This window comes from Musa acuminata, chromosome BXJ2-6 (assembly GCF_036884655.1).
Source record: "Musa acuminata AAA Group cultivar baxijiao chromosome BXJ2-6, Cavendish_Baxijiao_AAA, whole genome shotgun sequence".
Lineage (NCBI taxonomy): Eukaryota > Viridiplantae > Streptophyta > Magnoliopsida > Zingiberales > Musaceae > Musa > Musa acuminata.
Window position 1 is genome coordinate 36,137,992 of NC_088343.1, and position 72,089 is coordinate 36,210,080.

At 38.3% G+C, this 72,089-nt stretch overlaps 4 protein-coding genes, 1 long non-coding RNA gene and 1 pseudogene across 5 annotated transcripts; 2 read left to right on the forward strand and 4 right to left on the reverse strand.

The window, feature by feature from the left end:
- Nucleotides 1–930: 930 nt before the first annotated feature.
- On the reverse strand, nucleotides 931–2,424 carry LOC135615375 (3-oxo-Delta(4,5)-steroid 5-beta-reductase-like). Its single transcript, XM_065113789.1, has one exon. The coding sequence runs from the start codon at nucleotides 2,349–2,351 to the stop codon at nucleotides 1,137–1,139; it is 1,215 nt and encodes a 404-aa protein (XP_064969861.1). The 5' UTR covers nucleotides 2,352–2,424; the 3' UTR covers nucleotides 931–1,136.
- An 8,427-nt stretch (nucleotides 2,425–10,851) lies between these two features.
- LOC103989764 (uncharacterized) lies at nucleotides 10,852–12,099 on the forward strand. Its single transcript, XM_009408713.3, has one exon. It carries the CDS (start codon nucleotides 10,859–10,861, stop codon nucleotides 11,855–11,857), a length of 999 nt encoding a protein of 332 aa, XP_009406988.3. The 5' UTR covers nucleotides 10,852–10,858; the 3' UTR covers nucleotides 11,858–12,099.
- A 2,657-nt stretch (nucleotides 12,100–14,756) lies between these two features.
- Nucleotides 14,757–17,027, reverse strand: LOC103989010 (probable E3 ubiquitin-protein ligase RHY1A). Its single transcript, XM_009407734.3, has 3 exons — nucleotides 16,690–17,027; nucleotides 15,617–15,810; nucleotides 14,757–15,442 (listed from the first exon to the last, which is right to left on the reverse strand). Exons 1-3 carry the CDS (start codon nucleotides 16,933–16,935, stop codon nucleotides 15,088–15,090), a joined length of 795 nt encoding a protein of 264 aa, XP_009406009.2. The 5' UTR covers nucleotides 16,936–17,027; the 3' UTR covers nucleotides 14,757–15,087.
- A 390-nt stretch (nucleotides 17,028–17,417) lies between these two features.
- LOC135613613 (uncharacterized) lies at nucleotides 17,418–20,278 on the reverse strand. The gene is made up of 2 exons (XR_010487347.1): nucleotides 19,375–20,278; nucleotides 17,418–17,791 (listed from the first exon to the last, which is right to left on the reverse strand). It is a non-coding gene; the product is annotated as an uncharacterized LOC135613613 (long non-coding RNA).
- Nucleotides 20,279–20,944: 666 nt separating this feature from the next.
- LOC103989012 (protein CONSERVED IN THE GREEN LINEAGE AND DIATOMS 27, chloroplastic) lies at nucleotides 20,945–25,964 on the reverse strand. Its single transcript, XM_009407736.3, has 7 exons — nucleotides 25,416–25,964; nucleotides 24,209–24,361; nucleotides 23,813–23,890; nucleotides 23,025–23,120; nucleotides 22,621–22,656; nucleotides 21,391–21,566; nucleotides 20,945–21,307 (listed from the first exon to the last, which is right to left on the reverse strand). Exons 1-7 carry the CDS (start codon nucleotides 25,656–25,658, stop codon nucleotides 21,145–21,147), a joined length of 945 nt encoding a protein of 314 aa, XP_009406011.2. The 5' UTR covers nucleotides 25,659–25,964; the 3' UTR covers nucleotides 20,945–21,144.
- A 263-nt stretch (nucleotides 25,965–26,227) lies between these two features.
- Nucleotides 26,228–41,850, forward strand: LOC135613944 (probable prolyl 4-hydroxylase 9; annotated as a pseudogene).
- Nucleotides 41,851–72,089: the final 30,239 nt, after the last annotated feature.

Sequence of the window (72,089 nt, forward strand, 5' to 3'; positions counted from 1 at the left end):
CTACTAAAACTCACACCACCATAACAATAAACTGCATGGAAAATGGTGGAGTCAGTACATAAGCTGAATAGCAAAAATAGTATTCCAATTACTTTTTTAAAAAAATTAATAGAGAATTACTCAAGTAAAAAACTTTTCTTCCCTTGTTTACTCTGCAGTCCATGATTGGCATGATAGCAGAACATACAATCAGAAGACTTTTTCCTTTCACTAGCAATTGCCCAACTCCTAGATTTCTTTTTCTTCCAAAATTTTCTGTTTTCTTTAAAGCTATATTTACCACACTTTTTACTTTTGGGGGTTAATGCATCTTGTATGCACATGCTAGTATTCGTACCAGTCAATGTGGCTTTAGAGTGAAGGACCCCAAACATTACCAATTATAAATAACCTATTCAAAAATAACTTACAAGTATTCAACTACCTGTCAGCAAAATTTAGAGCCCCTTAAGAACCAAGCATTCTCAATTACTGGTCATCAAAAGTTGGAACATTCAGGGACAAACCTATGATGCTTTTAAAAGTAATCTAACAAAAGATGAGACAATGATCCAAGGCAATATGTAGTCCCTACAAGCCATGCTAGTGTTCAGGAAGAAAGTTATTCAAGTTGCATTGGTTGTACTTAAAACATTGCAGAGCTAGATTCTAAAAAGGAAGATGACTGACACTGGATTTCTTTATATCAGGGAATGAACTGTATATACATATATACATATGTATATATACATATATACATACATACATGCATATATGTAGTGGTACAGTACTACTTGAGAGGAATTGATGAGCATTATAATAGGTAATTTGTTCTGATAAACAATGCAGTAAAATATTTTCTTGAAGGAAAAGTGTCTGATATAAATTACAAGCTATGACTTCCAACAGGAAACAATATTTTTAATAGATACAACATAACCTCCAAAACCAGAGATCAACACCAATAAGGCCTGCTTATTTCCGTAGTTTCTTATTGTTTGAAGTACAATTCCATAATCAAATCAGCAATATTTTGACGATAACAAGAACTGGCAAGAACCGAAACAACAATACCTGAGAACATGATGAGAGACTGATGCCGGGCCACAGCATGTGCAAACCAAACTAAACCACAAGGAATGCATGAAATAGAGGCATCAAGGAACGATTCTGAAAGCCTTCATCTTATCAATCCAAGAATTGAAAGAAGTTAGCGTGTTGCGGAACCCCAAGAAACCGTGCTCCTTGCTTTTGTTCATGCTATCGAGCTGCGGCGTCTCGACTCCAAGAATTGCATCCGCGAACCACCAAGTCCCCACCTCCTCCAGCTTCGTCGGCACCAGCTCATTCTCCGCCACAATCTCATTCCATACCAACTCCTTCTCCCGCATGGCGTCCTCCAGCTTGAACCGGCCCTCCTCCCCCTCATACCCGACAGATTCCAATCCAAACTGATCCGCCAGCAGCGCCCACAAATGCTTCCACTTGAACACGTCCCCATTGCTGCAATTGAATGCTTCGTTCTTGGCGTAGGGATCGACGGCTGCCCAAATCTGATGCTCCGCGATGAGGTCGGCGTCGGACGCGTCGCTGAAGCCGTCCCACGCGGTCCGGCTGCCGAACCACTTCAAAGGGGCTCCTTCCTTCCGGCAGATGGCCGCGTATACGCAGAGGGTACCGATTATATTCATGAGGCTGGTCGGGGAGAAGCCAAATATGGTTCCGGGGCGGTGGATCGACCAGGTTACGGCGCCGTCCCTCTTGGACAATTCGTCGAACAGAATGTCTTCTTGGTCGTAGTAGAAGTTGGGGACGTTGAGTCGGGGAAGGTCCTCGTGGAAGGGCGGGTCGTGGGCAGAAATTTTTCCGATTGACTCGAAGGGGCCGATGTAATGCTTGCGGCCGGTCTGGAGGCAGACGTGGCGGAGGTTGGGAGCGGAAGGGAGGACGGCGGCTAGGACGTTACGGAGCATGGCGGCGTTGGCGGTGCGGTTCTCGGCCTCGGTGAAGCGGCTGGCCCAGGCGACATAGAAGATGTGGGTGACGTCGGAGAGGGGGGAAAGCTTGGCGGCAGCGTCGGCGGCGTCGAGGACGTCGCATTGGATGTGCCGGATGGGGTTGATGTCGGCGCTGTCGGAGGAGGCGGAGGAGGAGACGACGTTGGGATTAGGGGATCGGCGGGAGACGCCGTAGACCTTCCAAGGACCACCGGGGGTGTCCGGGAGCGGGAGGATGCCGATGAGGGAGGAGCCGACGATGCCGGTGGCGCCGATGACGAGTGCGACGCTCTGGTGCCTGGGGGCAGCAGCGGAAAAATCGTCATCCAGCTTCTTCCTCGCCGCACCGATGGCGCCTGCCCACCACCAGCTCATGCCGACGAAGCGTTTGTCGCTTTTCCTGAACCCTTTCTTCTTACTTCCTTGCGAGGGCAGAGTGAATAGAATGAATCATGGGATGGCGAAATAAATAAAGACACTCTTTTGCATATCAATCCCTAACTCTTTGCGATTTGCATATCAATGCCACCTAATTCATAATAGCAGTATAATAATACCAAAACATCAGAGCATAATGCATAATATTCTTTCCATCTAAAGAAAGTATTTACTTAACTATTGTTTTTGAAATTATACAAGAATTATATGATTTTAATGAAAAAAATTTATATCGAAAAAAGGGATAAATCTGTTAAAAATATTGCCAACCACTTAATCTTACTAAGAAGCATTCTTTCTTTTTATAGTCAATATATAACATAAAAAAATAGAAAAATGATATTTAACATTAGAATGTTTAGGTAGAAGGTTTGGTTCAACCTTGTTGATCCCACCACAATTTGGGGCTTGGTTGGACTAGGTTTATTAAATGAATTAAGGTTATTTAAAAATCAACTAAAATTTGACCAGGCACACATACATATTATATATAACTAATTAATTTTTTTCTCATAAAATAAACTAAAATGTGCCACTATCATCAATAATTCTGAATATTTATAGAAAATGTGCTCCATATAAAAGATGTACTAGCAAGGAAGCTGGCCAACATAACTACTGGTAGAATACACATTACAATGATCAAATAGTAGAGGATGGGATGGATGGATGGCCTTCAAGGGTTCTGAAAAAATATTTGTTTTGATTTATAAGAATTAAATAGGTGTATCATCGTATTGTGTTTAAGCATTTTAAGTTAGTGATTTTGAATCGATAAATTCAAAATTATTTCGTAGAATCAGATTATTTTAAATAATATTAAATTTTTTTATAATTGGATATAGTGAGAAGTCCGAAATTACTACCATCACTAACTTATACCTCAAGTGCACCATGCATAAATTTGATTCTATACGATAATTAATTGGTACCAAGAAAAAATTGGTTCTAAAGCATAATTGATTTTGATTAGAAAATCAAACTTTAAATGAGAGATTATAAAATGTTAATTTACTCTGATCTTATATGTGTGGGAGAGTTTGTGTGGGAGAGATTAATCTTATTATGTCATGGACTTTTTTTTAAAGGAACGTCTTTTCACAACTATTTATCCATCAAATTATAAGTCAAAAATAGTTATAGATTTTATTAAAAATATATAATAATATTAAAACTAAATCTCACCGGCTCTATCTAGCGATAGAGAAAGGTTACTCGTTATTGAAATATGGACTAGTGCCATTAGGAGACTACACCAAAAAAAAAAAATATATAACAATACTAAAATAGTGTTGAATCTCATATTTTGACGATGAAACAAATTGATAAGTGTTTATGATTTGATCTGCATTTTTAGTGATGCAGGATGCTTCAATCAGATGAGATAATTAAAGCAGGAAGAATCATATTGGGTCGGTGGAACATATCAGAAGATTGGACGTCGAGCCGGAGGATCAGTTGACGTATCGACAGAAGGCTTCAGGCCATGGATTTAGGCATCAAGCCAAGAAGAGCGGATATTGCGCTAAGGATATCGGAGTTACGGAGTCAACTGACCGATTGGGCAATAGGCCACAAGAGAGGACGATGCGCCTTAGAATCAAACGAAGCATCAATGGACTAATGATATACCGGATAATATGATTCATGCTTAGTAATAATTGTCTAGATCAAAGTGTGTTTTACATATGCAGGATTAACTACAATAGTAAGGCATGAAGCAAAATAAAGTCCCGGAGTCAAGGACGTGATTTCGTTGGGAGTTCGAGAGTTCGAGAGTTCGTCAGAAGTCCAGACATTCGTTGGAAGTTTTGCAGGAACTAGCCAAGAAGTCCAGGAGCTTGTCAAAAGTCCGTTGGAACATTGCCGGGAGATCGTCGGAAGTTCGCCGGAAGAAACCAAGACCTAGGGACTTGTTTAGCTTAGTGTATGCCTTAAGTTTCATAATTAGCACATAATTGGGTTTGGATTTGGGCCAACCTAATTAGGGGCCAGTTGGGCCCATGTAACGATTGGGTTAGGCCTAATGAAAGGCCCAAACAATGACCCAAGAAGTGACATCATTGTGGCACAGTCTCTGAAACTATATCAAGCAGTGATACCGCTAGTCTGGACGGTGGTATCGCCCTTGGCAGGGTGCCAAACAGTGGTACTGTCAGTCTGGGTGGTGGTATTGCATAGTGGTAGGTTGCTAGGCGGTGGTACCACCTAGTGCAGTGTCAGTGTCAAACTGACATTGGCGGTGGTACTGCCTAGCACAAGCGGTGTTACCGCTCGGACCTAGGAAACCTGGGATGAGATATTTTTAGGCTCTAAGTTTGAATCAACTTGAAGCCTATAAATACCCCTATCATCCCTTGTTAACACAACATAAGCATAGAGAGTTTAAAAGTGAAGAAACACTGTTGCAATCACTTGAGAAATCCCCTCTTCTAGTCTAAGTCTAGAATTCTGTTTAGGAGGAGTGTGTGTGCTTGTAAAGGTTATATCCTAAACCTGTGAAAAGGAGAAAAAGAGTGTAAAAGGTGATTGGTCTTCGCCTATTGAAGAAAGACTGATAGTGGATGCTAGTGGCCTCGACGGAAGAGGAATCGACGAAGTGGATGTTGGTCATGATGATTGAACCACTCTAAAATCTAGTTTGCATTTCGTCTTAAGCAATTTACTTTACTGCAAACCATTTTACTTGCTTACTGCCTTCAATACATTTATGAACATGCTTTCAAGTTAAGCATTTCCGAGTTTGGCTTTTATCGTACGAAAAGTTTTCAGAACCGACGTATTTTACCGCTGCACTAATTCACCCCCCCCCCCCTAGTGCCGACTCTTTTCCTAACAATTGGTATCAGAGCCTCGTATTTCTTATTTAGTTTAATACCCAAGAGAAATGACTCTTTTTTGCTTTCAAAAGGGTCACTCTCTCATTCGTCCTCCTTTGTTCAATGGGATAGACTACACATATTAGAAAACTCGAATGAGAGTTTTCTTGCTTTTTTTGGATTTAAATCTACGGAGTATTGTTGAAAATGGCTTAAAAAAATCTTCTAAACCAATGAGCAAATGGAATGATTTTGAGAAGAAGATTTTTTCTTTAAATGCTAGAGCTATGAACGTGCTATTTTGTGCCTTAAACAAAAACGAGTTTAATCGGATTTCTACTTGCGAAATGGCTTTCGACATTTAGCATATTCTTGAAACCACTCACGAAGGCACTAGTAGATTAATAGTTTCGAAGGTCAATCTTTTAATGCACGATTTTGAACTATTTCGAATGAAGTCGAGCGAAACCATTATTGACATTTACACCTGTTTTATAGATGTCATCATTGGTTTAAAAGCTCTTGGCAAATACTTTTCTAATTTTGAATTTGTTAACAAGATTTTACGATCGCTTTCTAGAAATTGAGATTCGAAAATAATGATCATTCAAGAATAAAAAAATTTGAATACTTTTTTTTTATCGAAGAACTTATCAAGTTTCTAATGACCTATGAAATATCGTGCAATACATGTGAAGAACTTGAAAACCACCTTCCAAAGAACAGGAATGATTTCAAACTTAGAACAATTGAAGATCACTCGAGCATAAGCTCAAGTGATGGTGAACTTGAACTCCTCATAAAATTTAAAAAGTTCATGAAACAACAATAAAAAAATAAAAACAAACTTAAAAGGAACACAAATTGGGACGAATCAAGCTCATCCGAAGACGAGGTGACAAACTTAAGCCTTAACGATATTTGACGACGAGGTAAACAAAATTCTCTTAATTTATTTCGAAATTACATAATACTTTTAATGAGTTATTTTTAATTTAGTTTAATTATTTTTCTTAAAAATTATATGTTTAATAATATAATAAAAATATTAAAAAATTAGGATCATGCTTATCATTCTAGTAATTTTGAAAATGATCATAAAAATTATATGTTTTATGATAAATGAATAAAAATGTCAGACTTAAATCTAATGATCCTATGTATGTTTTTCAAGAATAAATAATATGTATCTTGATGATTTCCAATTTTGATTGAAACCATGATGTCTTAATGGAAATATTAAGAAGTTTGATATCATGCTTAATGATGATGCATAGCTTTTATATGGAAAACTAAGCATGAAAAGTTGGATTCACCTAAAAAGAAAAATGTATGACTACAACAAACAAAATAATCTTGGTGGAAAATGCTTTATGTTTGATGAAATCAATTTCAATGATGCATAATGATGTAATTATATAATAAAAATATTAAATATTTAGAAACCATGTTTTGAAGTGACGCATAATGATCATGCTTAATAAATTTCGAAATTATGCATGATGATTCTTGAGATTTATGGATTATCGATTTTTACGGTAATGAAAGTGGCTTTTTCGGTTATTTAAATATTGATGCATATTTTTATTTGGCATAAATAAAATAAATCGCATGAATTGTAATAACTAAAAAGAGGAAAGGTTTCTCTTTGAAAATTTTATTTTTCCCTACTTTATCGACTTTTCAAAAAGAAGAGACTAATGAACCTATTTTTATGAATCTCTTGGACCATGAAAATAATTTTGATGACTTAAATTTGAATGACTTTTTATCCAAATCTTTCACATATTCTTGAGATTTATGAATCAAAATCTTATATCTCATATACTTCTTTTTGTCATTTACAAAAGAGAAAAATTATCCAAATGAATCATGAATGTTCTATCGGTATTCATGAATTGATTATAACTTGAGAGATTTATTATGAATCATGAATTTTCTAAATGAATCTTGATTTTTCATATGAGTTCTTGGATTTATTACTTGAGATTTTTTTTTCAAGATCTCTTCTTTGTACACCTATGATTTTTATTCTTGGTATTTTATTTAAAGAATAGATTTACTATATAAATCATATCTTTTAGTATTCAAGTGGTCTTATCTTTCATGACATGATTTTTTTATATTTATAGCTTGTATGCCGTGAAATGATTTGGGATGATGCATGCAACACTATGATTTTTTCCTTAGATAAAAATGCATGCAACACTATGATTTTTCCCTTAGATAAAAATGCATGCAACACTATGATTTTTTTTTTAATGTCAAATCAATATTTATCATTTTCTAAAATGATACTCTAGAATGATGATTTTGAATCATGTATGTAATGATAATTTTATATTTTATATATATGATGATTTGGTATTATGTATATAATACTTCAATTTATGATGATGATGCATACAATGATGAAATATTCATGATGAAAAATTATTTTGATATTCATAACTTAATTTTTCATCATTGTTATTTACCTTTGTCATGATTTGAAAATTGTTGTAAAGGGAAAAGAATTACAACATTGTATTCTTCCCTTCTATTTGACAATGACAAAGGGGGAGCAAAACTTGCTAGAAAGCAAATTTGATAAGTTTGCACTTCTCAAAAGAGAAGAAAGAATGATGCTTTCTTGTGAATTCTGCTAAGTTACACATTTTAAGAAAAGGCAAAAATGGTGCTATCTTGTGGTTTTCAAAAACTTGCTAGTTTTGAGCATTGTAAAGGAAAGCAAACATACTAAACTTATACATCTAGCAAAATTTATAAACTTATAAAACTCAAAATTATTAGTAGCTTGCATGATGATAAAACTAGAGATTATATCGCAACAATTTGAAATTATATTTGAAAGTTATACTTCTCCTTTTTGTTGATGACAAAGGGGGAAAAGTATGATCATGTTATGCATGATGATGTGTTGCAAATATTCATGATGAATATTTACAAAGACTTGAATTCAGCTTGAATTCAAGGTTCTATCAATATGACATATTGATAGGAAGAGTTTGTTTATACTTCGAGAGTTAAGTTTAACTCCGTCATTAATTGGTTGTCATCATTAAAAAGGGGGAGATTGTTGAATCTCAGATTTTGATGATGAAACCAATTGATAAGTGTTTATGATTTAATCTGTGTTTTTAGTAACCCAGGATGCCTCGATCAGGATGAGACAATTAAAGCAGAAAGAATTATGTTGGGCCGGTGGAACATGTCGGAAGATTGGACGTCGAGCCGGAGGATCGATCAACGTATCGATAGAAGGCTTCGGGTCATAGATTCGGGCATCAGGTCAAGAAGAGCGGATATTGTGCCAAGGACATCGGAATTGTAGAGTCAACTGACCGATTGAGCAAGAGGCCACAAGAGAGGACGATGCGTCGAACAATCGTGCATATACAAATCTATGACCAGGGTCATTTGGATTGAGAGAAAGAATTTGATTAGAGCAAGATTTGAGGAGAAATTATATGGGTCTAACAGCACTATGTCTGATATATAGTTTTTGAGATATTAGATAGATGAGGGACTATAGATATATTGTAACTAAGAAGAGACAAGTCCAAAGGATTAGATTCCCCTGTATCATCTAGGGACTACGACGTAGTGGCCTAGTATGTCTGTAGTCGATGAGTCAAGTAAATTATTACGAAGATAATAATTTACTGAGCCAGAAGGAGTTCTGACAGATATGACTTAGCTAGCTCGATATTGGGCCTAGAGGGTCACACATATATGGTAGGTATTGCGATGAGTAGAGATTCAGATATGAGATATCCGTTGGAGCCATATCCAATGAGCCCCTGAATTATTGGATTCTATATATGAGATCTAATAAGAACTAATAATAGATTATTGGGTAGAGACCCCCACTAATCTAAGAGGCTTAGGTAGTTAGATAGAGATCCAATACCTAATATAGTAGGATCCATTAGGGTTAAGGTGACAAGATGTGTAGATCACCGCTAAAGAGTATGATAGTTGACCTCCTTCATTCTCTCCCACAAATATATAGGAATTCAAGGATATACGATCTTCCTAGGTAACACAATCTTTCTCATGTGCGTAGTTTTTCGGTTTCGGAAGTTTTTGCACACCAATCTTTGCACGATGATGAAACCTTCTTATCCGTGGAAAATTATGGGATTTTTGTTTTCGCTTCTTCCGTTGTACATGTGATGTCACCCTAAATTCTACTTTAACTACAAATGATTAGGAGGCCTTTAGTGTAAATAGTAGGTCATTTTCTCTCTCTCGACTTATTTTAAGCTCCTAAACAATCCATTTCATACCTATGCTGACTAAAGCATCTAAGAGAATCGAGAAAATCCGACATCAATATTACTTGTAGTCCTTTGAGAGCACTTTGGCGTTGCATCGAGAGTTTGGGAGTTCTACCTTGGCACTTCATCTCCATATCAATCGCCTTATTCTAGTTCGATTTCTCGACATGTCATTCGGGTCACATTGCTTTCACCTCAGGCTCGAACCTGATCAAATCATTTCTTGAACATCACACAACGACGAACCTTGGAGATAATAAATGTGATTCTAGAAGGAGGTCCCAACATATCGAACAACAATCTTTATAGATAGCTCATGTCGCCCTCAATCGATTCAACTCGAATCTAAGGAACAGTTAGTGGATTAGTCCAATGCCATGCGACATGCATAACTCAAAGTGATGGACCAAACACTTCAAATATAGGAGTTTTAGCTCGGCAAAGATAGGGACAAAACCGACCCATATGCCCAATCTTCCTTCATCCGAAGGATCCAAGTAGAGTCGATAACTTGGAGCTGTTTGATGGTGATACCAATCTTGAGGAGCATCGAGCAAATAAACGCATTACACCGAGGCTCTCGTCTTGGAGAGGAAGGACGATAGATGAAAACGTCCGGTAAGGTACTTTGAGCCTCAAAATTGTAGCTGGAGGTAGAAATTAAGTTAGTCATAAGTTAATTTGTATTGTGGTCAAATTTAAGAACCAACAAATATAAATAAAGCAAAGAAACAAAGCAGGGTCTGCAGTAAATTGCCATCCTTCCACTCCAACTTTTTTGTCTCAAGCATGATGGCACTTTAATCCACAAGGCCCGAAAGATACGTAACACTCAAACTTCGCCGTGACCTAACGAGGGGACAGTGGAAGACAGAATGAAAAGGGAAAAAGGAAATAACAGTAGAAAGAGAAAGGGCTTCCCAAGTTGACGTAAAACCACTGTAAACTTGTCACCTTCACAATACATCCCTTGAAACCTCTCATCTGCTCATACAAATTTCTCTCGACACTTGAACAGTAACAGCTTCCACTGTTCAAATGTAACTTAACTACATGAACAGGACAAACAGTCCATTTGAAGGTCTCAGCATGCATGCTACACCTGACACTGGAACAAAAAGCTTCAGAGGGGCTGCCTGAAAAGAGACGCATGCAAGGGCAGGCCAACATAATAGGAATGTCTGAGGAAAAATAGATTATGGTCAGCCTGCCTCGCTTTCCTGCTCCTCTTTTCTGGATCATCTCTCTCTCTCTCTCTCTCTCTCTCTCTCTAAATTGAAAGTAGCGCCTATAAATGGCCAACCTCCTCTCTTCAAAGGTAGGCATGGAGGCAGGCCAAGGCATGGCTCAAGAGGGGAAATGGGAGACCTTTGAGGAGGAAGAAGAGGCCTCGTTGCTCTCTGATTTACCCACTGCCACCGTTAAGTCTAACGACGTGGAGGGCAAGATGGACGGAGCGGCGGACGACTTCGAGTTCCGGGTCTCGGCAGGAGGAGGCCTTCTTGAAGGTGATGGGGCCGCGGTGGCGGCCATGTGCTCTGCTGACGAAGTGTTCTTCAAAGGCCACATCCTGCCGCTTCGGCCCTCCGTCGACAACGGCGGCTCCACCGGCAGTCGCGGGCCGAGCCGGTGCGGCTCACGGTCGGACTCGATGGACCGGTGCTCGACGGCCATCGCGAGCCTCGGCTTCGATACGAGCCGGAGCAACAGCAGCAACAGCAGCAGCAGGAGCAGCAACTGCGTGAGCAGGAGCCATTCGTCCAACAGTACTCACTCCAGTAACGCTTTTGATCTTCCCCGCTCATTGCTCTCCAACAAATTCTACACCCATCCCAGTCCGAAGCCGCAGCTCCGCCACGCGAGGAAGGCGAACGCCAGCCGGAGGAGCACGACCTCGGCCCCGCCAGGGTGGGGGATCTTCTGGCTGGGCCTCATCAGGCCGCCTCATATCGAATTGTACGACTTAAGGTCACGGAGATCCGGTAACGGCACTGCTGGACGGAAGAGCGACGCCCATGCCGTGCATGAAAAGAAGTCTGTGAGGTCTAATGAAGATGGCAGTGCCAGTGCCAGAAGCAGTTCTTCCTCGAAGAGACTTGACGTATGTGACGGTGAAGATAAGGTAGAGAAGAAGGCGACGCGGCTCGTCGGACGTGGTTTCAGTTGCAAGTGCACGCTGGATGCGGTGGAACCGAGATCGATGGCTGAGAAGAAGAAGCAGGATGGGGCGAGTTTGAAAAGGGCGGACAGCATGTGCAGGAGTAGGATATTTGAATGGTTGGAGGAGCTGTCCATTGCAAAGGCAACAGGGAGCCGAGACAGTGGTGGTGGTGTTCACTGAATTGTCCATCATTTGGTATTCTGTTTCTTTTCAATTTATGTTCATCTCTTCTTCTTCTTCTTCTTCTTCTTCTTCTTCTTTCTGTCTTTCTTTTATGTTATTGTCTTAGGGAGTTGCAATGTAATGAGTGAGTATGCTCAACTTTGAATAGCCTTTATTGTTCTCTTGTAACTCTGACATGTTCCTTGTGGGAAGATGGTGTGGTGGGGGGTTGGAGTTCATGATAAGAGCATGACACGTTTTAAGAGGGTCTGGTGGTGATGGAGATGGCAATATAGCCTTTTGCTGATTAGTATATTTGTATTTCACAAAAGAAAAGGTTCCTAAATCAGGTTTTTGAGGATTTCCCATATGAGAAATGCAGGAAGCACTTATTGCAATTGTAGGATTCCTTGTTTTGATGTTTTCAAGTTTCACAGTTCATGATGTACATCATTCCTTCTTTTCCTTAATAAATGGATTGGGTAATAAATGATACTATAAGATGCTGTATTGTATTCATAAGAAAAAGAGAGAAAAAAGAAGTTGCCACATGATCTTAATTGACTGAGAGAAAAGATTAAAAAGTAGATGCTCATTTCTATGATGTAGCAGATGATAACTTAGCCAAATAATATAATGTTCACTCAAAAATTTCACTGACAAATTGTTCCTTTGTTTCATTTATTAGATTCAAGACTCTTTTTTATTTGATTAAAAATATGATAACACTAATATAATAAAAATTTATTAGATGAACATTCAACACAAAATATTGCTGAGGCATGCAACAATGAGAACACAAGAGGAAGGAGGGGAAGAAAATACAAGTGTAGTTGTCCATGAAAGATAGCTTTCAACATTGACTGATACAGCAATTACATGTATAACTCTCAATTCATGCACAGTTAGGTCTCTAGAAAGCAGTTTTTTGCAGCTCTCTCAGCTTTCCATGCTTTCCGAAAGCTTTGTAAAAAGAGCACAGAGAAAACACAGGAAGAATCCATAAAGCTTACATTTCTCTTTTCTCTTTCTCGTCCATTGCTGTGAGTCATAATGTGCCAAAACTAGGCACGCTGAGAGCTCAAATGCCACGCCTTGCCTCCTCAAGTCATGCGCCAAAAGATGCAGCAAGCATGAGCCAAAGCTACGAGCTCTTATTACCTCGTTTGAAGATAAAAAGTAGCACAAGGAGGGGGAACACATCCAATGGGAGATGGCACAAACTCTGAGGACTAAACCAACTGTGCAAAAGCATCTGCAATGATCACATGAGAGAAAACCCCAAGAGAAGAGTCGAAGAGGTTGAGTCTTCCTCACCTGCCTTCAAGGAAGAAAGATGCAGCGTGTCCCTGGTTCGGCAGGAACAAGTTTGTAATGTAATTGGAGAAGGTATATGGAACGCTAAGTTTGGTTGAGTTAGCCTGTTAGGTGAGTTAATATTTATGGAGGATCATTCCTAGTCAATCTTATTTTACTAGGCTAAAATACATTTTTAATTCTAACTCCACAATGATTTTGTTTCCTTTTTCTTACCTTTCTTAGTTTGACCATTGCACAATCCTTAATTAAAACACTAATGACCTTTGAACTCAGAGATGACATGGTCTTAATGGCTTCTTTTTTTTTGTTGGTTTGCTATAGCTTCCTTTTTCAAATGAGAACACTGATCCACAAATTCCTGTATCTTGGCATTGAGAGATAAAGATGACTGATACAGCAGCATCCCATTGATTTGAACTGCATAATTATTGAAATATTTGACATCAGGACCTTAAAATTCTGGCTTTTGTGGTTTGTTGGATTATAGGCATCACTTGATTAAGCTAAGTAGCATTATTTGAATTCACCACCAATTGCTGGGGTTGAGAATGAGTTTGATGATTGTGGGATGTATCTACATTTTTGTGTGTATATATCAATCAAGATTTGCTATCAATTACATTTTTATGTCTTCCTATACAAGTCATGATGGTGGAGTGATGTCTTCCTACACAAGTCATGATGGTAAAGTAAGAGCAACTGTGCTTATGACTCCACATGTGGATAGTTAGTTGTCTTTATAGAAAAGCTCAGTCCTCAGTTACCAGCAGTGGGAAGAGTTGCAGAGCCCACTACAGGAGAAGACAAATATGCATTGCCATTTCTCTGCTCTGACTTTGGAAGCTTAGCTGCATGATTCTGATTTGCATGTTAAACTTCAATCCTTTGTATTTGCTTATTACTCTCTTTAAACCTTAACTTTAGTGCATATCTGTTACCTTTATATGTCAACCATGGTGTGGTTAAAGTCCAAATGTGGATTAGGTTGTTGATACATTCCCCATCTTACACTAAGGTAAAGCATGCACACTCCTTATTTTCATATTTTCTCTTTCATCTACTCCTGCTTACTGAAAAATATACAACAATAATAGTAAAATGGTAAGTCTTCATTTTTATGATCGACTAAATAATTTCTCTTTCTGAAAAATATGCTATTTTTTCTTGCATGATTCGTCTTGTTATAATTTTCAAAAGATCAATCTTCAAATTCATTAAATTTGTCTCTTCAAGTCTTTGGATCACATTTCAATAAATTCTAGTTTTAAAAGGGCGATGATAGAATAAAAAACAAAGAACAGAAGGTATTAAAATTTTCATCGTGTCAAGAAATTCTTAAGTGATGCAATGTTTTTTTTTTTTTCTTATGTGTGGGTTTTTGCTCTTTTTTCCACATCATTTCATTCATGTTGGATTTAAATGACAGGCTTAATGACATAAAAAAATAAAAATAAATAAATATGAGACAAGAAGGCAAAGACTGAATTTAATGTGCACATATAAACCAATAAAAAATGATAGATGAACATAAATCAGAAAATATAGTCTAACAAAAGAGGCTTCCATCAAAACTGCATCCAAGGATCCATGGATAGTCTTACCCCTTCAAACACAGAAATTATTTTCATGGCTTGATCGTCCTCTAAAAAAGAGCTGTGACAAAATAAACCTTCACAACAGACCTGCAGAATCCAAATCGTAAACGTTCCACGATTGGGTCAAGTTTATGTTCTACAATGCCAGAAGAAACAGTACACAGTGAACTGTTAGCAAGTTCTTAGGTGTCTGTAGATCCTCGACAACATTAACGGATATCACAGGATGATTCTTTTGCCTGTATAACTGTAGGCAAAGCATCCATTGCCTCGACTGAAGGAGAGAAACTGAGTAGGGCATGATCTCTGAATCTTCCTAAGACAACTAGTAACTCAAATTCTAGTTCTGCAGTAAGGGCAATCCCCACATGTCTTCACCCATGGCTCTAAGCAAGCAGGATGAAACCTGTGCCCGCAAGACAGCCGAATCATTTCATCCCCCTCCAAGAACTTTTCCAGGCATATGGAACACTCAAGAAATGCTCTTGCAACATCGTTGACATCTTCTCTATCTTGAAAAACTTCTAGCTGCAGACTACAGAAAGCTTCTGAACTGAGTCCAGGAGGCTTATTGAAATATCGCACATCTTCATCTGTTTCAGCTGTTAACCATTCTCTTCGGTTCTCTGTATCCAACTCCCCAATGTCTATCAGCCTCAGTTCATCACCTACGGCAATCTCATTCGTACTATCAAGGATCAAGAGAATTTATCAGCAAGAGGGAAGCAAACACAAAAAGTATTTTAAGTTTCCTGCACGTCTGGATATCTGAACTACATCACAACACTGGTGATCAGGCAAAGGCATTAGTAGAGCATCTTATTATATAATTTTCAGTGTGCTAAACATTATAGAGACTAACCTGCTTTCCAAAAGAGAAACACCTCTAAGCCTCTCTTGAAGCCTTGCCCTTGCCTGTAAAACTACGCCAGGGAGTTGGTCATTTCGAGTTAATCTCAACCTGTCCAATGTGCTGCTGGCAGATCCAGCGTTGCTACTGCCAGTCGAAGCAGATTCACCATCATTTACATTACCGACCCAAACTGGTTCATGTTCCTAGTCAAGAAACAAGATTAAGTACAATTTGCAGGGAACAGAATATATATGAACCTAGAAGGCAGACATTTACAAATTGCACGAACACCTAAAAATTTTTCTCATAAAAAACCAAATGTAAGTAAATTGGAAGACTTGATTCCTCGAAAAGTATATGAAAGGTATCTTCTTGCACCAGCACAACCGAGCAAACAAGAATAAGAGCCAGATAATTCAGGTTCAAGGTTGAGAATATCGATCACATGTACCCCAGATACTGATACATCAGTTTCTTCACTAGGGATTTTTGGTTCTCTGTAATGCTATAAATTTTTGTGGTCTAATCAACAGAAATTGTTGGCCGTTGCTAAAAGATTTGGCATGATGGTTGACACGACTCATTGCTATTTCTCTACCAAGAAACTGAACCCTACAGGACAGCTGATGATTTCACGGCCAAATGAACAACATATGCTGCCGCAAACAGGATCATTTAGGCCAGGGAAGCTGTCCGCTTGAGCATCCCAATGTAAGCCCCTTTTCTCTAGCAACAAATTGGATCATTTATGAGTAGGGCTACAACACGGGAGAGGTAAAACTCCTCAAAAAAGACGAGATTTGACACATCATAAATGGCCTTGGAGGAGAATTGTAAGATGTTGATGATGATGATGATGACATTGATCGAGCCACAAAACATGACTCTGAGTTGGCAGTAGCATAAGCCAATTCCGACACACAATCACCTGAAATCCAACCCCAATCCAATGAATCGCATCAAACTTCAAGGTTCATAGTTCCATCAAAGTTATCACATCGTCAAAACAACAAGAAACCTAGACTTCTACCGGATCATCTCCAACAACAAGAACGGGATCAGATCGGGACTGAGACCGTTACCGTCTGGTGGTGGATGTGGGAGGGACGCCTGGGTTCGAGCTGCGGCCCGAAGATCAGGCCGCCGGAGGGATCCCTTCCGATGAAGCGGCGGCGGCGGTTGCGGTAACGGCGGGGGTGGCGAGGATGGGCGTCCCCGGTGCTGGCTGAGGAAGAGGAGGACAGCGGATCGGTGCCCGGGTCCGGGTCGGACTGGCTCCGGCCGGCGCGAGATCTCCAGCTGTAGAGCAGCCCCGATGCGCTCAGCATCGGACTCGATCAACGAACGGGGAGTTACAACGCTAGTCTCCTCCCTCCCCACCTATAGAAGCGGAAGAGAGAGTGGTGAGAGACGTGAAGCGAGAGAGAGTCTCGTGGCTCTCATTTTAACTCAATTATTTTCGGCGATTTATGGGAATTTGTTATTTATGATAATAATTTTAAAAAAATAAATATTTTTTAAAATATTTAATTTACGATATGATATCTTTAAAAATAATATTTTAAAAAATATTTTAACTCACGACTAACTAACGTTGATCAAATTATATATATATATATATATATATATATATATACATTTATGAAATTAAAATTTTAGTTATTCGGAATCTCATCCGATAATTTTATTTCAAAATATCAAACATTTTAGTTGATAAAGATTTTTCGTTGATACTAACGGTCATGATAGAATCCTAACTTCACCACTATTCATCTATCAACATGCAAATTCATGATTAAGACAAAAAGGATTCAGTAGATAAATTCATTCCTCGATAGCAATTGTGAGACAACACGCTATTGAAGTCTTTATTTCTCCGCAAGTAGAACACTGTTGCTGTTGTTACTGCTGCTAGTTCTATGATACTAAGCTCCTCATACGTCAAGGAATGGGTGATTGTAGTCGGGGCAGGTGGAGAGATCAGAGTCTTTCTCCACCCCTTCAGAGCTCCTAAGCCAGTAGGTTCTTGGGAAGGAGGAAGCACCCTCAGGCACATCTTCCATCACCCATTCATGCCCCTTGGGGTAGTATATCCCTGTCCTTGGATGAGGAATCCACCATGATGCATCATTTACTGCTCCATGCTGTTGCTTCCCCAGTCTTGCTTGCCCATTCTTTACCTCCCTGTGTCCAACACAAGCTTTCAGATGAACTCTAGCAGATGCTCTCACAGTGAAAGCTTATGGTGGAAAAGAAGCAACTATAGATAGATGATAACCAGGGTTGGCTATGATAATTTCCAACCTTTATCTAATGGGATATCTATCATCACAATTCATCAAGCATAGAATAATATATAAATTCTAGAATTCAGGTCAATTCTGATGTTTGTAGAATGATGATTCGATTAGAGAGGTCACTTAAGTTGGTAGAAAGTATTCAGATGAACTCTAACAGATGTTCTCACAGTGAAAGCTTATGGTGGAAAAAGAAGAACTATAGATAAATAACCAGGGTTGGCTATGATAATTTTCAACCTTTATCTAATGGGATATCTATCATCATAATTCATCAAGTATAGAAGAATATATAAATTCTGGAATTCAGGTCAATTCTGATGTTTGTAGAATGATGATTCAATTAGAGAGAGAGGTCACTTAAGTTGGTAGAAAGTATTGACAGCAACCCACTCAACTAGAAGAATGAAGGCAGTATAACTGGTTTGGGAGACAGAATCCATTATATGGTCAGAAATTACCTTCATCACATATCACAACATTTGCTACTTTAATAGACTAATAACAGAATATGTTCCACAGTGTCTGTGGTGGAGTGTCTTGGATAAAAAATTTCATGAATCTCATTTTTTTAGAGACCATATTATATTGGATCCTATATTAAGATATCAAATGATGGAAAAGCCGCAGCAGAGGGGGAAAAGAGAAAGTATCCATGAACAACTCCCTGCACCTTTCACACAAGGTATCTTACATGCTTTTGCATAGTTGATGCCATATGAAAGCCACAATAGAAAGCTTCTTTTTCACTTTCATGTACATCACATCTAAGATGATGTTTAGCTTGGAAGTGTATGAGAAAACCTGCAACTTTTTTGTCACTTTACTGAAAGAAGAAAAGGAGGAACTTCTTTAGTTCTCAAGCTTATGTGATTCAAATGAATCTTTAGTCCTCTCTTTGATCTCCTCAAATCTAAAGCTCTTTCATTTTTCTATATTTTCCTTTGTCACTTCCCCTCCTCAAAGCAAACTTCAAGTCATTTTTGACAGCCAATTTTGAAGGCACAGACAAATTATTTTTTGGGGTCAATTACCTTCAGATTGTGCATGGAGCAGTGAACTAGGGAGAATCATTCAAGCCATGTAGCCCACTTCAGTCATTGGAAAAGTCCACTTCAAATTGACTGTTTTCAGGTTTGGTGCTCATCTTGCTATACCAGTTAAAATCAGAATAATGGAAAAAATATATAATGATATGAGTAAGCTTTTAAAGTGTTAAGAATCTCAGAGTTGGAACTTTGCCAACATAGAAATCTGCAAATATATCTGCAGCATTAGAAGAGAAGAAACACATATGACTGCAAGAAGCCAATTCCACTAGCAGATGATTGATGAACATCCATATACATCACATTGTTGAGGTTTATGAATGTCTACATGGTACACTCAACCAAAATGATGATAACATGCAGTGATATCTTCTTCTAATGCAAATTATGAAGGAAAGAATGAAAAAAGAAATAAAGGTACCGAATTAGTCTAGTCGATTTTGCAATCATCGGCCTTCGCATGGTGGACATGAAGGTGCTTCCAAGTTCAGCTGAAACTGCTATCTCCACCCATCTCAAGTATATATAGATGATCCAAACTCCATGTTCCTGACAAGAGAGTTGTTCCACGGAACATCAGTAAATGTTATAACTTGTGTGCCACTTGATAACTGATACAAATGTTGGATGAGTTCAGGTCACAATTCTAGCAAGGAACAAAAGCTAAAAGAGTCTATTGGTGGTAAAAGAACCCAATTCTTTGTACATGGATGCTTCTCCTATAAAGTACTACAATCCAGTCTACGGCTCAAAGCTAAAGGGGTTTCAGATATCACGATAGCGAGAATAATAGGAGCATCATCTTTATCTTTCCTTGGAGGTAGCGAACTGACCGCTAGTGATCGATCTTGTGCTATTAATGTCATTAGTGTGAGTTTGAGAATCAAGGGGATGCAAATGAGTCCTTATTTCAATCTTATGATTCAGAGATATCAAAGGTTTTCCTTTTTAGTCTGAAATCAATTTGAGAGGGTCTTTGTTTATCAGAAAGTAAGAAGTTTCGCAGAGGAAATCATCAGTATAGAGGAAAGAAACAAAGGTTGGATGAGAATTGCATATGTTTGGAATGTGTTTGATGGACTTTGGAATTGATTCTTACAGTCTCTTGTGGCACAATCCATATGTTTTTTGCTGTTTAATTGCCTTTGTGTAAATAAATATTATGTAGGAAGTTCTGTTAGCAAGATCATGGAGTTATCATTCCTTTGGATTTTTCTTTCTCAAGATTGTCATCATCCACCTTTAGACTGCTTGATATTTCATGAGAACTAGACTAATTCCATTATTCTTCTCTCAACATAATGTTTTCACATAAATTTGTTGTTCTTGGCACATGGATTCCATGTCATTGGCTTAGATAACAAAAATTGAAATATTTTGAGATTGAAGCCAGCATTTGCATTATGTTTGAATTAGGATTGCCACCAACAATTGTTGAGAAAGAAAAAAAATTCTTCAACTTCATTTGCAATTACAGGTATAGGCTTTTGGTTTGGAATTCATGGACAGAGAATTTATACTCTTGTCACTAGGGAAAAAAATGCTTGATGTGATTAATTTTCTACAGACTTATTCACACAATATTTTAAAATGTAATATATCATTTTTTTTTACATTTTGACAAGGTTTGCACATCATGTTAAAAGTATTCGAAGTTGAAACATACATGGCTTCCATTTGCATATTTGCATAGGCTATAGTCCTCTGTTTATTCTGTGTCAACAATTGCTGCTTTCTTCTTAGATGAGAGGTGAATTTTTTATTACTAAAACAAGCTTGGACATTTAAATCTCGATTCCAATTCTGCTTTCTTTTCCCTTTTGAAGGGAAAATAATGGCTTTTCTTTAGAGATGGAGGAAATTTGGGACCTGGATGCAGCTAACCTTTTGAGGCAAGTTAATTCCACCAAACTATATCTAATAAGTAAATGCAAGATAATATTGAGGACTTGTATATGGCTACAGAGTGCAGACTGCTATAAAACCTGGTGTAAATCACAGAAAAAGATGCAATTGAAATTGCTATTTAATCGGATGTGATACTTTCAGATTCACTAGGCTTGACAATTTTATCTACTTGGGAGTAAAAGCTGCAGCATTACACCAATATGGAAAGCAAAACCAGAAACTATTACTTCTGTAGTTGCTTTGGCACAGAGAAATGGCAGAAACTTCAGGCTCTCTTCATGTGTTAATTCAGCAAATCATCCCATTTGCAGTACTGTCCACCTGCTAAGGCACGATAAAACCGATCTCTGCAGTAGACTGGCCTTCCATCTGCTGCCTCAGCCGCAGCAGCTGCAAGGTCATCATCATCCTTCACCTCTATTGGTAATCTAAGAAGCTCTTCTTTCCTACATTCATTGCAAAGTTGATAAGAAGTTAGTCAATGCAGGTCATACTTTGAGCTAGTTACAAAACTTTGGTGAGGGCCAACCTCAGATTAGGTTTGATCTGTGAAGTTGCAGAGTTCAAATTATTGTCATTTGATCTGAAAGCTGAATGCAGGAAGTCTTCCACTGGAGCAGCAAATATGAACAGTGACACAGCACTAACAAGCAAAGCTCCTGTCCCAACTAATGTTTGTTTCAACAACTTAATCACTGGTTTTACCTAATGCACAATGCGGTACTGTTCTTCAGCATAGCTATTCATGCATATGAAATATAGACAAAGGAGATTTTGTGAGAAACAACAGGTTCTTATGGTGGCCTCAAAATTTTTTTTGTAATTGCAACCACAGACATTAATGGAAAGAACAGTTGGCATCAACAGATAGCAGAACATAATAACATATATTCTGATCATGTGGTTCCTCGTGTAAAGCAAAGGATTCTGTTGAAGCAGTCTAAGCAAGCTAAGAACCAGATGCTCCCTGTGCATCTGGTGTTTGACCTTTCTGATCAAAGTACAAAGCGATATCCATAGGCCACTTGGTAGAATATCTTCAGTTGTACTATGTGCAAGTGTAGAAAAATGACTTGGAACTTCTTATATAGACAGATATGTGACAATTCACCATGCTGTATCTTTGTTAATTTTAAAGAAATATCAAAAGCATTTACTGACTTCTGGAAACCACCAGCCATATCACATAGCCATATTTTGCTTCTGAGGATTGGGAATGGGGTATTCCTTCCTGCTATTCTTATTGGTCTTATCTTCTTTTCTGATAGATTTGCCTCATCTCTGTAATTAATGTCATTATTTCATCTGAATGTTAATATTATGTGAAGAATAGTCCGGTTTAACTTTTCTGGTAGATGGGTTTTTAAAAGTCTGGACCATCCTTTTTTTTGGTTTCCTGAAATGTGCTGATTATGTGTGCATAGCTACAGAGTGATTCCACCAAAAACTGGATATATGTGCTAACTATGCATTCATAGCTAAAGGTGTGGCAGACTAATAACTGATTCACCTTCCATCTGCTGCCTCAGCTGCAGCAGCTGCAAGGTCATCAGCATCCTTCACCTCAACTGAACAAGCAGGAGCATGTGTTGGTTTACATTGTGTGATTCTCCTTAAAGACAACTTGAAATTATGGAACATTAGCCTCATTAGTTACCATAAAAAGTAATTTATATTGCTGTCCAAGAAGGCATTCTTTATTTTTGGAATTCTTTACACACTAACAAGTAAATATGGTGACTTTGCAATGATCACATACCTTATAAGACCCCAACAGTCTATCGCGAGCCAATACCTAACATAAGAAATAGGCCACATATTACATCAGAACAATCATAAAATTCTTAAAATACTACATTTGCTAAATCAACAAATAGTATAACTAGAACAATTTTATCTAGAATACATGGTCGTTAGTTTGTTATAAGAATTAGGGTAGGTCTAGTAGTGCATGAGGTGCCGGACAATGCAGGGGCTGGGAGGAACAATGTATCCAGTTTTGCTCATTAAACGCATGAAATAGAAATGGATCTTAACCTACCTAATATCATTACTATTTTTTTTGCAATACTGTGCCTAGATTCATGATCAATTCATTCTGAGTTAAATTCTTTGCAAATTTTCTTTTGCAAGTGGCTAGCTTGATGATTGTTGATGACTAACCTCAGGTGGTTTCACCCACATTTGCCCATCATACCACCCGGTTTCCTCATAGGGTATCACTGCTGATAATAGCCTGTTGCCAACATAACTCCATCCCTGTTACATCAGAATATAAAATAAAATCAGCAGTTTTCACATCAAACATCAAATTTTTTCAAACCTATGATATCAAGTAAATCAAGGAATATCAGAACACTGAAACAGAGTTGTACTTAGTACCCAAAAATCAATAAGCAAGATAATTCATATATCTTGTTCATCTTACTGATGTTCAGAGTTGGAAAAGTTGGTGCAAGTAACTGAATAAAGTCTTGATTCTACATTGTAGAACATTTTTTAACAGATATAAGAATGTACTGATAAATTATCTGTTGTAGATGGATATAGTATCAGCAAAAAGGTAATGAAATTTAAATCTTATCTTCTGTGTTTAAAGATACTTGAGGAAAAATAATAAAAACAAAGTTACAAGTTACTACTGTTACATGGTATCATGTCCTGAATTTAAAATGGGGTTTGAATAAGATTTAGTGAGAGGAGGAAGGAGAAGCTATTTCAACTAGAGGTCCATGGATCATATGTTCTGCGCATTGCAGGATCTCCAACCATTTATAGCAGATCAATTACAGGAGTTCATTGATTCCACCAAAGTAACTAGACTTTTCTTTGTAAGCGTCGTTGTTGTTGTTGAATTACTTCCACCTATTCAAGTAATTTGCAGGAGCTGTGTTGTTCAACTGTTCATCTCTATTTTAATTCACATGATTAATATATATTATATCGTTTACCAGATAAATCCGCAGTACCACCAGAGCCACCAGAAGAAGAGTTCCAGTCCCAGCTGCAAGAACAAACTTTAGTGGATCCTGCACAAGAGCAGCAAAGAAGAGAGAAAGTTAGATATAAAAATGATTTTTTTTTTCAGCAGACAGAAATATGTATGATGTCCTTTAGACTTATAGTGAGTTCTCACTTATAACACAAAATTTTCCTTTAATCGAATATTATGAGCGGTTGTGCAGATGTTTGACTTATCTTGCTCCTAGAATTTTGAATCAGTTACATAACATGTTGGCGAAGCAATTATACTATCTTGTGATGCAAGCTTACCATTATTTACATGTTCTATCATGAACAAAAGAAGATAATTTCATATCAGAATGAGACGGTCAATTTGATCATACCTTTGAAGGGTTGAAACTTGCAGCTGCTATCGGTGCTCCTAGAACCGTAAATGTTACTAGCGATAAGCTGCCAAGGCGTAAGAAGAAGTTCCCCGGACTCAGTTCTCCCCAGGAGTAAAGAGTACTAGTTTTCAAGGCAGCATACTCGTTAACCTATCACATCAGTGAAAGTTAAGCTCAAGAAAACAGTATATGCTCTACTGAATCTGTACAGTGATTTAGTTTCCATCGCTATATTTAGAAGTATTAACTAGTCCTTATTGAAGACGGTGAATGAGACACAATAAAACATTAATTAATTAACCATGTTCACTGATATAGAGAATGCATATGAACATGTAAAGCTGTCTTCTGAATTATATGACTTACTCAACCAAGTAAAATTGGGATTTTTTTTAATCCTATTAGATAAGCAGAAACTGTACATTTGGCCTTGACATTAATCAGGCCTTCTGCAATGTGTTGAAGAAATCATGTGTGCAAAATCTGTAATGAAGTCACAAGAAAAAAAAGTTAAGGGATGACAAAATGCATCACGCTCTACCATCTAATTTAAAGAAATTCTAATAGAACACTAGAGTTTCCGTTGTGGTGGTTTCTTTGACCTTGTTCTTTACTGGGGAATCAGATTGGATCCTGCTTCTTTATGCATAAAATCTATCATCTTTAATCAATTTGTTCTCTTAGAGATTTGATTACTCATCTTTGGAGCCTCAGCCTCTTCTCAACATATCAAATTTAATACAACCAAATTGCAAGTTGAAATAAATGGATGGTACCGAGACAGTCCTTGTTATCATGAAGAAGGAAAAGAAAAAGGAAAACAAATGATGATTCAGAAGCCTCCTAACTCCACTCATGGAATTACATCTGCCAAGAAACTCCCAACAGTTCAACCCACCCAATAAAACCTAACAAGATTAAATAGATTAGCATATTAGCAATTCTGGCTCCCTAGAGTTAGTAAAGCCCTTCTACCTCAAGCTAGAGATAGTTTAGCTCTTCTAATTTAATCCCCTCAAAAGAAAATACAATCTGTTTCCCCTTTTGATGAAATAGAGATACTTTTAACATACATCACATACTCCAGATATGAAATTATGCATAAAACTAACTGAATTGCTTTGCTTTTTATGAGACCTTAATATTTGTTCTGTCTACAAGCGAGTGAGATGACATCATGAATGAAGGTAAGTTCAATGCTCACAGGTCTCTGCTCAAAGGGCACTTCAATCTCCAAGCCAGGATCCCAGCTTTGCCCTGCAAAGCCGCCGGCGCCGCCTTCAGCATCATCCCTCACGGCCCTGACAGTACAGCAGAAGCGACTGCACCTTGACGGCCACTTCAGCCTCGAAGCTTCAAGCACCAACTGGCCCTGGTGGCGGCGGCCAATGATTCTTGGCGTTCCGCCGTCCCTGATTCCGCAACCAGAAACCTGCAGCCTGAGCATAGCGTCTCCACAAGCTTTCCCTCTGTGTTCTTCTTTTCTTCAATCCAGCTTAAGAAGGATTCAGTCTGCAGCCATGCATCCTTTTACGTGGTGGGAATTGTGCACCGGAAATGCGTAGGGTAGAGCAATCCGTGCCGTCCGTCGGAGATCTAAAGGCTCCTGGAGTTTCTGATCGGAAACCTGGGATCAGAATCCCTGGCTATTGGTGCAAAGAGGGCCTCTGTGTTTGTGGTGTAAAAGGAGCACATGTGGGTGCAGCGAGGACACATGGCAAATGGCTTCTCGGGCTGTGCCACTGCGTGCTCTGCCTCCGGAACTTCCACCTCGGCATGTGCAGGCCACAGATCTACAGAACAAGTACCTCACCGGAGAAGTTGAGTAGTTGTGTTTAGCAGAAACCACCATCGAAGAACGGTCATTCATGTATTGCTTCTTTTAGCAGAAATCACGCACGCATGTTTTCATTGCAAACATTCACATATAGTGTGGCATTAGATTTCACACATCACCCGTGTCTCTCCCGTATGTGACGTGTATTCCACGTGTCGGATCCCATGTGCAGCGCACCGTAATCCTTCCGGTCAAAAATCTCCAAAACAAACGAGCGACACACCCACAAAAATACCCAAACAGCAGACACCACAAATCTGCCTTCTTGGGTACCGGAGCTTTCCAGTGCTTTAATTTTCCGTATGATTCTTGGTGTGGAAAACAGCACGATCTCTTCCCCCGACGCGCCTTTCTTTCTTTGTTTCTTTCTTTAAAGAGAAACCCCTGCGGCATAAAGGCCAGTCTCCGATCCCATTCCCCACTCGGTTACGACTTCCTATTTCGTGCTGCGGTCTCCATGAAGGCGAACAGGGCCGGGAGGACGAAGGTTGAACTCCCCTTCTTGCTCCTATGCTGCTCCCTCTCCTTCATGGTTGGGTTCTTCGGTTCGGGTCTCTTCCTCCAGGTGTGCCACCGTCTGATGTGGCCTCTTCCGCTCTCTTCTTTCTCTGTGTCTTCGTTTTGATGATCCTGTTTGATGAAGTGGGATTTGAATTGGGTTCTCGCAGGGGTTGCCTGGCGACGGCTGGGCTCGGAGGAGATCGATGGAAGAGGCCAGGGCGGACGAGGTCGAGTTGCCGGCCGTGCCCCATGGGCTCACTGGAGAAAGCAATCCTGCTTTGATCGCCTTCCAGGTTCTGTTTCTCTATCCACATCTTTGTGCTTGTGATTCCGATGAATTAGCGTACAGGTAGAAGTGATGCTTGCTGGTTTGTGCAATTGTGGAGGGTTGGATGAGATTTAGATGAGGAAGGTGAAGTGTGAGTGGGAATTGTACTGTGGCAAATTATAGGAAATGGACTTGTTTGCTATTTTAAGCGATCAAATTTGGATCATTTTTCATGTACAAGCCTTATATTATGAGCATAATCGATCTCTTTGAGCATCCCAGGAATCTCCTGAACCCATTCAATGGACCCCAAAAAAGCACTTTTGATTGCATACCTGGTCAGACATGGCATTCTTTACACATGGATTGGATGGTCAAGATGGTTTTAGCAGAGATATTCCAAACTAATGACTGTGGAAACAAACTCCCTCTGACCACGTGTATTCCTTTGAAAATTCTGATACACACTGTTGACTGTAATTCTAATGCACTAACCTGGAATTTCTTACAGATCCAATAACTTCATTATCAAGAGATGAAGAAGCCACCTTGACCATTCTAACATTTTTTCTATAATTTAGAAGAAGATGATTATGCAGATATCAGGAGATTTCCCCATAGAATTTTAACGGTGTGACTTGCATGATTGATGAAACTACATTAAGATGATTTGAGTTTTTAACTTCTGGGTGATTGGTGATCCTTGTCTTCTTGTCAAGATTAAGAGAACAATTAAGAATTTAGATTAACTAGTTTGTCAACCCTTGGCTTTTTGTGAGATCTTTGACTAGTTAATATTTATTAATCATAGGATTCTTTATGTATATACCCTTCAAATGTCATGTATATCGTTGTATATGTTTGCCTCTCTTTCATTTGCTATAATGCCCTATAAACTCTGTCATATTTGTGCATACTACTCACCATACTGTTTCAATGAACAGTAATGAAGTTAGCCAGGTTAAAACATAGGTTTTCCATGTGTTAACTAATATGCCACTGAATTGCACTTTTGTATAATATCAATATAAACTGTGTTCGTTGCTCCCTTAACTTGCTGTGGGTGCTTGTGCAGAATTGCTTAGGTTTACAAGTTCCTTTTTCTTTCTTTGTTTAAGTTTCTAAGGCTACTCATGATAGATGGAGTGAAGTGAAGGGGTACAAACATAAATATTATATACCTTGATGATCATCATGCTGTTTTGAACAAGGCATGGCCAGATACACAAATACCTATATTGAGGAATATATATGCAAAAATCTGTATCATCTTCTGGGCTCGAAGTTTTGGTTTTCTTGAACAACTGTCACTAAGTTTGTGTACACTGCTAATTCTGGAAAGAGGTTTTGAGCTGGAAACCTCATGCATTTTATTTCCCCAAATTTGCAACTGTCGATCAATGTCAAATTATCATAAAAACTGCAAAATCAAGACTTGAGCCATCAACAGTAGCGCTAAGGAAGGAGGAGACGGTTCCAATTAATAATGGGATAAGGACAAGGTAAACTTTTAGCTCTATGATAATTATAGACCAATTTCAGAATAAGAAATTCTGAATTCCTTTTTAGAGAAATATAAACACAATTACATATATTTTAGCTTCACAAGGTTGATGGAGGGATTATAACTGTCCATGTACATATAGGTTCTCTGATCGAGCAAGTGCTTTTGCAACATTTAATTTATAAAGTTGGTCGAAAAACTAATGACATCTTCTGTGAATTCTTCATAATTTTCTGTGGTCAACATGTTCTACAAGATACAGAAACCACTTAGCATTTGACTGGCACCTTCTGATGTATGATTGGTGATAGATTAAAACACAAGAACTTCTGCATCTTACAATTAATTTTCAGCCATTACTGCTCAAGATTGATCAGAATTTAGTGTTAGTTTCTGGAGTCTGAATGCTGCTCTGAACTCTGATTCTCAAAAATATGATATTATTTTTGCATGTATTTTTTCACCATTAGTTTCTTTTCTGAAGAAGGAAGAGGCATTATCTTATTTTCACTAGTAACAACTTAATACAAGAAGATACTTACACAGGGTTGGAAAAAAAGTGAGAACTGAAAAATGGTTGGAGAAACACCAAAGATAAAGTAAATGACCAAAGCACCACTTTTTTCCTATAATCTCACTGTTGAATCTCGTATTTTGATGATGAAACTACTTGATATATGTTTATGATTTAATCTGCGTTTTGAGTAACGCAGGGTGCTTCGATCAGAATGAGACAATTAAAGCAGGAACATCATGTTGTGCCAGAGGAACATGTCAGAAGATTGGACGTCGGGCCGGTGGATCGGTCGATGTATCGACAGAAGGCTTCGGGTCGTGGACTCGGGCATCGGGCCAAGAAGAGCGGGTATTGTGCCAAGGATATCGGAGTTGCGAAGTCAACTGGCCGATTGGGCAATAGGCTGCAGGAAAGGACGATGCGCCGAAGAATCGGACGAAGCGTCGAGGGACCAATGACATGCCGGACAACTTGGTTAATTGCTTAGGATTAATTGTCTTGATCGAAGTTTTTGTTTTGTGTGTGCAGGATTAACTACGATGAAAGTAAGACATGCAGCAGGAGTTGCGCCGGAGTCATGACAATGATCACGTTGGGAGTTCGAGAGCTCGACGGAAGTTCGGACAGTCGTCCGAGGTTCTACGGGAACAAATCCGAGAAGTCCAGAAGCTTGCCAAAGGAGCTCGTCGGAACTTGCCAAGTGGATCGTCGCTGTCCAGGAGTTTGCCGGAAGTCCGCAGGAGCATCACTGAGGGTTCATCGGATGATCGACGGAAGTTCGCCGGAAACTCGCCGGAAGAAGCGAGTGACGCACCGAAGCAAGCTGCAGAATATGTCTTAGGAAATAATCGTAGTTAGCACTTTGATTAAGTTAGAATTGGGAGGTGATCCCATTAGCTTAATCCTGGGGCAATTGGGCCCCTGAAGAACTCAAATTGGGTCGAATGATTCAACCCATTCGGACCCAAGTTGCTGTGGGAGGTGCAACCGCCCAGGCAGGGAGGTAGCACCGCCCAGGCTATGTCTCCCAGCGAGACTGGGCGGTGCAACCGCCCCAGCCAAGAGGTGCAACCGCCCAGGGCTCAGTCTCCGAGCGAGACTGGGCGGTGCAACCTCCTCTGTCAGGAGGTAGCACCGCCAGAGCTCAAGTTTCGAGCTCTGCCAGGCGGTGCAACCTCTCCAGTCAGGCGATGCAACCGCCTGAGCTCGGTCTTCGAGCTCTGGCAGAGAGGTGCAACCGCCCCTGACAGAGGTGGCATCGCTCAGAGGCTCAATCTTCGAGCTCTGCCAGGCGGTGCAATCGCTCCAGTCAGGAGGTGCAACCGCCTGATCCCGGAATTCCGGGATTTGATCGTTTTGAGCTCCAAATTTGAACTGGGTTGGGGCCTATAAATACCCCACCCATTCAGCACTGAAAAGATACAGACCTACACCGAATTCCTGATCTTTTCTGTGATTCTAAAGAGCTCAAATTTGTGTAAAGTCCAAAAGTTCTCCTCTTTCTGTTCTTCAAGTCTTGAGTTGTAAAGAGAGGAGAGAAAGGTTCTGTAAGGGTTGTCTCCTGAGCCCGTCAAAAGGAGTGAAACTGTAAAAGGGCAGTTGGCCTTCGCCTATTGAAGGAAGGCCTCTAGTTGACGTCGGTGGAGGAAGCCAAAAGTGGAGTAGGTCAAGACTGACCGAACCACTCTAAATCTCTGGTTTGCTTTTATTTTGAGCACTTTATCATTACTGCAAACCTCCTACATAGCTACCGCTCTCTGCGCTTTTACGAACAAGTTTCTAAGTTCTGATATTTCCGAATCTGCATTCAGACGTAAATCGGTGTTTTCGTACGATCTTTACATTGCAGTTTACATTTACGTTTTGATTCTATTTATAACTGCAAACTGTCTTCTGCGCTTTTACGAACAAGTTTCTTTGCAGTTTACGTTTACGTTTTGATTCCATTTATAACTGCAAACTGCCTTCTGCGCTTTTACGAACGAGTGTCTAAGTTCAGATCTTTCCGAATCTGCGCTTAGACGCAAACTGCGCTTAGACGCAATCTGCGCTTAGATGCAAACTGCGCTTAGACGCAAACTACGCTTAGACGCAATCTGAGCTTAGACGCAAACTGCGCTTAGATGCAAACTGCGCTTAGACGCAATCTGCATTTAGACGCAAACTGCATTTAGACGCAAACTGCGTAAACTGCGCTTAGACGCAAACTGTGTTTAGACGTAAATTGCACTTAATCATAAGTAATCTTAGAATCGGCTTTTGCATCAAAATATTTTTTATCGAACGAACGCAGCTTTCGTTTTTAATCGCTGAAAGATTTCTGCTGCACTAATTCACCCCCCCCCCTCTTAGTGCTCTCGATCCTAACAATTGGTATCAGAGCGGGGTATTTCTCATTTCGGATTTACACCCGAGAGAAATGGCTCTTCAAGAGGGCTTTTCGGTCTTTCGTCCACCGTTCTTTAACGGATTGGACTACACTTATTGGAAAACTCGAATGAGAGTTTTCTTGATTTCTCTAAATCTGGATTTATGGAATATCGTTGAAAACGGTTTTCAACTTCCCTCTAAACCGATGAACGAATGGTCGGATTTAGAGAAGAAGTATTTTTCTTTAAACGCAAAGGCTATGAATGCCTTATTTTGCGCTTTGGACAAAAATGAGTTCAATCGGGTTTCTTTGTGCGAAACGGTTTTCGATATTTGGCGCACTCCTGAAATCACGCACGAGGGAACTAGTAGAGTCAAAGACTCGAAAGTTAATATTTTACTGCATGATTTCGAGCTTTTTCATATGAAACCAAGCGAAACCGTTGTTGACATGTACACCCGTTTTACGGATGTCGTCAATGGTTTAAAATCACTTGGTAAAAGCTTTTCGGATTTTGAACTCGTTAACAAAGTTTTGCGCTCACTTTCTAAAACTTGGGATTCAAAAGTAACTGCTATTTAAGAATCGAAAAACTTGAACCAATTTCCACTTGAAGAACTAATTGGTTCATTGATCACATATGAAATGACGTGCAATGCACGTGAAGAACTTGAGAACCACCTTCCAAAGAACAGGAAGGATTTGGGACATAGAACATTTGAAGACCACTCGAGCATAAGCTCAAGTGATGGTGAACTTAAACTACAAATGAAACAAAAATTAAAAAGTAAAAAGAACGGAACTACTTGCTTTGAACGCAAGAAGAAGAACAAAAACTGGGATGAATCGAGCTCCTCCGAAGACGAGGAGAAAATCAACAAAGGCGAGGTGGCAAACTACGCCTTTACGCCTTTCGACGCTGAGGTAATCAAAATGCCTTTAATTTACTTTGAAATTACATGATGCTTTTCATAAAGCATTTCTCCTTTTTTAATTTTCTTGAAAATTGCATGTTTAATAATTTTATAATGAAAATACAAACAATTAGGAATCATGCTTATCATTCTAGTAATTTTGAAAATAATCATGAAAATTACATGTTTATGATAAACAAAATGATTTTGATTAAAAATACCTTGTGAAATCATGCTATATGTGGTTGAGAAGTAATAATGTGTATCATGTTGATTTTCATTGTTATTTCTCGATTTTGAATATATGAAATCATGTTTAATTTGAAGTTATGATTAATGAGTATATATTTTTGAAATTATGTATGATGATTCTTGATTATCGATTTTCATGATAATAACAGTGGCTTTAAAAAAATTGATGTATGTTTTCATAAATGAAAAGGCATGCTAACATGAAATCGACCACTTAAAATGAAACACTTAAAAAGAAAAAAATATATTATCAATGAAATCATGAATCTATTTATGTTATAAATTTTGTGAGCCATAAAAATGATTTTGATGATTCAAATTTGAAATGAGTTTTATTAAAATCATGATCTTGATTTTTCTCTTGAATGATTGTGACTTGTATTCCTTGATATGATTTTTATGCAATTCTTTGTATTTATGAAATGTTTATCTCATCACCCAATTATTTCTTTTTCAATATTCCTCAAGTGATGATATGAATGCATGAGATATTCATGAATTTATTTTGATGTATGCAAATGAGAAGCTTCGATCATGCATGGTAGAATGCAATGTGACAAATTAATACCATGATGATTTAAAATATTTATGATTTGGAATGATGCATATGCTTTTTTTATGATGTGTATCATGAATGCTTTAAATGATAAATGTTTGGAATCATGATTAAAATGAAGTGATAAATACTTAAAAAATATTGATTTAATGTTCGGTATCATGAATACTTCATTATCATACATTAAAATAGTGATAAATATTTTGAAAATAAATGATTGTATCATGTTAGATGATTTTATATATTGTGCATGATAAGCTATAAGTGGTGATTGAAACAATGATTGAAATAATATGAATAATGATTTGGAATCATGCATATAATAATGAGTTTATATGTTTTGAAAATGTGCATGTTTTAATTTGGAAATATAATGATGCACAAATGAGATTGATACTAACCTTTGTCATGATTTAAAAATTGATGTAAAGGGTTTTTCCTTTCTTTTTGACAATGACAAAAGGGGAGATAGCTAGCTTGCACAATTCAAGAAGAAAGCAAAAATTGCACTTCTTAAAAGAGAAGAAATTGCTATCTTGAACATCACCAATAAGTGCTATCTTGCAAATCTCAAGACACACAAATGCAATCATGCAAAATTTATAATTTTGCACATCATTAAAATTTATGATGCTTTGGTGATTATGCATGTTCTAAAATGTTATAAAATTCACTAGCTTGCATGATGTAGAACTTAGCTATATTGAACATCACCAAGGAATGCTATCTTGCCTATCTCAAGAAGCAAAAAGTTAACTTGCACATCTAGCAAAACTTATATTTCAAGAAGCAAGAGTTGCTTTCTTGAACATCTCAAAATTGCTAGCTTGCGGGCCTTAAAATATAGAAATTTTTTGCTAGCTTGAATATGGTAAACTTGCTATCATACTACCATGATGATGAGCATACCTTATCTTCATGATTATATTTGAAAAACTATGGCAAAAATCTGTCCGAATGATTAAACCTGTTAAAATTATTTTTCGGACTTTTTTGATTAAATGATCAAATCACTTGATTGCCATAATTATTTTATACAATTACTTGCTATGATTACATGTTGGAAATTATGTGCTTGAATACAAAAATTTCCATGATAATAAGCATATTTTACCTTCATGATTGTAATTGAATATCTCTAGTAAAACCCTGTCCGAATGTATGAAAGTGTCAAATTTCATTTTCGGATTTTCTTGATCCTAACAATTGGATTTTCTTGATACATTATCCTCTTCCGAATTTAACAAGCATATGTCATATCAAGTTTAATTCACATAATTGATTTTTGACATATGGAATCATCTAGCAAATGCACTTATCATGTGAAAAATATTTTTCGAGAAACATATTTGATGATTCCCTCTTATAAAAGGAAGATATTTTTACATACAAGGATTTGACTCACTTACATATCTTAATCCTTGCAAAAATGAAGTGTGCTTTAATATCTTATCAATTTGAACTTCATATATGGCTTTCCTCCTTCATGTAAAAAGATAACAAATAAAAAGGAAGAAGTAATAAAAGCTATCTCCATGTCATGTTTTCCTCGAGATGTTTGCATAATTGGTATCCTATCACTCACTGTTGGAAAATGACATGAACCAACTTATGGCATCGCACTTATATTTAAAATTTGCTTATATCGGTCTCCTTGTTGTTGATTTTCAAAGGTGGAGAAATATATAAATTGATACTATAAGTGCCATATTTGAAGAATATGAATAGATGTTATGAATGTCATATTATGATGAGATATCAAAAGCAGCATTCATATGAATAGGTGCTATGAATGTCATATCATGTTAAGATATCAAGAAATTGAATCGCAATTTTACATGTTGATATCTTACCATTTGATGATAGCAAACTTGCATGATGGTAACAAATAACAATAGATATTATGTTTTTCATGCAATGAGTTAAAACTTACATCACAAACACTTGATTGTGGTACTTCTCCTTTTTGTTGATGACAAAGGGGGAGAAGTATGTTGATGACATCACATGTTATGCATAAGTTTATGATGACATGTTGCTTGGATTTTTGAATCCAAGAGTTTCTATCAATATGGCATATTGATAGGGGGAGTTTGTTTAAACTCTGGGAGTTAAGGTTAACTCCGTTTATGATGACATGTTGCTTAGATTTTTGAATCTAAGAGTTTCTATCAATATGGCATATTGATAGGGGGAGTTTGTTTAAACTCCGGGAGTTAAGATTAGCTCCGTCATCAAGTAGTTGTCATCATCAAAAAGGGGGAGATTGTTGAATCTCGTATTTTGATGATGAAACTACTTGATATATGTTTATGATTTAATCTGTGTTTTGAGTAACGCAGGGTGCTTCGATCAGGATGAGACAATTAAAGCAGGAACATCATGTTGTGCCGGAGGAACATGTCAGAAGATTGGACGTCGGGCCGGTGGATTGGTCGACGTATCGACAGAAGGCTTCGGGTCGTGGACTCGAGCATCGGGCCAAGAAGAGCGGGTATTGTGCCAAGGATATCGGAGTTGCGAAGTCAACTGGCCGATTGGGCAATAGGCTGCAGGAAAGGACGATGCGCCGAAGAATCGGACGAAGCGTCGAGGGACCAATGACATGCCGGACAACTTGGTTAATTGCTTAGGATTAATTGTCTTGATCGAAGTTTTTGTTTTGTGTGTGCAGGATTAACTACGATGAAAGTAAGACATGCAGCAGGAGTTGCGCCGGAGTCATGATAATGATCACGTTGGGAGTTCGAGAGCTCGACGGAAGTTCGGACAGTCGTCGGAGGTTCTGCGGGAACAAATCCGAGAAGTCCAGAAGCTTGCCAAAGGAGCTCGTCGGAACTTGCCAAGTGGATCGTCGCTGTCTAGGAGTTTGCCGGAAGTCCGCAGGAGCATCACCGAGGGTTCATCGGATGATCGACGGAAGTTCGTCGGAAACTCGCCGGAAGAAGCGAGTGACGCACCGAAGCAAGCTGCAGAATATGTCTTAGGAAATAATCGTAGTTAGCACTTTGATTAAGTTAGAATTGGGAGGTGATCCCATTAGCTTAATCCTGGGGCAATTGGGCCCCTGAAGAACTCAAATTGGGTCGAATGGTTCAACCCATTCGGACCCAGGTTGCTGTGGGAGGTGCAACCGCCCAGGCAGGGAGGTAGCACCGCCCAGGCTATGTCTCCCAGCGAGACTGGGCGGTGCAACCGCCCCAGCCAAGAGGTGCAACCGCCCAGGGCTCAGTCTCCGAGCGAGATTGGGCGGTGCAACCTCCTCTGTCAGGAGGTAGCACCGCCAGAGCTTAAGTTTCGAGCTCTGCCAGGCGGTGCAACCTCTCCAGTCAGGCGGTGCAACCGCCTGAGCTCGGTCTTCGAGCTCTGGCAGAGAGGTGCAACCGCCCCTGACAGAGGTGGCACCGCCCAGAGGCTCAGTCTTCGAGCTCTGCCAGGCGGTGCAACCGCTCCAGTCAGGAGGTGCAACCGCCTGATCCCGGAATTCCGGGATTTGATCGTTTTGAGCTCCAAATTTAAATTGGGTTGGGGCCTATAAATACCCCACCCATTCAGCACTGAAAAGATACAGACCTACACCGAATTCCTGATCTTTTCTGTGATTCTAAAGAGCTCAAATTTGTGTAAAGTCCAAAAGTTCTTCTCTTTCTGTTCTTCAAGTCTTGAGTTGTAAAGAGAGGAGAGAAAGGTTCTGTAAGGGTTGTCTCCTGAGCCCGTCAAAAGGAGTGAAACTGTAAAAGGGCAGTTGGCCTTCGCCTATTGAAGGAAGGCCTCTAGTTGACGTCGGTGACCTCGTCGGTGGAGGAAGCCAAAAGTGGAGTAGGTCAAGACTGACCGAACCACTCTAAATCTCTGGTTTGCTTTTATTTTGAGCACTTTATCATTACTGCAAACCTCCTACATAGCTACTGCTCTCTGCGCTTTTACGAACAAGTTTCTAAGTTCTGATCTTTCCGAATCTGCATTCAGACGTAAATCGGTGTTTTCGTACGATCTTTACATTGCAGTTTACATTTACGTTTTGATTCTATTTATAACTGCAAACTGTCTTCTGCGCTTTTACGAATAAGTTTCTTTGCAGTTTACGTTTACGTTTTGATTCCATTTATAACTGCAAACTGCCTTCTGCGCTTTTACGAACGAGTGTCTAAGTTCAGATCTTTCCGAATCTGCGCTTAGACGCAAACTGCGCTTAGACGCAAACTGCGCTTAGACGCAATCTGAGCTTAGACGCAAACTGCGCTTAGATGCAAACTGCGCTTAGACGCAATCTGCATTTAGACGCAAACTGCATTTAGACGCAAACTGCGTAAACTGCGCTTAGACGCAAACTGTGTTTAGACGTAAATTGCACTTAATCATAAGTAATCTTAGAATCGGCTTTTGCATCAAAATAGTTTTTATCGAACGAACGCAGCTTTCGTTTTTAATCGCTGAAAGATTTCCGCTGCACTAATTCACCCCCCCCCCCCTCTTAGTGCTCTCGATCCTAACACTCACAATGTAGATTTTTATCTTGTAAATCATATCTCATAATTACTATGTTTGACAGTTCTGGGGCATTCCTTAGTGCATCAAAAGATTCAACTGGAACTTTGGAGCAAATTGAGAAAAAGATTGCCAGAGTGACCATGCTTCCAATAGAAAATGGAGAGGTAGATTGTTTGCGACTAAAATCTGGACTTGAATCAGAATGTCATTTCTCTTATATTGCTTCCAAGTCGATTATTCATTCATTCTATCACTTAAATCTTATATCAGGATTTTCATTTCTTAATTCTTATATTGATATGCCATATATTTCGTTAGCAAATTTTGTATCATGTGAGAAAATAATTCAAACCATATAAATGCTTTAAGAGCTAGTTTAATAATCTGATAAGGCACATGAGGACAAATAAAAAATTTATTATATGTTATGGTAAAGCTAACTTCAATTCTCTATAAGAATTATGTTGTTAAAGAATTTCTGACATTTTATTGTATTTGGTCTCATGTTGACTTTCCTTTAATAGGTGTAGGCCTTGGAGTTCTAGCTAATTACACCATGGATTACCTGTTAGATACTTGGTAATACAGATGCAAAATATATTCAGGACTTCAATTTTTGAAATGTAGCCCTCCAATGAGAATGACATGAGATAATTTTTCTCTAATTTTAGTTGGACCTTTTTGAGTGCACTCAGAGCTAAGCTGGAGAAGTTCTATGAAAAATATTCTAACAGTGCCATTAACACAAATCTGTGACCTTGAAGGCTTAATATGAAGTCAACGTACAGTCTGACCAATGTACATCCTAATGATTATTTGTGAAGGAAAGGGCTGACTTTAATATGAATAGATATTGTGGTAATATATGGTTAACGTTTCTTTTTCTCTTTGGATGAAGACTGAGGCATAGCCTCTGTGATTCATTTTGTAGGGAGTGGAACAGTTAAATCCATTTGATAGCCATAGCCATTGAAAGTTCTGGATATGGAAAATAGATGCATTTCCATAATCACAGTATCTTGCATCAATCTACCAAGGACATATCTTTGTCTCTCTTTTGAGAAGGAAGTTAAACTTGATAATATGTTCAAGTTGCAACAAGTTGCACTGTTTGATGTTTTAATGCAAGTATCATACATTCTTATGGATTCTATGGATTTAAACAAGCCTATCGTAGTACATTTTGAGCACAATTTTGATGCCTAAGAATGTATTTATCTTAACATTTTGACACTCAGCATATATATATTTAGAATAATTTCCTACACTCCAGTAGTTTCTTTTCCCACACGTGTGAAAGTTTTGATGACTTGAAGTCTAAGAAAGTGGTTTATTCATGCTTAGGCTTGGTTATCCTGCCAAAAAATTATAACCCAAATCCTGAATGCATCGACTTTGATATTGGACAAATTACAATGTCATTACAAAATCCAGGACTTCAACTGTGTTAGTCATTATGCAATTACCGAATCTCATGCATTTTTTACTGAATTAAAAGTCTACATAAAAATCAGTCTTCTAGATTCCTTAATGCTAACAAATGACCTACATTTTCTCTTTTTCTCCTTTTACCTTCATGGATATATTAATTTGTTTGTTAAGAAATATCTGGGACATCACTATGTTGCAGGCCTTTAATGTCCTTCGGTATGAGACTGGACAGAGATATGCTTCTCATTATGATGCCTTCAGTCCAGATGTGTATGGCCCACAGGAGAGCCACAGGGTACCTACTTAGCTGTATCATTTTCCCATGTTTTCTGTGATGAATATACTTTTGTTCCTGTTACTCCTGAATTTTCAAGGTCTGTTGCTTAGGTTTAGTTGCTTCTGATCTGAGTTCTCAAATTGCTATTTTACATCGATAATACTATGCAATACATAATAAGCATTCTAAATTTTCAAATTCCAACCATGTAATAGGAACCATACTTTGCCCAACTTCCATGCATGGAATTCTGAACCAACAAAATCAGAGTAAGAAATTGACTAATCCTTGATCATACATAAGTTGCTTCTCCTATGCATATCTGAGGTGGCTAGTAAATGCTACAAAACATGGAATAAGAAAACAATTAACCAATCTGTGGTGAAGCAGGATCACAAAATGATATTTATGCCGAACAATTTTCTGTTTTTTGCATATCATGTTGGAATTTGAAGGTTTCCAAAATTTCTAAGACAAAAACATACAGCCTTGGCATGTGAAAGTATTCGTACCTTGTTAAGTCTTTTATTTACTTCCTTTCACTAGGTTCTAATCCAGTGAATATGTCAACTGCAAATAGACACCTGCAAATTATTAAAATCATAGATGCATAGAAATATCTAAAAGAAAAAAATTCCACTTTTTCCCTCAGTTTGTTCTTATTGCCTGCATATATCTGATGGTAATTATTTTTTCCATTTTTTTGTTTTCTGAGAACAATATCACCATTCATTGTCTAAAAAAATTAATAGGATTTAATATGATGCACGTTTTATTAGGTCACCATATCCAGGTCAGTAATTACATTGAAGCAATCAATATTGTTTTGAAAATATGTACTATAACCTATGCAAATATCATAATGAAAACTATAAGATTCTGTTAACTCTGAAGCTGTGTCGAACGCAGGTTTGCCTCAGCTTAAATCACAGAAATTGATGGATTTCTGCCAAGGCCGGTCCCAAATTTTATTAATGAAATTTCAGTCACTTCCCTAGTTATAGAGATTTTGTCAAATTTGAGTGTTTCGGGTCCATTTCTGGTGGTTCAACAAGAATTGAGCAATTGCTGTTAATATCGTTGGCTTAAAATTTAAATTCATACTTTTAAGGTTTTCCCTTAGCACATTTGATGAAAATAATGAAATTGAAAGTTTAGGTTCCATTTTTGTTGCATGCAATTTTTACTGAGTTTGCTCAAGTCAGTATTTTTATTGTTCATTTGTATTATATTTGCAGTTTATAGAAGCCATCTTAACAATTACCATTAGATTATTTATTTTGAGCAATGTGATCAGGTTGCTACTTTCATATTGTACCTGACAGATGTTGAGGAAGGGGGAGAAACTGTTTTTCCTTTTGAGGTAGGCGTACGAAAAGAGATACCACACTTCAAATTTAACTTGCCTGATAACTTTGGTACATGAATCATGTTGGATTTGCAGAATGGGTCGAATATGGATATCAAGTACGATTATGAAAAATGTATTGGTTTGAAGGTCAAGCCACAAAAGGGCGATGGACTTTTATTCTATTCAATGTTTACAAATCACACTATTGATCCTGTGAGTTCTCTTTTATCTAGTGGCTCTTTTACAATTGCTTTCTTTGTGCAAGTGGGAAAGCAATTATTGTTTGCTTATTAATGGCTGATAATACTCAGATACACCACATCGATACTATTTTCACCATGTTAATTAGTAGTTTAATTGCTAGATATAACAATTTAACCAATACTTCTCCAGAAACTGATATATAAGTTCTGCTGATCACTACCTAGCAAACCATAATGATATGACCTACAGTCTAGTAGATTGAAGGACGAAGATGTGAGGTCGGTCGACAGAGCAGATCTTTCCTAGCTTACAACTTGAAATATTATTCCTGGGAACAAAGCATAAAATGGGCAGATCAAGAAAATAATTGCAAGTAGTTGATCGTGATCATGAATTTCAGGAGAACAGGCTGCAAAACACTAACCCCTGGACCATTTATTGTTTCTTGTTAGCAAAGAAGAGTTTTGGTTCCTAAATAAATTTTACTTTTTCTGCAGACGATAGAAAAGAATATTTACTTCCAACTTCTTGTGTTTTCTGTTTGTAGTTGCCTGAGCATTTGAAGAAAACATTTGATTAACATGCATTAAGGTAACTAAACTTGTAATTTTAGAAAGTGAAGACCAAGTCATTGTGTTTATCCTCGTACCAGGTGAGACTGCAGATTAACAACTGGTGGAATATGATAGTATACTAATCTGAGGTGAAAGTATGGAGAGTGGATTATTTAGTTGGACAAATTATAATCCGATACTTTCAGGATATAGTATGTGTTTTCACATTGAAGATTTATTGAAAGAAAAGTAATTGTTTACTTTGTCATTCCATCATGGTACTATTAGATGCAAATTTGAAAGAGGGTACTAAAAAGAACTCTGAATAGTTTGTGCTGCTTTTAGCTTGAATTAATTAATTATTGTTTAAATTATGTCACTGACATTATGGTACCTTGTTCGCAAATAACGATACCTCCTTTCCCTTCTCTATTTGATCTTCTACTCCAATTGATCAGACCTTGTTCTCCTTGCAGACATCACTTCATGGGAGCTGTCCAGTGATTAAAGGCCAGAAATGGGTGGCTACTAAATGGATCAGAGATCAGATACAAGACTAGCTTGACGATGACTGCATCGATGCACTTATTCATTCTTCTTTTTGTGTTTAAGTTGATTAAATTGAGACATACAGAAGACGTGTCAGGAAGAAGAAAAATAGTGTCTTTTAGTACGAGTTGTTGAACAGAAAGTTTTGGTGTCCATTAGGTTGTGGTCTTGATACTGAAGTGTCATGTAGCCTCTCCTGAGAATATGAATAGCATTATTAAAGATGAATCCTCCATAGGAAAATGAAAATTTATTGTGCATTCTAAATCTACATCCATCCTTGAGAATTCCACTCACATGATAACATAATGACATTGTGTTTGAAAGTTCATATTACAGCCATTATTTTTAGGTTGATTAAAACGATTGGATTTGATTACCGGTCTGCTTAGCTCATCTTCCTCTTATTATTTCTAGATTCAAGGGTGAAAAAAGGAATCATACAATGGGAAAAAAAAAAGATCTGCCTCACTTGTACTAAGATGCATACAAATCAAGTTTCTACATTAAGAAAAATATAATTGACGTTTTGGTTAGCTTGATATGGTATGAACCCGTATACATAGGATTGTCCGAAATATAATTGACGTTTTGGTTAGTTTGATATGGTATAAACTCGTATATATAGGATTGTCTGAGGTGTCTCCGACATAGAAATGATAAACTCCTTATCACTTACATGAAGATTGAGGTTGAGAGAGATTATCTGATCTAGTCACTTCGATGCTCAAGTTAGTAACTCAAAATATATGAGTGCGGACGTAAATAGTCAAAATAAGTCTCCCTTTCTCTGTGTTAAAGTAATCTTTTATACTTTTCATAAAAAAGTTTCCTTTATGATTGTCTTTCTTATCATAAACAATAAGAAGGAAGCTTGTGATTGTCTTTTCGATTATAAATGATAAGAAGGAAGTTTCATATTATCCTTCCTCATTAGACACCACATGATAGTGATATGTCGGATGATTAGCCGACAATATATCCCCTATCATTTGTCATCTCTGATGGCATGCATCGGGACTCTTTTAAGAGGGGCTCGAAGTATGATATTTAGTTCATCCGACATGTGAGTAATAGGAATTTTTCTTGCGGGTCGGGTCTTCTCGACGTACGTGCCTTAGGCACATATTACCTTGTGCCTCTCTCATGATAGATTTCTCTTTATGAAGATCAAGTTTTCCTAACTCATGCGTCTTGAGCACATTTTATCATGTGCCTCCGTCATGACAAATTTCTCATTACTCGAGTGAGGTTTTTTCGACTGACGTGCCTCGGGTATATTTTATTTTATACCTTTATTGTGATGGATTTTTGTAATTTTCAAGTCCATCTAGTGCATTTCAAATCTTTCATCTGGCATGTTTCGAATCCTTTATCTAGTACTTTTTGAATCTTTCATTCAACACTTTTCGAGTCCTTAATTCATTAGCATCCCTTTGGAAGTGTCTCGAAGGGACACTTGTCTCAATCATGGCAGGAGAGAGATCGACTTCCTCCTTATAAATCCCCCTTCACCTTATGGGTATAGCTCATTCTTCCATTTGAGCCTCCAAAGCCTCATTAGAAATATTCTTAGCTTCGTTTTGGTTCCCTGCAAGGTGAGTTGGTTCTTGAGTCTCTCATAGTCTTGATGTCGGTTTAGCAACAGATCGATCTTCTATCATTCTGCTCCTTTATCTCTTTAGATTAGGATATCTCTCCTTTCTCATATAAGTTTCTCTCAATAAATTAATCGTCAGTCAATCAAGGTCCATACTTCAACTTTGGGCAGCCTTAGGGTGGAGGAAATCTCAACCCCCTTTTCATTAGGGAATGTAGTTCCTATGAACCCGAAAGCTCTTCAGGACTTAGAGTTCATAAAAAGCTCATATTTCTATGATTTAGTGGTGAGTGCATCACTTCTGGATCACCTATGAGTCAAGTATTCTATCCCAATCCAGTTTGACTTGCAAGTCTCTCGACCCAGTTAGCATCCATTCAATCTCGTGATGCTCTCTAGGCAGAACTTCGTCTTCCTCTCCATCCAATGATAGTGTCCTACTTACATTGGTGGAAGATATTATCTTCTCAGATAGCGCCTAACTTGTAATGCTATCTAATAGTGTTCATCGGGAAATGCTAGCATGACGACATTACTCTGACATGTAAACTTTTTTTGACTTATTTTTTACTACGTAAGAGGAAAAGTTACTACTATTTGGTTGCTGAGGGGGGGAGAGACGGTTTTAAAGTTAGTGGAGCCCCTTCCAACCATAAGGGTTAGAATGAGTACTTCTTTTTCATAAGTCCAAGTTAAGATTGGAGGTTTGATCTCATCTGATCGATGCGTTGCATAGATAACACCCCTCCCTTTCTTATCGAATGAGGATGCAGATCAAGTGCTTTAACTAAGGGATATATTCTCTCCCTCTAAGGCTATCTAGAGCATGGATGTCCCTCTTTTAATCCTATGCTATCTTATGATTGTGAATCTTTACAAACATTAATCTATATTCTTTAAAGAAGAAGGTGCCTAGCTCCTCTTTGGGTATGGCAATGGCCTCTTCGACTCTAGCCACTATTTGTGAATTCAGGTCCAATTCGGTTTAACCACCATGCTAGCTTCGATAAGCGAAGAAAGAAGTAGAAGACTATTGTAACGAAGATGCCTCGCCCTCAAAGGGGTGTGGAACTCAAGGAGCCAATTCTCGATAAGAAGCCTCCTACCTCTGTAGCACCGAGTCCTTCAAAAGGTTGTTGAAGTTCTCAATCCTCTTTGGGAAAAGGAGAAGATAGACCAAGATCGATGTTCGATTTATATAGGGGCGAGTAGCTATTTAAATAGTCGACCTGCCAGACTCGACCCTAAGAGTACCATTGTAGTCAAGATGGTGAGGGTTTGTATGAGGGGCAGAAGGCATGTAGTGATGGTATTGCTAGTTACAAGTGCCCTACAAGCTAATCATATGAGTAATGACACGTGTGACACGTTGCACATTCTATTTTTTGTTATTATTATGGTATTTTCTCACTTTATATTTGGTAAATATATATTAATGTCTTTAGATATGTATAATGAGAATTAGATTATGATGAGATTATGATAATAAGATCAATTCAACTTTAAATAAATATCATAAATATTCTTGGTCATAGGTCACTCGAGAGGGATATCGAGATAACTGGACAGATTGGTATACTATATACTGGTCTATATAATGGATGCAGTTAGTCTTATAGCTACCCATATGGGGACACTAGGGATATAATATATGTGTTCATTAGAGAATAAGTTCACTGGATGATTTGCTCACGAAATGCTAGATGGTTAATGATGCCTCATCATTAGAAAGTGACTTTATGGTCTCAATTATGTTTGGTCTTTAAACTTAAGATACCAAAAATATCTTGTTTAAGTACTCCATTCTTTAATATATGACTTATAGGTCTGGAAGTTTCAGATCTAACACAGTTGGTCATCGAGAATGACAACCAACCTTACAAAGGAATTGAGTGTCAATAGAGGATCATCTACTCTCGATATCATGATAGAAATATCCTATGTATTCTCACTCAAACAAATCCTGAGCCAAGGTCAATCATATCATGATGAATCTGATCTGATAAGTATGAGATTTAGATTGAGAGAGAAATTCGGGAGAATCCGATTAAAGTGAGACTCAAATATATTTTGTATGGGCCTGACAATGCTAAGTATAACTCATGGCTAGCTTAATATTGGGCCTAGAGGGTCACACACATATGATGGATAATGAAATGAATAGAGGATCAGATATATGATATATGATAAGCCCTTGTATTAATAGATTCTTGGGTGAGACCCAATAGGGATTAGAATAGTTATTAAATACGAATTCAATATCCATTAAGTTAAGGGGTTATTGGATAAAGATGCAATACCCAAAAGAAGAATCCAATATGGTTAGTTGAAGGAGACTCTTTATAAATAGAAGTTGGGACTAAATGGGCCACAAGCTAGACCCCTTAAGCTACCAGCCTCCTAATCTCCTCCCCCTTTTTTTCCTCCAATTGATAGCCCCCTCTCAAGTGCGTGAGGATAGCAACAAGGGCCGAATTCTTACTAGTTGCTGCGACATGGTGGTGTACGAATGTGAGGAAGAAATGTGTTGTGCGAGGAGATGCATCGTCATTGCGTCTACCATGTGGATCACCACTAGAGAGGAGTTTATGAGATCTTCTTCATCCATAGATTGAGATCTATAGATTAGGAGATATACGATCTCCCCTAGGTGAAAGTGTCTCACATATCTTACATAGTTTTCAGTTTTTACAAATTTTACACTTTCAATCGATGCATGACAATTCGATATGATTCTTTTATGAAACCAATTTTTATTTTTATTTTTTTATTACATATGTGATGCTCTCTACGGTTTCCCAATAGGTGTATATTGAGAAATCTAGGGTAGCATCACATGTGTAATGAAGAATAAAAAAATAAAATCCTAAAATTTCTTGCATAAAAGGTTTCTCGTCGTCATACGAAGATTGGTACGCAAAAACCCGCAAAACTAAAAAACTACATGTATACGAAAGATAGTTACCTAAAGAGATCGTATATCCCTGAAAACCTATAAATCTATAGGAGAGGATGAAGGAGGTCAATTGTCCTCCTCTCTAGCGATGATCCACATGGTAGACACTGTAAAAATACTCTTCAAATCGCTATACAATCATCCTTTCCACGTGCACCACACGATCAAGAAGGGGTCGACCCTTCTTGCTGTCTATATGACCAAAACCAGGACTATTAGCTAAGGAGGAGAGGGAGAGAGGAGTACAAGAGGTGACAACCAAAGGGTCTAGCCTATGGCCCTTTGGTTCCAACTACCCAAGCCTCTTAGATTAGTATATCTCTATACATAATTCTCTTATTTGCTCTTATTGGATCTCATCCATAGGATCCAACAATTCATGGGCTTATTGAATATCAAATAAGATAGAAGCTCTAATAGATAACTTATATTTGAACCTCTACTCATCACAACACCTATCATATATGCGTGACCCTCCAGGCCTAATATCGAGCTAGTCATGAATCATACCGATCAAAACTCTTTTTAGTTCAGTGAATTATTATCTTCATAATAATTCACTCGATTCATCGACTATGGACATACTATGACACTACGCCGTAGTCCCTATATGATACAGGGGAATCCAATCCATTGAACTTGTCTATCCTCAATTACCATATATCTATAGTCCTTCATCGTTCTAATATCCCAAAGATTATATACTGGGTATGGTGCTATAAGGCCCAGACAATTTCTACTCTAGTCTCTCTAATTAGATTCTCATATAGAACTCTTTCTTTCTCAATCCGAATAACCTTAGCTAGGGATTTTCCTAAGCAGGAATACATGGGATATTCCTCTCATAACACTGATAGCGGATGATCCTCTATCGATACTTAATAGCCCTCGTAAGGTTGGTTATCACTCTCGATAACCGGCTATGGGGTGTGTAGAATTAATTTCAAAAGAAAACAGACAGCATAGTTTTTTTGGATAGAAAATGAATGAACTCACAAGAAAAGTTGACAATACAATCGTATTTGCTAGAATGAGTTTTTCGTGCAGAAAAGGAGCAAACACATGAAGAAACATCGACATCATAATTGTATTTGCTAGAATGAGTTTTCCGTGCAAAAAAGGAGTAAACACATGAAAAAAACATCGATAGTACAATTGTATTTGCTAGAATGAGTTTTCCAAATAGAAAAAGAGTGAACTCACAAAGCAACTTTGGTAAAAACAAAAAATACCTCACCACTAAGTTTAAAATCACAAAGGGATACAGAAAGATCACCACCCTAAGGATAATAAACAAAGATACAGAACTGTAAGCAAAAGACTCACCACTCAAGGACACATCCAAGAGATATAGAGTTCAAAATAGCACTCTAAGAGAGTTTCTACCAATATCATGAGTTTCTAAAGTCTTTTCTAAGCCCTAAATACTAAAATAAGTACTTGTGCATGAAACAACCCTTTATGCAGAGAGAATTTCGAAATTAAGTATTTTATAGCTACTAACCAACTCTTTTAATTGCATTCCTTGGTCATGAAGAAAAGCATCTTAAAACAGCCTTAACTCTGTGCAGGGAATATGCTGAAAAGCTGTCATATTTGAGTGGGTTGAGTTGAAGATTATGAGGCAATATTGTTGGCTGAAAAAAATACCATATCATCAACAAGGTCCATATGAGTAGATTGTAGCAAATTAGACACTCTCATGTCACTTATACAAAATATCCTTAGTGTCTCAAGTCTAAGTACTAGATACACCACTAGGATGATGTAATCACTGTCTAACAATGAGATATCATCAATTATATAATATTCTCTAAGCGGATTAATTAGTAAACTCATTCTTTAATAAACATTTGTGTAGTATCCCTAATATCCCCACACGAGTAGCTATAAGATTAGCTTTCTCCATCATATGGATAGGTATGTATCACACTAATATAACCGGTCATTTTGATGTCCCTCTCGAGTGACTTATGATTGCGATTATTTAGGATTTGAGTTTAAAGGTGAATCGGTCTCATTATCATGATCTCATCATGATCTGATTCTCATTGCACACATTCATGGACAAAACAATATATGCAATATATAATATAAAATAAGAAAATACTAAATAAATAATAAACAAAAAGAGTGTGTCTCATGTCACATGTGTCATCACTCACGTTATTGACTTGTATGACACTTATGATTAGCAATCCATGTTTCTATTTCACCTTCTTTGTAAAGTACTCTTTGTAGTTTCTCTTCTAGTGTATGTCTTTGTCGTAGTGGAAGTACTAGCATTTGTCTTGGCAACCTTTTCTTTACTTGATTTTTTCTTGCCCTTGCCCTTCTTAAGGGACTTATTTGCCTTCCTTTTCTTTCTGGTCTCACTAACATAGAGATTTGACTTCTCTTTCTTGATGGTGCTCTTAACCTCTCTCAACATATTGATGAGCTCAGGGAGAGTCACCTCATGCTTATTTATATTAAAATTAATGATGAATTGTGAAAAAGAATCTAGTAGGGACTAAAGCACAAGATCCACACATAAGTTATCCTTTAGGACCATTCCTAGACTCGTAAATTTTTCTATCCATTCAATCATCTTAAGGACATGGTTCTGACTTGGTGTCCCCTCATATCCTAGCGTGGAAGAGACTTTTAGATATCTCATATCATTGAGCTCTTCCCTGTTCCTCAAACAGTTTACAAAGATACAAGAGAATGGATCTGACATCCATATTGTTATGCTACCTTTGTAACTTGGGAGTCATAGAGCCCAACATATAATACTTAGCAAGAGTAGAGTCATCTATGCATTTCACGTAGCAATAATCTCATCCTCGCTTGCCCCTTCCTCGGGTGTAGACATCACTGTGTCAAGGACATATACGATTTTCTCTACCGTGAGAACAATTCTCAAGTTGCCGAGCCAATCTGTGTAATTTGGACCAGTGAGGTGATTGACATCAAGTATGCCACATAAAGGATTTGAAAGTAATATTTTCTTAAAATAAATATATAACATAAATAAATAACATACAGATTTTATAAAAATAAATAATTAAGATAAGGTTTTCTATCTTAATCTACTCTCACTATTTTCTCGCGAAACACACAACTCTCTCCGGTATGTAAATTGAAGGCCCTCGATAGATCTCTAATACTAATCAGGATCCAATAAGTGTATTAACATAAACTCGAGGGACTCGATCAATTACGCTAAGCCTGAAAAGGTATGCAACTCTTACCGATCACAACTTATTGCGATTCCCATCCTATTTGGCCTCCGAACTATTATGGCCTCGAGGGAATCAACCAACCATGATGTTCGATTAAGTTATCACCATCATTATAAGATGAGTCTGATTCGATGATATACCCTCGAGGGACTCGACCAAGCATATCATGTCCTTAGGTCATCGGTGACGTCTCTATGTCATAGGCAAGATCTCGAATCTCAATATAAGGGAGCCTCGAGGGACTTGACCAACTCAACCTATGTCGAAAATCGATTTCTCCCTATAACGATAGAAGGTCACATGGGTTAATATAATTATCTCACATTTACTAACTTAATATTATCGAGAGATGGGGCTTTGATTCGATCTCTTAATATGTCATGTCACATATACATATTTAATATATATCTACATTATATGCAAATATATATACATATATAGTAAGTGTATAGTTCAATTACATATTACATGAGCAATCACACTAAATAATCATGGACCACAACCTAATGTGATCAAGCTTGAACTAGTGGGCTCAATCACTTACATCACTATCTATATGTGCATCGACGCATCTCCATGCCCTATGATCATCCATCTTGTCTTTATCAGTTTCGTCGACATCTCGGCGTATTTCTATGCGTCACAATCATCCATTTTAGTCTCGTGGGTCCCGTTGTCGTCTCCAGACTCCCACCGTGCCTCCTTGTGTAATTAGAACATAATCACATGTATATAGACCCGATAATAAATAAGAAAAATTGGAAGCTCGCAGGCCCCACTATTAATAATAATCACATCATATGTACATAAATCACACATTCCATGATCATCTATCCATATCACACATCATCATATAGGACTACTAGATGATGATGATGATAATAATAATAATAATAATAATAATAATAATAATAATAATAAACTCAAACTACTTAACTAATTATTCTATAGCCTTTGGGGTACCCTACCCTATGGTGCCCAATGCGGCCAGGAAACCCTAACCGCCAGGGTTGCCCCTACGGCCAGGAATCCCTAGTCATAGGACTGCCTTGGATGGTTAGAGATCTCTAGCCCCCAAGGTGTCCTCTGTTGTTAGGAAACCCTAGCCGCTAGGGCAACTCCTGCAACAAGGAAACCCTAGCTACCAAGGTTGCCCCTTGCAGCCAAGAAACTAGGCTGTAGGGGCTGCCAACCTCCAAGCCGAGAGCCTCCTTGCTGCTCTTAGCCTTACTGCTTTTATCCAGGCCAAGAGCAGCAAGATGTGCTCTCAACCAAGGCTACAAGCAACCTTCAGCCAAACTGTAGGGCAGCAACAGTTGTTGCCCCTTTTCTCTTTGTTCTACAATGATAATTTTGATAACAAAATATTAATCTAAAGCTCTTTTTAATAGAGAGAAGACATGTAGTTCAGATTTGAAAACTAAAATAAAAATCATAAATATCGTACAAAAATAATTCTACATGATTCAACACAACACAATTTAAAATCTAATCTTTCACATAAACAACTTGGCTCTGATATCGCTATTGGGAAATCTAGGGAAAAAGAATAGAAAAATAAAATTCTAAAATTTTTCATAGAAAAAGTTTTTCGTCATCGTGCGAAGATTGGTATGCAAAAACCCGCAAAACCGAAAAACTATGTATACATAAAAGATATGTTACTTAGGGAGATTGTATATCCCTGAAAATCCATAGATCTATGAGAGAGGATAAAGGAGGTCAACTGTCCTCCTCTCTAGCAGTAATCCATATGATAAACGCTGCAAAGATGCTCCTCAAATTACTGCATAATCCTTCTATTCATGCGCACCACACGATCAAAAAGGGGTTGGCCCTTCTTATTATCCTCACACCCCAAACTGAGGTTGTTAGCTAAGGAGGAGAGGGAGAGAGGAGCATAGGAGGTGGCAGCAAAAAAGAATCTAGCCTATAGCTCTGTGCTTCCCTCCTATTTATAGAGATCCTTATAAACTTACCCTAATGGATCCTATCTTATTAGTACTAGATCTCCATCCAACTACCCAAGCCTTATGGATTAGTGGATCTCTACCTAATAATCTCTCATTAGCTCTTATTGGATCTCATTTATAGGATCCAATAATTCAGGGGCTTATTGGATATCCAATAAGATATGGGCTCCAACAAATATATTATATCTGAACCTCTACTCATCGCAACACCTATCATTTGTGTGTAACCCTCTAGGCCCAATATCGAGCTAGCCATGTGTCATATCTATCAAAACTTTTTCTAGTTCAATGAATTATTATCTTCATAATAATTCATTCGACTTATTGACTACAAGCGTACTATGCCACTATATCGTAGTCTCTAGATGATACAAGGGAATATAATCAATTGAACATGTCTGCCCTCTGTTATCATGTATTTATAGTCCCTTATCCATCTAATATCCCAGAGATCGTATACCGGACATTATGTTGTCAGGCTCATATGGTTTCTACTCGAGTTTCACTCCAATCATATTCTCCCAAGAACTCTTTCTCTCTCAATTTGAATTATCTTGGCTAGGGATTTGCTTGAGCAAGAATATATAGGATATTCTTCTCATGACACCAAGAGTATATGATCCTCTAGCGATACTTAATTGCCCTCGTAAGGTTGGTTTCCACTCCTAATGACTAGCCGTGCTAGATTTAAAACTTCTAGACCTATCAGTCCGATATTAAAGAGAGGAGTACTATACAGGACATCCTTGGTGTCTCAAGTCTAAGGACCATATATATCAATGGGATGATGGAATTACTGTTTGATAATGAGATATCATCAACCATTCAGTATTCTATAAGCAGATCGATCAGTAAACTCATTCTCCAATGAGCACTTGCACTATATCCCTAATATCCCTACATGAGCAACTATAAAAACAACCACTTCTATCATATAGACATATATACAGTATACTAGTCTGTCCAATTATCTCAATGTTCCTCTCGAGTAACCTATGATCGAGATTATTTGGAATCTATGTTTAAAGGCGAATCGATCTTATTATCATGATATCATTACGATCTGATTCTCATTGCATAGATCCATGGGCATCATTATACATACAACAGGCAACATAAGGTGTAAAAAAATTAAATTAAATAAATGATAAGTAAAAAAAGTATGTATCGTGTCACACATGCCATCATTCATATGATTGGATTGTAGGGGACCTATGACTAGTAGTGTAGCCTTGAAGTAGTACTACCATAGATCCTTGTGTTTAAGGGTGGTGAAGAAAATCTATCATTCCCCTTGGGAGGTTATAGTCGACACCTGCTTCCGTTACAAAGTGCTAGTAAGTTAAGTCATGGCTAGCTCCTTCGGATTCACTTCACTCAGCTACTTGTTTTTTATTTGCAACACCATCACTACGTAATAGCCCTCATCGACAGCATATGTGATGATCTTTGGGAATCTTTAGGAAGAGATCGAGAGGCTGAAGAAGGATAGTATCCTATTGTTGTTGTTGTTGTTGTTGTTGTTGTTAAGGTGGAAGCTCAGGTGCTCGAGCTAGCACGACAAATTACAATCGAGCTATGTCTTGCTGACCTCACTAAGTAACTGAAGGTGTTGAATCTCGGATTTTAATGATGAAACCAATTGATAACGTTTATGATTTGATCTATATTTTGAGTAACGTAGGAAGCTTCAATCAGGGAGAGATAATTAAAGCATGAAGAATCATATTGGGCCGAAGTAGAACATGTTAGAAGATTGGACGTCGAGCTAGAGGATCGGTCGATGTATCAGTAGAAGGCATCGGGCCATGGGTTCGGGCATCGGGCCAATTGGGCAATAGGCTGCAAGAGAGGATGATGCGCCAAAGAATCGGATGAGGCATCGATGAACCAATGACATACCGAACAACATTTGATTAGATTTGTAATAATTATCTAGATCGAAGTAGGTTTTAGGCGTAATTGGGTTGAAATTGGACTAACTCAATTAGGGGCCAATTGGGCCCAAGTTTGGGTTGTGTTGGGCCAAGTGAAAGGCCCAAACAATGACCCAACAGATTGAACCATCGGTGGTACAATCTCCGAGATTATATCAGGCGATGGTACAACTAGTCTAGGTAGTGGTACCATCCAAACTCAATCTCTGAGACTGTCAGGTAGTGGTACCGCCCAGTGGCAGGGTGTCAAGCGGTGGTATTGCCCAGTGTTAGTGCTTTTGGTGGTGGTATCGCCCAACACAAGCGGTAGTACTGCTAATACCCCGAAAACTAGGGATGAGACTCTTTTAAGCTTCGAGTTTGAATCCATTTGGAGCCTATGAATACCCCTCTCATCCCTGGTTAACATACATAAGTACAAAGAACTTAAAATTGGGAAAACACTATAGCAATCACTTAAGAGATCTCCTCCTCTAGCTCTAAGATTAGAATTTTATTTAGGGAGGAGTGGGTACTTGTAAAAGGTTGTCTCCTAAACCTGTAAAAAGGAGAAGAGGGGTGTAAAAGGATAGTTAATTTTCATCCATTGAAAGAAGATCGGTAGTGGAAGTCGGTGGCCTCGACGGAATAGGAATCGGGAGTGGATGTAGGTTACGATGACCGAACCACTATAAAAATCTGGTTTGCATTTACTTCTTGCCATTTACTTTTATTGCAAATTGAATTCTTACTTACACTATGCTTTCATATGCTTTCAAAGTTAAATATTTCTGATACGAGCTTTTAGCAAATGAAAGATTTTTCGAACTGATATCGTTTTTATTTGTTCCACTAATTCACCCCCCCCCCCCCCCCCCTCCCCTCTTAGTGCCGACTCGATCCTAATAGAAGTCCAAAACAATAACTAAGCCATGAGGATGATTTACTACAACTCACTCGAGAGCTAAATTCGATGAGGGTGCACAACTAGAAGCTTGGTGAATAGGTTGCAATGGCCAATGAACTGAAGGATGCACCAAGGATGCCCTTGGGATTCCAAAGCAGATAATAATACTTTTCCATATGAATCTCTCAACTTGCTTCTTAGTGACCAATGTTAGTAGTTTGACCTCCACCCAATATGAAATAGTCTACTCCACGATGAGAAACCTCTGTTGGCTCAAGGCTGGCAAAAATGGTCCATGGAGATCCATTCCCCACTAGGAGAAGGGTCATCCATAATGGATTGGGCTTAGAAGGACTACTGGTTGACATTGTGTCCAAGCATGCATAGGCCTTACAAGATGAACAGCTATCTCCCATCGAGGCTGACTTACCCATAATGACATCAATTTGTCTCTCCATTAGCCCCTTGAGTCGAAGTGAAGACTCTTGATACTTTCAGATGAACCGCTCAAGCTATCCCCAATGGATAAGCTCCTTTAAGTCATGATAGTCTTCAGTGTCATGACCATAATCTCAATAGAATTAGTAGTACTTGGATTTGTCCCTTCTTGTTAGCAAGGTTTTCATCGAATGGGGGTCCCTTAGGAGCCTCTTCTTGATTTGGACGAACACCTCAATATGGGACATACTAAGAGGAGTGAGCTCAGGTCTCAAGCACATTGCCTCGGGTCTATCATTTTTCCTTCATTAGGATTATTGGGAAACCTTAGATAACATGCACAGTAAAAAATGAAAAAATAAAACTAGTTTCCCAAAATAGGTTTTTTGAATCGTTGTGTGACGATTGGGAACATAAAACTCAGAAAACCAAAAATGACATAAGGGATGTGAGATGTTCTCACATAAGAGAACTTATATATCCCCTAAGATCATAGTTCCTAGTTCATGGCTGAAGGAACTCTCACGAACTCCTCTCTAGTGGTGATCCACGTGATAGACGCAGCAACAACACACCTCCTCGTGCAGCGTATTCTTTCCTCGTGATCACGCACCACCACATAGCAACAAATAAGGATGGATTGGTCCCTCTTGCTGTCCTCTTGCAATAGAGAGGGGGTTGATAGTAGGAGGAAGAAGGGGGAGGAGATGAGGAGGCCGGTGACTATAGGGGTCCAACCTATGATCTTTTTAGTCCCTCTTTTATTAATAGAGAGCCTTCTTTCTAACTCTAATGGATCTTGTCTTAATGGGGTATTGGATCTCCATCTAATTACCCATAACTTAATGCATGTTGGATCCTCGTTCAATAACTACTATAAGCTCTATTAGGTCTCACCCAATAGATCCATTAAAATATGGACTTATTAGATATCTCATATCCAATCTTATATTCTTTGCATTGTCCATCATATGTGTATGACTCTCTAGACCCAATATCGAGCTGACCGTGAGTTACACATGTCAAAACTCTTTTTGATTTAGTAAATTATTATTTTCATAATAATTCACTTGACTCATTGACTATAGACGTACTAGGCCACTATGTTATAGTCCCCAAACAATATTTGGGGATCTAATTCATTGGACTTGTCTACCCTTAGTTACCGTATATCTATAGCCCCTCATACATCTAATATCTTAGAGACTATATACCGATTATAGTATTGTCAAGCCTATATAGAATCTATCTGAGTTTTACTTTAATCGGATTCTCTTGGAGAACTCCTCTCTTAATCTGAATTTTATGCTTATCAGATTCATCATGATCTAATTAACATTGGTTAGGGATTTGCTTGAGTAAAAATACATGAGATATTCTTCTCATGATACTAGGAGTGGATGATCCTCTATTAACACTCAATTGCTTTTGTAAGGTTAGCTATCATTCCCAATAATCGGTTATGGTAGATCTGAAACTTCTAAACCTATAATTCTAGTATCAAAGAATAAAGTATTCAAACAAAGCATCCTTTGTATCTCAAGTCTAAGAACAAGATATACAACTAGGACTACGAAATTATTGTATGACGATAAGGTATCATTAACCATCCAATATTCCATAAGCAGATTATTCAATGAACTCATTTCTTCAATGAGCACCATCACTATATCCTTAGTGTCCCTATACGAGCAGCTATGAGACCAGTTGTCTCTATCATATGGATGAGTATATAGACACCGGTCTGTCTAGTTATCTCGATGTCTCTCTCGAGTAACGGGAATATTTAGAATTTATATTTAAAGGTGAATTGGTCTCATTATCATGATCTCATCATGATCCAATTTTTGTTACATAGATCCAAGGATATCACAATATATTCATCATCCAATATAAAATGAAAAAATATCATAATAATAATAACCTAAAGAAATTATGCAACGTATCACATGTGTCATCACTCACGTGATTGGTTTATAAGACACTTATAACTAGCAAAGGTGACCTTGGTGTTGGGGCTAGTCAAAGTCATTCTTGTTTTGGCCTTTTATGTGGCTCCTCGCACTTATTTGAGACCATCGCCTCAATGACAATAAATTGGTTAGCTCTTTGGAGGGTCTCGAGTATCATCATTGGCGATCTCTCTATCAGTGATAAAATAGTTGAGAGGGCCTAAACCCCCATCATAAAAGTTTATATGAGGAGTGACAGATGGGCATCAACTATACCTTGGATTTCATTCATGAATAGAGCGACGAAATTTGAGAGTACTATCTCTACCTTCGCTCACCAAAGTCCCAAGAGGGTTGCTATTGAACGCTGAGGATGCATGTTGCCAATGAAGTGTTGCTTGAACTCCTTTCCTAATTGGTCAAATAAGCTAATTGAGAGTGGCTTCAGATGGGCATACCACTCCCAAGCTGAACCCCGTAATTTATTTGGGAATAGGTGCCTCTTAGATCTTCTACACAAACAATGACCAACTCGAGATGGGGTCAACTAACTCCTCGCCCTTGGACAACTGAAGTTTCTGATGCTTGTCTTCTAGACATTAGTCTATTTACTATAATTGAGCCTGAAGGGAGTCCTCCATTAAGTTCGCTAACTAAGCCTTGGACTCAAAGGTAGACTGGGGATGGTGTGGTTTGCTAAGTTCTACAATTAAGGATCAGAGCACCATCGGCCTCGGGCTCAATGGGCCTCGGGCACTCTTGTGGAGTCGAGGAACCTCAATAAGTGTTGACGGTACTATAGATTATAATAGGGTTGATGGCATCATCTACTAGACTAGTTACGGGAAGAGTTGAGCGATGATTTGTATCATTTGCATCAGCATCTACATTTATTGAGTAAGGTTCATGAAGACCTCGGTGGGAACGAACATATGGGTCGAGGTCGTCCCTAGAAGCGAGAGGTTTGAGTTGTTGAATAGATGTTAGTACCTCCTTAGAGTTTGCATCGAGATTTGAAAATGCTAGCCGCTGCCTCCCATGAGTAAAAGTATTATGGATCGTGGGTAGAGTCTCCTTGCTCGAACGCTCATTGAGTGGGTTGGCAGGCTGATATTCTTGTAATATGGCCCTCCTAGCACCAAAATATTGAGGAAAAAGTTAATGATATCCTAATTAGCTCAATATGGTTTAGGGTCATATACACAAAAAGGACGAAGTACCGTTGAGATGTCCTTAGAGTTATCCAAGGCTTAGGAGGAAGTATTCATGAGCTTTGGAATGATTTCTTTGATCTGATTCCTTTAATGCTTAACTTAGCCCAACATAAGTAGGTGAAAATAGTAAAAATGTGAGAATAGTAACATCTCACCTTGATTATCATCTTGATTAGTGGGAGAAAATATTCTCTATAATATTCTTTGAGATGATAGTTTAAAATTACCTCCTTTTAGTCTCTTGTCCACATAGGTATAGAGGAGAGACAACACTTAAACTCTCTCATTATATGGTGTCTATATTGATCAGACTATCACATGTATAACCCATGTGTTAGAAGGAAATTGATCGATAATATTTCCTCTAGCATAAAAAAAAAAAGTTTGTGAGACGAAAATTGTCACTCAAATTATGCATGCAATTGTGCTTATCAGACTAAATGCGCTAGAATATTCATGTGATGTGCACCACTCATCTGTTCTATAATTTTTGTTTAATTTTGATAAGGACATGGACCTTCGTTTAATCAATTATCCGGTTTCTTTTGCAGTATCAATACGATCTCGACTTCCTCATCGGAAGAACCTGCGAAACAAAACTATTCTTTGCCGAAATATTTTTATCGAAGAACTCGACTTTCGGTGCTTCACTTTAATATTGGGCACATTAAATTTTGTGATTTTGTTTGAACTAAGTTGTATGTTTATATATTATTCTGTCGAGATGTTGCATTTGAATCCGTTTATACTGTTCTTGTCTCCACATTTGGTAGATTTCCGAGCATCAATTTATTCTGCAGAAGTTGAAATAAACTAGATGACCTATAAGGGTAAGCTGTTGTTACAACCTAAAACTTCTTGTAACTCTGAATCTGATTGCTGTTCTCAGTCATTGATTGCTATTCCCACTGTTCCTGACAGAGAAACATGGATATAAATTATTTCACGCAATTAGATCTGACTTTGACTTCGACTTTGAATTTGGAGACAGGTCCAGGTTTTGACATTTAACCGTACGCCCACACACACACACTTGGTCAACTCACTTGAGTCAAGGATTGTGACATAACAACCACTATTTCACTATTTTATTCACAATTATTAATGACGGTTTATTAATAATGAAACAAAAGGAATTTGATCGAGGAAAAGAATATTTTTAATAACGTCAATATAAATAACATCTTTAACACATCAGAAGAAGCTATGCAAGGTCGGTGGCGGTGGCGGTGGTGGTGGTGGTGGTAGTTCGATGCCGGTCGTCGAGAGACGGGGTTTCTTCGGGACGGACGCCAGATGGCTGGTCACCTCCTCCTCAGCCTCCTTCCTCTTCGGAAACTGTGGCGGCGATGGCAACTGGTTCAGGTCGAACCACCGGTCGTTCCCGGAGCCCGCTGCGGCCGAAGATGACACCGCCGCCATCGTCACCCCGCTGCTTGCGGTGGAGCGGCCGCCGCCAACAACGCCGTCGTAGTGGCGCCTCATGTGCCCGCCCAGCGCCTGCCCTGTCGAGAACGACTTGTGGCACACTTTGCATTCGTGAGGTTTTCCGTCTCCTGCAACCGCGGCTGAGGCGGCGCCGTTGGTCGAGACAGAAAAGGCGGCGTCCTCACCGGCCGCTTCTAGTTTCAGGGTCGCCGACGCCTTCTTCCGGTGTCTGGTCTTGTGTCCCCCGAGGGCCTGGAAGGACGGGAACCCCTTCCCGCACTCGGAGCAGATGTAGGAATTGACGTTCAAAGGCGACGTCTTCGCCTGCGTCTGCTGCTCCTCCAAAGGTGGCTTCTGCAGCGTCTGCTGCCCCTTCAGAGACAACATCAGCGTCAGCGGCTCGTTCAGAGGCGACCTCTGCGTCTGCTGCTCCCCCAAAGGCAGCGTCTGTGGCTTCTTCAGAGGCGATCTCTGCGTCTGCTGCTCCTGCGCTGGATCGTAGGACTGAAGAGGCTGCTCCGACGTCGGCAACACAACGTCATGTTCGAAACCTCCTTCCCCACCGAAGCCGCCACTGGAAAGCATCACGAGGCAAAAGGCGGCGTAGATTTCATCTTTGCTGAAGAGGTGGCGGTGGCGGTCATCAGCATCCTTCTCAGGGGCTACGGAAGAAGAGGGAGAGGGAGAGGAGGAGGAGTGGTGGCTCCTCGATCGATTATTCTTCGCGCGCGACTCCGCCAGGTGGGAAGGCGACGGCGGTGGCGTCTCGTCGCGGTTGGCGGCGGCATCTACAGCATCCACGGCCATCAGATCTTAGACAGCTTCAAGCGACCAAGACTAGTGGAGAGTTGGCAGAGTAGAGCGGTATCGAGCAGTGTATATGTCTGTGGACAGCTTCAAGCGACCAAAACGAGATAGGAGAGTTGGCAGAGGAGAGCGGCTACGAGCAGTATATATAGAGGGTCGGTGGGCGTAGGGAAGTGACAGTGGAGTCCAGTTATGGAAGCCTGAGACAGAGATAGAGACCAAGACGGACTAAAATACCGTTCCTGCGAAGTAATTGGACAGACAGACGCAGTCCCCGCACACAAGTGGACCGGTATCCCGTTCTAAACTGGTTCGTTACGGAAGCCTTGCACGATGGGACTCGGCGCTCGACTCCGTTACGGGTGGTTTGGGTGACACGTCACTCCAACACGACACGTTTCCTACAGGAACAACTACTGGGGATCTCTTGTGGGCCCACTTATTCATTCAATTAAAAAGCAGGTAAAGGAAGTGGGCGTTTCATGGGATGACCTTTAAGGAAAGAAGTCACGACTCCACTGCCGTCGGGTTTTCGGGTCAACGTTGGAAATCGAATTGAAATGGGAATCCCATACGCTATTGGCAGGTTTCGTACAAAATTATTTTAGAGGATTGATTCATGAACTTGAAATAAAGATTAAAATCGATCATGATAACCAATATAAACTATTTCTTTTGTCTATGAGAATCTTCTATTTTTATGTTTATAGTTTTTACACGTTATATCTTATATCGGTCACTTGTCTTTTTCGGCAAAAACAATTGGGGAGAGAAAACATTGATGGGTTTGTCTTTAGGATAGCAGCCAAGGATAGAAGCTAATTAGTTTTTCCATGTACTCACAACAAATAGATTCATATAAACTAAATTAAAATATTTGCTAGAATATCTTCAATGAATATAAATATATATCCATATAATTATATTATAAATAAATATATTTATTATATATAAAATAAATATATCCATATACATCACTAGGTTTTGCATACAAGAGTTCTCAAATATTCTTGAGTTTAAATGTCAAGTTTGTATAGTGAGAATTTCTCTCTTGAGTTGTAAAAATTATTATTTATGTTTACTCCTAAGCCTCAAGAAGAAAGAAAGTATATACAAAGTAAGATCAAGATAGTGAAACGTAAGAATTCAAAAAAAAAAAAATCAGAGAGTGGACGTAAGTTAAGAAGACCAAATCACTATTATATCTTTTATTTATTTGTTTATGTTTGTTTAAATACTTTATTATCTTACTTTTTTATTCACTCTTGTATCTTTAATTATTTTCTGAGAAAGTTCTTAAATATGCTTGCACTAATTGACCCCTCTTGGTTTAGCGTCATCATGGATCCTTTTAAGAGAATATTTATGGTACAAGGAATATTATAATAAATATTCTCCTCTTAGCTCCGATTGACATAACAAGTTTGGCTACCACAAAATGGGTTCTCATCAAAATACTAATTTGATATCTAAATATAAATATCAATCAGCACAATATAAATAATAAAATAAATAGTTAATTACACTGAGACCAAATCTTTTTAACGTGGAAAATCCAATGTGGGAAAAACCACGGGACCATAGTCTACCTCAAACTTCCACTATCAATAATAATGATAACAGGTTTACAGTAGGTCTTCTCTAGAATAACCAGAGGATCAGAATAACATCAAGATCATAGATCTTGCCTCAAGAATAACATATCTTCATCATATAGGATGGATCTCCTCAAAAGAGAATTCTAGGTCTCACAAAGTGGATATCACAGGAAAGTACCTTAAAGAGGGTAAACTGCAGATCAACATCGTTAGGATTATAGAGTTTGCTACAAGGATTCTCTACATAAAATTTGGGTCGAAACTAACAACGTTTGACCACAGATCGTCAAGCAAAAAACTTAGAAACCTAATCTTTCTCTCTCTATTTCTCTCTCCTCTTTCCTTGCCGCACGCTGCATGCGTTCACTGCACGCGCACACACACTGCCATCACCCAATTTTGCCTTTTCTCTCTTGATTTTTTTGATTTGGGCTCATGGCCCAAATTTGTCCAAGCCGGCTGGACTCACAATTCTCCCCCTCCAACTCATATGGTGGGCTGTACCAAGCCCGCTCTTCGCCTACATGCTTCAAGCTTCTCCTTAGGCAAAAACTTTGTCAATATATCTAAACCATTCTCATTGGTATGTACTTTTTCCAACTATAATTCTTTCATCTCAAGCACATCACGAATCTAATGATATCTCACATCATTATGCTTGGATCTAGAATGGTATGTTGAATTCTTGGAGAGGTGAATGACACTCTGACTATCACAGTAAACAGTATATCCTTCCTATTTCAAGCCCAATTCCTATAGAAACTTTTTCATCCATAAAGCTTCCTTGCAGGCTTCAGTAATTGCTATGTATTCTGCTTCTGTGGTTGATAGAGCAACACACTTCTGTAACTTAGACTGCCAAGAGACTGCTCCTCCTGCAAATGTCATCAAGAATCTCGAAGTGGACTTCCTGGAATCAGTATCACCTGCCATGTCTGCATCTGTGTAACCTTCTAACAAAGGTTCATCATTACCAAAACATAAACATAACCTGGAAGTACCTCTTAAATATCTTAATATCCATTTCACTGCTGCCCAATTGTCCTTTGTAGGATTTGAGAGAAATCGACTGACAACTCCAACTGCATGAGCTATATCTGGCCTAGTACAAACCATAGTATACATCAAACTACCTACTGCAGATGAGTAAGACACTCTGGACATTTCTTCTTTTTCTTTCTCACTTGTGGGACATTGTTTCAAACTCAGCTTGAAATGACCTGCAAGTGGGAAACAAACTGCTTTAGCTTTACTCATGTTGAATCTTTCAAGAACCTTTTCAATGTAAGTCTCCTGAGATAGCCAAATCTTCCTTTTCTTCCTATCACGAAGAATCTTCATGCCAAGTATTTGTTTCACCGATCCTAAGTCTTTCATAGCAAAAGACTTACTTAGCTCTCTTTTAAGCTTTTCAATTTTTCCAACATCATGGCCAACAATCAACATATCATCAACATATAGTAATAAAATAATAAAATCATCATCTGAAAATTTTTTCATAAACACATAATGATCAGATGCGGTTCTATCATACCCTTGGCTCATCATAAAGGAATCAAACTTCTTGTACCACTGTCTAGGTGCTTTGAGTCCATATAAGCTTTTCCTAAGCTTACACACCATATTTTCTTTTCCCTTGACTTTGAAACCTTCTGGTTGCTCCATGTAAATTTCTTCTAAATCACCATGAAGAAATGTTGTTTTCACATCAAGTTGGTCAACTTCTAAATTCAAGCGGGCAGCCAAACCAAGAACAACTCGGATAGAGAACATTTTTACAACCAGAGAAAATATTTCTTCAAAGTCAATACCTTTCTTATAACTGAATCCTTTCACAACTAGTCGTGCTTTGTATCTTTGTTGTGAGCTATTGTTTTCAGTCTTTAATTTATAAACCCACTTATTCTTGAGAGCTTTCTTCTCTTTAGGCAACTTTACCAAGTCATAGGTGTGGTTCTCAAGCAAGGATCTCATCTCTTCTTGCATGGCTTTAACCCACTCACTCTTATTCTTATGTAGAATAGCTTCTTGATAAGTTTCTGGCTCTCCCCTGTCAGTAAGCATAACATACTCATGTGGAGGATATCTGGTAGATGGTTGTCGCTCTCTAGTGGATCTTCTCAATGGAATCTCAATTGGTGGTGGAGGTGCCTGTTCAGTTGGTTCAACATCATCAACTGTAGGTGTATCATCACTGGTATTCTCATCACAATCTTCTTGTTCATCTCCCCCATGATCATCATGAACAACAGGTGAAGGAACTGGACCCAAACTCCAAGGAATATAAGTAGAGTTTTCTGGCTTCTCAATATTATCACCATCATTAAACAATTGGTCTTCAAGAAACACAATATCTCTGCTTCTAATAATCTTCTGGTTCACTAGATCCCATAATCTGTACCCAAACTCTTCATGACCATATCCCAAGAAGATACATGCTTTTGCTTTACTATCAAGCTTAGACCTCTCATCTTTGGGAATATGAACAAATGCTTTACACCCAAAGACTCTTAAGTGATTATAAGATATATCTGTTCCTCTCCATACTCTCTTTGGAACATCACCTTTCAGAGGAACTGATGGAGAAAGATTTATCAAATCAACTGTAGTTCTCATAGCCTCCCCCCAAAATGACTTTGGTAACTTGGCGTGGGAAAGTATACACCTAATCCTTTCTTCAATGGTTCTGTTCATCCTTTCTGCCACACCGTTCTATTGAGGAGTTTTAGGAATTGTTTTCTCAAGCCTAATACCATAGAACCTGCAATAATTCTCAAAAGGTCCCCTGTACTCGCTACCATTATCTGATCGAATACACTTTAGTTTTCTACCAATTTCTCTTTCAACATTGACATGAAACTCCTTGAAAACATCGAGTACCTGGTCTTTAGATTTCAAAGCAAAAGCCCACACTTTTCTAGAATAGTCATCAATAAAAGTAAAAAAATAAAGAGCACCTCCAAGAGTTCTAGTTTGTATAGTACAAATATCAGTATGAACTAAATCAATAACATCTGATCTTCTAGATGATGGATATGTCTGAAATGCAACTCTATGTGTTTTTCCAGCTAAGCAATGATCACAAGATTTAAGAGATGTACCTTGCAACTCTGGTAAGAACTGCTTTCTAGCAAGAGTTTGAAGTCCATTCTCGCTGATATGTCCAAGCCTCTTATGCTAAAGATCTATACTTTTATATTTTTGAATTGCATTAATCTCTCCTTTGTGTAGCTTAGCTTCCATGATATAAAAAGAGTTAATCTTCTTTCCTTTTGCCACAATCAGAGAACCTTTAGTGAGTTTCCATTTACTTTCACCAAAATAGTGTGCAAAACCCTCATCATCAAGTCTACTTGTAGATATCAAGTTAAGACGAATATCTGAAACATGCCTTACATCTTTGAGTATCAATTTGCTCATAATACTGGTCTCCAAGCAAATATCTCTAATACCCACAATCTTAGATGTATTACTGTTTCCCATTCTGACATTACCAAAATCACCAGCAGTGTAAGATCTAAAGAACTCACCATGAGAAGTAACATGAAATGAAGCACTAGAGTCAATTACTCAATTACTGTCTTGAGCTACAAGACTAACACAACCTTCATCACAGACAATAGTGATATTATCTTCAACAGCAACTGTATTGGTCTCTTTCTCATTTTTCTTAATTTCATTCTGTTCTCGCTTCCAAAATCTACACTCTTTCTTCATGTGACCTGGCCTGTTACAGTGAAAACATTTGATATCTCTTCTAGACTTGGATCTTCCTCTTTAACCATGTGGATTTCTGCTATGACTTCTTCCACGTCTTTCTTGTTTTTCAGTAACAAATGCACCAGAAGAAGATTCACCCTGTTCTTTCCTTCTGGCATCTTCATTTAGCAAACTGTCTTTAACCATATCTATGGTTAGAGTCCCCTCTGGCGTGGAGTTACAAATAGGCACCACATACGTTTCCCAACTTTCTGGTAAAGAGCTGAGAAGTAAGAATCCTTGCATCTCATTATCTATATTCATTTTCATAACAACCAACTTGTTTGCAAGACTCTGAAATAGGTTTATGTGCTCAACAATGTTACCATCATCTTTATACTTCAAATTTATAAGCCTTCTGAGGAGAGAAATTCTATTTCCCACTGTCTTTTTCGCAAAGAGGTTTTCTAACCTTTGCCAAACAACATCAGCTCTAGTTTCATCGAAAATATGCTCATGCAAGTTTATATACATCCATCTTCTAATATAGGAAATATGCTCATAAACTTCTCATTCTTCTTCGTCCATAGTAGAAGGTTTATCTTTAACCTTAATAGACTTATACAAATCTTTGCAATAGAGCAAATCTTCCATCAAACGCCTCCAAGTGGAATAATTTGATGAGTTCAATTTAATCATACCATCAGACTCCATTTCAATCACACAAGAAAAACTAGCACCAAATAATCTGTTGCTCTGATACAACTTGTTAGGAAAAACATGTTAAAACGGAATATTCTTTTCCCTCTTTGTGTATCAAAATGAGTTCCTCATTAAAATACCAACTTGATATCCAAATGTAAATATCAACCAGCACAGCATAAACAATAGAGCAAATAATCAATCACACAGTGAGACCAAATCTTTTTAACATGGAAAACCTAATGTGGAAAAAACCATGGGACCGTAGTCCACCTCAAACTTTCACTACCAATAATAATGATAACAGGTTTACAGTAGGTCTTCTCTAGAATAACTAGACGATCAGAATAACATCAAGATCATAGATCTTGGCTCAAGAATAACATATTTTCATCATATAGGATGTATCTCCTCAAAAGAGAATTCTAGGTCTCATAAAATGGATATCGCAGGAAAGTACCTTAGAGAGGGTAAACTGTAGATCAACATCGTTAGGATTGTAGAGTTTACTATAAGGATTCTCCACATAAAATTTGGGCCGAAACTGACAACGTTTAGCCACAAATCGTTAAGTAGAAAACTTCTCTCTCCTTTTTCCTATGCACGCTGCCGCATGCTGCACGCGTTCACTGCTCGCGCACATACACTGTCATTACCCAATTTTGCCCATTCTCTCTTGATTTCTTTGATTTGGGCTCATGATCCAAATTTGTTCAAGCCCACATATGGGCTGAACCCAACAAATACTAAGAGATATATTTGCTACATAGGCCACATTGGTGTCACAAGTCGGTTGTGAAGGTTGTATCCGGTGTGTTGCATGCTTTAACCCTGGTAGATAGGGTGCATTGAGTAGTAGTAGATATGGTGAATTCCTGTTGGCTATGATGGTTGCATCAAGCATCTCTCATGATTCACTGGTGTGGGCTTGTTGAGCATAGGGAGACGCATTGGTGGCTAGAGCTACATTGGGTATGTTACATTTTTTGCTCAATTAGGTTGCATTGAGTGCGAGAAGATGAGTTGGCCATGAAGGCTGCATTGGGTTTATCACACATTTTGCTCAATCAAGGTGCATTGAGTGCAGGGAGATGCATTGACCACAAAAGCTACGTCGAACACATCACACCTTTGCCTAGTTAGGGCACATTAAGGTGCAACATCAAACATGATGCTCATTTTGCTCGGTTAGGCCATATCATGCACATCATACTTTTTGTCGGGTTAGGGCATGTTGATCATGAGGAGATGTATTAGCCGCAAAGGCCTTATGGTTTTGGAATGTCATGGCCATCTTGGTCAAGTTTTAGACTTGGAGCGTAACAACCATCTCGGAGAGGCAACATACTGGAACATCATGATCATCTTGGAGGCTTGGAGGACTTGTGGATGAAGTTGTGAGTGATGATCAAAGCCATGGATGTTAAACAAAGGAGGCCATGGGTGATGGACGAGGCTGCACGCGACAAATGGATTCATGGACGTGATGCTGTGGCTTCCAACTTGGCCAAATTGAGTGGTTTCCTATATGCTTAGGTCAAGTGATGGATCGAACAAAGAAGAAGGAGGAGGAGGAGAAATCGGTACGAGGGTGAGACAAGGATGCTACTAAAGAGCTTTTGTTTGGGAGGAAAATTTTGGATATGGGTGAAATATGACCATTCTTTAGGGCTCTCGATGATTTCTAACTTGGTCAAGTCAGGCATGCCTTTTCTGTTACTTGACACCAAGTAGTAGTTAGTCCTTAGACTTTTGATGTTTTGCCATTATCGGATTGACCAAGTTAGGCAACAAGTCAGAGGCACATGAGAAGGATGGTCACATGATGGAGGCAAAAGGTGTGGTTGACTTGTGATTAACTCGAGGATAACTGACTTGAAGGTGAGGCCGACATGAGAATGTGATCGACTTGAGGATGCAACCAACTTGAAGTTGTAGCCATTGTGAAGGTGCGATTGACTTGAGAATAGTTGAATGAAGGTGTGGCTGATGTGAAGGCATGGCCAATGTGATGATGACTGGCTTGGGGGAGACCAACTCGAAAGTGTGGTAGACGTGATGACAACCTACTTGAGGATGATGGCTAGAACGGCCAATGTAACAACAACTAACTTGGGGAGGCTAACCTGAATTCATGGCCATCACATCAACATTGCGACTTGAGGGTGCAATAGGTCTTGGAGATTCCTAACATGACATCTTTGACACTAAGAAATGGGATGAATTAATGAAAGTGTGTTTGAGAACTTTTTATAAACTAGTCAAGTAAAGATGCAAGAGTAATGATAAAACAAGATAAGTACGTGTTCATATAAGTAAAAATACAAGTAAAAGAAGAGACACAAGATTTTATAGTGGTTCAATATTCCTAACATACATCAACTCTTGACCCTACTTTAAGGCCACAAGCTTTCGCTATCTCAATCTTACTTTCAACTAGTGAATATCAATAACCCTTACATCTTCCTTTTCAAGGCTTAAAAGTAAACCTTACACTTGAACCACTCCTTTTCATCAAAGAACAACTCTTACAATACTTCAATTCATAACCAATCCTTTAGCTCATCAACTAATCCTTCAATATGTCAACTAATCCTCTAGCATATTAACTAATCCTTCAACTCAAATGTCCTTATGCTCAACATCTAATTCTCTAATTTGAAGTTTGATCCTTGACATCTAATTCTTCTACTTAACAAATGATACTCTAATAGTCCATACCCTTAGTCGAAGTATATCTTATATCATTTATATAAGAAAAATACTTGACATTATATTAGTTTATAAAATTCATCAATTGATCATATGATCAAAATACGAGATTCAACAATCTTCTCCACAATTGCCTTGCCTTCTCTATCTTGCAAACCAAACTATATGAGTTGTGTAACCTATTCACTTGGCTCAGGTTATAGTTGATTCGACTATGCGACCAACTCGACTTTTGCTATCCTGATGTCATAGCTGATGTGATGATATGATTGACTTAAAGACGTACATCCAAGTTGAGTCGTCGCTCTAGAACGCTACAATCTATTTTTGCTTATAGTTTTCAAGCAAAAACACAAAACCAAAGCAAAACATACTACTAAGCATCTATACAAGCCCACAAAAATGATGAACAATTCGTTAATAAAGATGTTACAGGTGTGCAATAATTGTTCATGTAGTACAGTGTGAGAGTACATACATATATTATGACGTGCAATGTAGGAGTGTACATATATATTATGATGTATAGTATGAGAGTGAACATACATGTTATGATATAAGGAATAAAAATTCATGAATTTGCTATGTTTCCTATATGTGCATATAAGCATTTTGAATTATTTCGATGTAAAATTTTACTTTTTTATTTTGCATTACTATGTTATAAGGTTATGCTTGCTAAAAAAGTTATAGAATGAGATGTTTACCATTAAATGTCTTATGTCAATTATTTTAAAATATTATATACATAACATAATGCATGCTCACCTGAATAAAAGCTTATACTTAGTGATTACTCACTATAGACCCTATTTTGTAAGTAAGGATATTAGTATCTCACCCAAGTGATTGGGTCAAAAAGTGAGCACATGTAAGTCCATGCTAGTGTAGATGTGGATGATGACTTATGGGCATTTTATATATATAAATTTTGGACATATTATGTTTATGTTTTTCTTTGGTTAGATATTATAATTATGTACAGATGTTAAAAATACTATGTACCATTATGTACATTAAAAATCCTATCATTTTGTTTAGTAAATTATCATGTTTTAATTTTAAGATTATCTACTTTCCACTACACTCCTATCCATAACGATAATTGATAAAAAATGTACAGTTAGCCAACTATCGTCCATCACGCAAGTGTCATATAGGGCTCATGGGGGAAAAGGCCCAAATGGCCCAACACCCACTTGCTTGTGGATGAAAGTCTAAGAGGCAAATTGTGTTGGTTATCAACTGCCCCCTAGAATATTCATAAGAATATTCCTGAGTTTAGGGGCAGCTCATATCGGTTACAAACTACCTCCCCTATAGAATATTTATAAGAATATTCGTAGGAGCCCAAGGGGTAGCTTGGGTTGGTTACAAACCACTTCCCTTGCGAAATTTTTATAGAATATTCTATCTTTTCAATGTCATGTATAAAAATACACCCTCAACTCCAAATAGAGAAAAAAAAGAACTTCAACCTAGAGAAGTAAACCTCAAGACTAACTTTGGCAATGAAGGGACTATAGCTTGGAAGCCTTTCTGGAATTTGGTTTCTGTGTAGGTGACAACTCAAGAGAATGTGCTTTTTCTCTCTTTGATGACTCTATGCACACGGATCGGAGTCCCATCATGCTAACAAGGACGTTAACATATTTTTCTCCAATAGCAATAAAAATAGAAATATAACATCCTACTTTAATAATGCATTTAGCATTTGAGTAGAACTAGGAGTAGGGCATTACAATCAGCCATATCAAATTTAAATTTGACAACCTGGGATTATGATAATTCTTTAGAATTATGTTGAACTAGGATGGAGCTAACAACCAAGTTGGTAGTAGTAAGATAAAGACTGAGGATTGCTCTCAAGGCGGAGGTTAGTTGTAACAGTTGGGCGATGTGGTACTTTAATCTCTCAAAAGTCTCCTGACATTCCTGAGTCCATAAGAATCCTTTCAGGTTCTTAAGGCTCAGAAGAAAGGTTGGCATTTGTCATCGAATTAGGATAAAAACTAATGCAAAGCCGTCATTCACTCTATCAGTCATTAGCCTTCCTTTATAGACTAAGGTGGGTATATTGCTAGTCATAGGTGCCCAACAAGCCAATCACATGAGTAATGGCACGTGTGACTCGATACAGAATCTTTTTGCTTATTATATTTTGGCGCATATCACTTTATTACTATTGTATATATATATATATATATATATATATATATATATATATATATATATATATATATATATATATATATATATATATATATATATATATATATATATATATATATATATATAGTGATGTCCTTGGATTTGTGCAATGGGAATTGGATCGTGATGAGATCACGATAATGAGATCGATTCACCTTTAAACACATATCCTAAATAATCCCAATCATAGGTTACTCGAGAGGGACATCGTGATAACCGGACAGACTGGTGTGCTGTATACTCATCCATATGATGGATGCAGTTGGTCTCATAACTGCTCGTGTAGGGACACTAGGGATATAGTACAGGTGCTCATTGGAGAATGAGTTCACTAATTGATCCGCTTACGGAATGTTGGATAGTTGATGATGCCTTATTGTCAGACAGCGATTCCGTAGTCCTAGTGGTGTATCTGGTCCTTAGACTTGAGACACCAAGGATGTCCTGTATGAGTGATCCACTCTTTGATACCAGACTTATAGGTTTGGTTGTCCCAGATCTAGTACAGCTGGTCATTAGGAGTGGTAGTCGACCTTATGAGGGTTATTGAGTGTCGATAGAGGATTATCCGCTCTCGGCGTCATGAGAGGAATATCCCATGTGTTCTTGCTCAGACAAATCCCTGGCCAGGGTCATTCGGGTTGAGAGAGAAAGAATTCTCCGAAAGAATCCGATTAGAGCGAGACTCGAGTAGAAACTGTATGGGTCTGACAGCACCATGCTCGATATACGGTCTCTGGGATATTAGATGGATGAGGGACTATAGGTACACGATAACTGAGGACAAACAGGTCCAATGGATTAGATTCCCCTGTATCGTCTGGGGACTACGGCGTAGTGGCCTAGTACGTCCGTAGTCGATAAGTCGAGTGAATTATTACAGAGATAATAATTCACTGAGTTAGAAGGAGTTCTAACAAATTTGACTCACGGCCAGCTCGATATTGGGCCTAGAGGGTCA

Bases quoted from the DNA above. Each gene is read 5' to 3' on its own strand.
- LOC135615375 (XM_065113789.1), bottom strand. From the start codon at position 2,351: ATGAGCTGGTGGTGGGCAGGCGCCATCGGTGCGGCGAGGAAGAAGCTG.
- LOC103989010 (XM_009407734.3), bottom strand. From the start codon at position 16,935: ATGCTGAGCGCATCGGGGCTGCTCTACAGCTGGAGATCTCGCGCCGGC. The intron at 15,811-16,689 runs GTAACGGTCTCA...TTTCTTGACTAG, and splicing joins CCCACATCCACCACCAGACG to GAACATGAACCAGTTTGGGT. The intron at 15,443-15,616 runs GTTAGTCTCTAT...GATCCTTGATAG, and splicing joins GTTTCTCTTTTGGAAAGCAG to TACGAATGAGATTGCCGTAG.
- LOC103989764 (XM_009408713.3), top strand. From the start codon at position 10,859: ATGGCTCAAGAGGGGAAATGGGAGACCTTTGAGGAGGAAGAAGAGGCC.
- LOC103989012 (XM_009407736.3), bottom strand. From the start codon at position 25,658: ATGCTCAGGCTGCAGGTTTCTGGTTGCGGAATCAGGGACGGCGGAACG. The intron at 24,362-25,415 runs GTGAGCATTGAA...CTGATGTGATAG, and splicing joins TGCCCTTTGAGCAGAGACCT to GTTAACGAGTATGCTGCCTT. The intron at 23,891-24,208 runs GTATGATCAAAT...GCTCTTGTGCAG, and splicing joins CAAGTTTCAACCCTTCAAAG to GATCCACTAAAGTTTGTTCT.